General features: G+C 36.6%; 1 protein-coding gene across 1 annotated transcript; it reads right to left on the bottom strand.

The window, feature by feature from the left end:
• Positions 1–24297: 24297 nt before the first annotated feature.
• LOC113329995 (MLO-like protein 1) lies at positions 24298–29036 on the bottom strand. Its single transcript, XM_026576847.1, has 13 exons — positions 28626–29036; positions 28398–28455; positions 28078–28283; positions 27872–27988; positions 27609–27761; positions 27441–27515; positions 27223–27311; positions 26966–27015; positions 26516–26556; positions 25361–25570; positions 25085–25152; positions 24916–24976; positions 24298–24806 (listed from the first exon to the last, which is right to left on the bottom strand). Exons 1-13 carry the CDS (start codon positions 28758–28760, stop codon positions 24522–24524), a joined length of 1548 nt encoding a protein of 515 aa, XP_026432632.1. The 5' UTR covers positions 28761–29036; the 3' UTR covers positions 24298–24521.
• Positions 29037–61184: the final 32148 nt, after the last annotated feature.

Raw genomic sequence — 61184 nt, 5'->3', positions numbered from 1 at the left:
AGTACCACCATGTCCGTCTCCATCACCACCATCTTCTCCCCAAATCACTCCACTATCTTCTCCCCAAATCACTCTACCACCACCACACCTAAACCCATCATCACTATCACGTTTTACCTCTTTTTCATCAACTAATCTCCTCAATTTCTCATCTCTCATCACTGAAACCCTAGGTGAGAAATTGGGGATATAAGTTGATGTTAGAGCAGCAATTGGAGCAGGAGATGAACGAGAAGAAGTAATTGGAGAGTGGGTCGACGAGATGGAGTGAGTATCTCAACACATTAGGTAAATCAATTTCACCTAATTTTCTGTTTTTGGGGAAAAGGGGTTGGAACCCTAATTCTGATAGGGGGGGGGGGTATAAATTGGTATTATGTGGTGTGTGTGAAGGACACTGTGTATCTCTCTGGATTAGCCAGTAGAGAATTGAGACATTTTTTTAGTTAATGAATTTCAATTTCAGTTGCTTATCAGTTAACAGTTGAAAGTTGCATATGTTTTTAGTTATCTTAAATGTTGCTAATTATGTCTAAATTATCACATATGATGAATGTTATTGCTTTATCCATGGTTAGCATGAGCTAAATAGCACTAAGCTAAGGCTCAGTCGAAGCCTTGTGTACTGTCAATTGACAGGTTGCTAGGATAGTTCTCCTGATGCCCTGTTTTGCTTGAGCAAATGGGAGATACCAATGCTCATAGTGCCTGTGATTGGCTGTGCTGTCAAAAGACAGCCAATGCTAGGGGCAAACTATTGAGCAATTTAGTATTCTTCTATTTCTAGATGTATGCATAGGATCAAACTCAACCTAGAAACATGTCATTTGATTAGGCCACAAGGTGGATCCTAAGACTTGGCTTAACCACCAATCCCTTTGCAGTCACCTCTTTTCAGTTCTATTTTGCTTCCTGATCAGTTATTCTCCTTGCCTGTTTTCCTTGTTTAAATTCCTGCAATTTGTAGCTGTTGTGCACTGAAATCAGTGCACAATCCTCACCTTGCCCTTGGCTTATAGCCTTGGTTCCCTGCTATTGTTATTCTGCTGTGCTGCTTTGTTGTGTAACTGTTTTAGTTCTTTGAATCTGCCACATTATCTTGCTTTGCTCACTGCCATAGTGCCCTGTCTCCATTGTTAGCTTAGGTTTTTCTCTTGTATGCTCCCACTCCCTGTGGACTGACCCCCTGCTTACCTTCTATATCATAACTTGACCTTGTATACTTGCAAGCTTCTGTGTGTCTTTGCTTGTCACACCAAGTTTTTGGCGCCGCTGCCGGGGAGTGGTGCTGCCATCTGCTGTTGCCTGAGCTGCTGCTGCTGGTGTTGCTGCCAAGCTGCTGCTGCTGCTGTTGTTGCTGCCAAGCCTGCTGCTGCTGCTGTTGTTGCTGCCAAGCCTGCTGCCAAGCCAACTGGGCTGCCAACTGAAGCTGTCAACTGGGCTTGTACACCCTCTGCTGCTGGGCTTGAACCAACAGAGTTGGGCTTAGTAACCTCAATCTCGCTGGGCTTGCAACTTCTGCTCCTGGGCTTCGCTACAGATTCTGCTGGGCTTGAACGTGAGCTGCTTAGGACGATCATAAAGCCCAACTGGGCTTTGCAACTAAAAGGGGACTAAAAGCCTATTTTTGGGCTTCCCTCCAAAAAACAAGTAAGCCTAACCCATGAGTTAACCCACTTGGGCCTCATTTAAATTCAAATTCGGGCTTGTAATAATTAATTTAATTATTTATTTGGGATTGTAATAATTTTTATTTATTTTCTTTTTCTTTTTTTTATATTTGGGACTGTAATTATTTTTTTTGTTTTTTTTTATTTTTCTTTTATTTTTTTTCTTTTTCTTTTATGGGCTTGTCTTAATTATTATTATTGTTTTTATTTTCTTTTATGAGTTGTGCTAATTTATGCTAGGTTTAGTTCAAAATTTTTTTCAAAGCCCAATTTTAAACCAAAAACCAAAATCCCTTGTTAGTCCAACACCCATTCAAAACCAAATCTTCGTAACCCTTGTGGGCCAAAACTGTTTCCGATTGCTCTGACTAAAATGTTAGTTAAGGTACCTACTAGGACATGATTGTGACCTACAGAGACCAAACAAACAGACTTGTTAGAATTAACCCAGACGAACCTATCGAAATTCTAAGTTCTGAGGGAGACAGTCCAGATCAACCAGAAACAATGGGAGAACCCCGTACCCTCAAGGATTATATGTACCCAACTAGAGCCAGTCAACCTTCTTGTATCTTGCTGCCCGAGGCTAATGGCCATTATGAGCTGAAATCAAGCACAATACAGATGCTTCCTATTTTTAGAGGTGTTGAGAATGAAAACCCGTACCACCACGTGAGAGAATTCGAGGAAATTTGTGGAACTCTGCGTTTCACTCAAATGACCGACGAAACCCTGAAGTTAAGGCTTTTTCCTTTCTCCCTGAAAGATAAGGCAAAGGCCTGGCTCTATGCTTTACAGCCTCAATCCATCATGACATGGGATGACCTCATAAAGGAGTTTTTCAAAAAGTTTTTCCCGAACCACAAGACTGCGACAATTCGTCAAAGTCTGAATAGCTTTGTGCAATTAGAAGGTGAGACCTTAGCTAGATACCTGGAGAGATTCAATGAATTATTTCTCCAATGTCCCCATCATGGTTTTGAAAAATGGAGACTTGTGCAAATTTTGTATGAAGGTCTAGATGTGTCCACCCGAACAACGGTTGAGTCGATGTGTAATGGTCTATTCGTAGATAAAACTGCTGACGCGTCTTGGGACTTCTTGATTGAAGTAGCTGAAAAGACGCAACAGTGGGAATCCATCCGTGAAACCAGAAAGACTACATCCGAAGCAAAGGCTTTTAGGATTGAAGCGGATTTTGAGGGTAGAGCAAACATGGCATCAATAGTCAGGAGATTAGAAGAGTTAGAACTACATAAAAATTCAAAACCTTCCACCACTACTCTCCGAGAACATGTCGCTTCGTCTGTTTGCGCCGCTTGTAACGACCCCAACCATCAATTCCAAAATTGTCCCGATTTGCTTGCAGTCCAGGAGTCTAGGCTTGAACAGGCACATGCCATGTTTCAAAAACCAGAGCATAACCCTTATTCACAGACCTACAATCCAGGATGGAGAAACCACCCTAACTTTTCATGGTCAAAAGGACCCACTCAAGGAGGACCATCTCAACCTAATCAGAGCTATCAAAACAATCAGGGATATCAGAACAATCAAGGTTATCAACACCCGAGAAACCCTCAACAACAATCAAACTCTCAACAACAATCATATCCTCAACACAATACAGACAAGAGATTATCCACCCTAGAGGAAATGTTCCATAGTTTGATGCAAATTCAGAAAAATCTAGATCAAAAGATGGATCAAATGTGTGAGAGAGAAAAGGGTAAACTTCCGAGCCAACCCCAACAAAATCCAAAGAGGATATTTCAAACAGGCACAACATCCTGCACTGAAACCTCACCCGATCAAGTCCATGCCATTACCACCCTCCGAAGTGGTAAAGTCATCGAGAACAACGTGGGCGAACCTAATGAATCTGATACGAGTTCCACGCTGTCTCCACAACCCCAGAAAACCAAAGAATCTGAGCAAGTTGGAAAATCTGACAATTCTACTGCTGTGAATGCCCCATTTCCTCAAAGATTGATCTATCAACAGAAAAGTACCCATTACAATGAGATGTTAGATCTGTTCAAGAGAGTCAACATTAACATTCCTTTTCTTGAAGCAATCAAGCAAATCCCTGCTTATGCAAAATTCCTCAAAGACTTGTGCACTCAAAAGCGCAAGCTCAATGTGCAAAAAACGTGCTTTCTTAGCTGAGCAGGTGAGTTCCATCATTCTGAACAAAACTCCACCCAAGTTTAGGGATCCAGGATGTCCAACAATTTCTTGCACTATAGGAGAACACACGGTCAATAAAGCGTTATTAGACCTAGGTGCAAGTGTTAACCTACTGCCATATTCTGTTTATGAGCAGTTAGGTCTTGGGGAGTTGAAACCAACATCTATCACTCTACAACTGGCAGACCGATCTGTCAAGATTCCTCGTGGAGTGGTCGAAGATGTTTTGATCAAGGTTGACAAATTCTATTTTCCCGTAGACTTCATTGTCTTAGACACTCAACCTGTACAAAACCCAGACTGTCACATTCCTGTCATCTTAGGACGTCCTTTCTTGGCTACGTCCAACGCGATCATCAACTGTCAGAATGGAGTGTTAAAACTGTCTTTTGGTAACATGACGGTAGAATTGAATGTGTTCGATATTAGTCAACAACCTGTGAATCTTGATGATGATGATGTGCATGAAGTTAATATGATTGAAGGATTAATGCAAGATTCGTTGACTAACATTCTATCCGTCGACCCCTTTCAAGCATGTATGGAGAACTTTAACCCTAATTCCTATGATGATGCATACTGTAGTGACGTCCTATCTCTGCTCGAATCTGTACCTCAAATGGACGTCACGGAAAGGAAATATGAAGTGGAACCACCCCTACTCTCTGATTCCAAGCTTATTCCATCCATTGTTGAGCCACCCAAGCTTGAATTGAAAACATTGCCTAGTACGTTGAAGTACGCATTCCTAGGTTCTTCTGATACTTTACCTGTCATTATTTCATCATGTTTAGACACGGAACAGGAAAGTAAGCTTTTAGAAGTACTTAAGGAACACAAAGAGGCCTTAGGATGGACCATCTCAGATCTCAAAGGAATTAGTCCCACCATCTGCATGCACCACATTAACCTTGAAGAGAATGTCAAACCATCGAGGGAAATGCAAAGGAGACTTAATCCTAACATGAGAGATGTAGTCAAAGGAGAGATCCTGAAACTACTTGATGCGGGTATCATATACCCAATTCCCGATAGCAAATGGGTTAGTCCCATTCAAGTTGTGCCTAAGAAGTCAGGCATTACTGTAGTTCAGAACGACAAGAATGAATTAGTCCCTACTCGTACAACCACAGGATGGCGAGTATGCATCGACTACAGGAAGTTGAACACAGTAACAAGGAAGGATCACTTCCCGCTCCCTTTCATTGACCAAATGCTAGAACGTGTGTCTGGACACAGTCACTACTGTTTTCTAGATGGATTTTCCGGTTATAACCAAATTCACATTGCTCCGGAAGATCAGGAGAAAAATACATTCACGTGTCCATTTGGGACGTTTGCGTATAGACGTATGCCCTTCGGGTTGTGTAATGCACCTGCTACTTTTCAGCGTTGCATGATGAGCATTTTTTCTGACATGATAGATAGTTTTCTCGAGATCTTTATGGATGATTTCTCTGTTTTTGGTACTTCGTTTGACGAATGTTTGAAGCATCTTGCCCTCGTGATATCCAGATGTAAAGAAAAGAACCTTGTTCTAAATTGGGAAAAATGCCATTTTATGGTGAATTCAGGAATAGTTCTAGGACACATCATCTCAGAGAAAGGAATTGAAGTGGATAAAGCTAAAGTTGACCTCATTCAACATCTACCACAACCTTGCTCTGTGAAGGAGATCAGATCATTTCTAGGTCATGCTGGTTTTTACCGGCGATTCATCAAAGATTTCAGCAAAATCTCCAGACCTCTGTGCAGTCTTCTCTCCAAAGATGTTGCCTTCAATTTCAATGATGCTTGTGTAAAGGCATGGGAGGAATTAAAAACCCTTCTCACCACCGCTCCTATAGTCCGACCACCCGATTGGAAGCTTCCGTTCGAACTTATGTGTGATGCCTCTGATTATGCTGTTGGTGCTGTTTTAGGACAGCGAGTTGATAGACTACCATATGTGATATACTATGCTAGCAAAACCTTTAATGATGCCCAACTCAATTATTCAACTACCGAGAAGGAATTGCTTGCCGTCGTTTTCGCATTAGACAAGTTTAGATCTTATCTGATAGGGTCTAAGATCATCATATACACAGACCATGCGGCTTTGAAGTATCTTCTTTCCAAGAAGGATGCTAAAGCTCGCCTTATTCGATGGATACTCTTATTACAGGAATTCGATCTCGAAATCCGTGATAAGAAAGGTTGTGAGAATGTGGTTGCTGATCATTTGTCTAGATTAACTTTAGAGTCTATTGATGAATCTGAGCTGATTAGAGAATCATTCCCAGATGAACAGCTGATGTCTATCTCAGACCTTCCTTGGTTTGCTGATATTGTTAACTACCTCGCTACAGGTAGGATGCCCTCACGTTGGTCGTGACAAGACCGCTCTAAATTCCTGGCTGAAGTCAAACGTTTCCTTTGGGATGACCCATATTTGTTTAAGTACTGCCCAGACCAAATCATTAGGAGATGTGTCCCCAACACTGAACAGAAATATGTGATATCTTTCTGTCATGACCAAGCATGTGGAGGCCATTTCAGTGCCAAGAAAACTGCTGCAAAGATCTTGCAGTGTGGATTCTATTGGCCATCATTGTTCAAGGATTGCCATGATTATTGTGTTGCTTGTGAACGCTGTCAAAAGCTAGGAAGCATTTCGAGGAGAAACATGATGCCATTGAACCCCATTTTGATTGTGGAGATTTTTGATGTTTGGGGGATAGACTTCATGGGTCCATTTCCCATGTCTGACAGCAAGTTGTACATCCTAGTCGCAGTTGATTACGTTTCTAAGTGGGTAGAAGCCATAGCAACCAGAACAAATGACCACAAGGTGGTACTTTCATTTCTAAAGGAAAACATATTTGCACGTTTTGGTACCCCTAGAGCTATCATCAGTGACGGCGGTTCACATTTTCGTAACAAGTACTTTGAGTCTTTAGTACGCAAGTATGGCATAACTCACAAGGTTGCTACTCCGTACCACCCTCAGACTAGTGGACAAGTGGAAGTGTCTAATAGGGAAATTAAGCACATTCTGGAGAAGACGGTCAACCCGTCCAGGAAAGATTGGTCATTGAGATTGAATGATGCTTTGTGGGCCTATAGAACATCTTATAAGACACCAATTGGCATGTCCCCCTATCGTCTAGTGTATGGAAAGCCGTGCCATCTACCTGTGGAATTAGAACATCGTGCCTACTGGGCAATCAAAGAGCTGAACTTCTCTCTGGAAGAAGCTGGAATTCAACGGAAACTTCAACTCAACGAGTTGGAAGAATTGAGAAATGAGGCTTATGATAGTGCCAAGTTATATAAGCAGAGGATGAAGATATTTCATGACAAGCGTATTCTACGCAAATCCTTCACTCCTGGTCAGAAAGTCTTGCTGTATGACTCCCGATTACATCTTTTTCCAGGAAAACTGCGTTCCAGATGGAAGGGTCCGTACCTAGTACGCACAGTTTTTCCTCATGGAGCTGTAGAGCTGGAGGATGTCTCCAACAAGAACGTTTTCAAAGTCAACGGGCAGAGATTAAAGCCATTCCTTGAGCCATTTCCACCCGACATTGAAACAACCGACCTGGAGGACCCAGTCTATGTGGACTAAACTAGTCCACTCTTTCCCTAAATAACCAAAAAAGTTTTCCAAATCTTTCCCTAAAAACCAAAATTTTTCGTTTTCCCATCAAAACCAAAATTTGTCTTTTTCCCAACAAAACCAAATTTTTTCCAAAAAGTCCAATCCCATTAAAAACCAAATTTTCTTGTAGATAATGTGTTAGTTAAATTTCCTTTTGTGTATATTTTGTGCTCATCCATTGTGACTCCTAATATGATGGATTTTTGCCTTGAATAACGGAGTTCTAATCGAGCTTTCGCCGTACAATCGGGTATTCTCTCTCCTTTTACTCTACTCAGCATGTTCCTCTTCATATATTGTTTTATAATTCTTTCCATATTTTGAAACATTGAGGACAATGTTTAGTTTAGGTTTGGGGGTATAGAGTAGATACCATGATAATTTGCTATAATTGAAAACGAACTCCTTCTTCTTTTTGAAAAAATTGAAAAATTCCAAAAAAAAAAAAAAATTGAAAAATCAAAATAAAAATAAAAAATTAAAAAAATTGAAAAAAATCATAAAAATGGAGCTCATTTACCTTGAAATGTTGACTCTTGTGCAAATATGTATTTTTATTAGGAGTCTTAGTCTAGATATTTAGGCACCCTGATTCTAGCACAATTCACATAGTGATAAGAAATTTGCACACGCACGATCTACCAATACATGTATGGCCTCGATCTTCAAGGTGTTTGATAGGAAGTTACGATTGCCAATCACTTTAGAATACTGAACGAAACTTGACTAGCTTGTTCTTTGGTTGGTTGGGATAGAAGGTGGAGGTTACATTAAGAAAGACAACCATCGAATTTAACTGGGTGCATCAAAAAGGGCTACCTCTTGCAAAGTGTCATGTAATCTTTTGTTTCCTTTTGTATATGTATCAAAAGTGTTTCCTTGTTAACAAAAAAAAAAAAAAAAAATATCAGAAAAATACAAAAAAAAATCAAGTATTTATCATTTCCATCCTCTCTTGTTCCAAAAATAAAAGAGAGTAGTCAATGTAAATAAGAGTCATGTAAATAGTCATTTTGTTGTTTCATTGTAATAAGCAAGGAAGGGTGTATGCCATTGATGTACAACGCGAGTAATTGTGAAATACCTCCAACTCATTCACAATTCTCGTAAAGTCCGGACAGCTAGCTAGATTTCGACCTTGGTTCTTAGCCTGAGAAACTATCTCTTGGTGATTAGTAGTCATAACTTCAGATCTTTCTTTACACATGTGTAGATACACTTTACACTCTTATCACATGTCTTTTTTTTGTTATCAGTGCTAGGATTGTGCCTTCGATAGCTAGATTGACATCTCCATTTTGCTGGGAGCTTAACTGTTTTGCACATGTCACATTTGATGGAATCTGAGCTTATATTTTGACCTAGAACTTTGTAGGTACGTTCTAAGCAAACCTTCACGAGACTTCAACTCGTCCACTAGGGACACTTAGTGGTTTAAAAGGCTTAGTGCATACGCTAAATGCATTCGAGAGACCAGCGACAGTGGTATAGTTAGGATTTCCTTAGTTTTGTTTTACTTGAGGACAAGTAAAATTCAGGTTTGGGGGTATTTGATGAGTGCCTAATATTGTATATATTTATCCCTTTTTGTTGGCATTTTAACTCATCTTTTGTGCATTAATTCTACATTTTATCCCATATTCTGTATTTTCATTGTTTTCAAGAATAAATATTTTTCTTACTTAATTTTGCATTTTTAGGTAATAAATAAAGTCTGGATGAATTGCGGAGCGGAATAGAGCAGAAAAGTAGTAGAAAGCCGGGAGGAATTACGCAAGGAAGCCGCAAAGAATGGAGCGCACGTCCAAAAAGATGGAAATGGGCTCAAGAAGAAGAAAGTTGTTCTTAAAGAAGAAGTGGGCTCAAGGTTTTCCAAGCCCAAACTCATTTCCCAAACCCATATTCTATACCCAAAAGCCTAAAACCCAAATCCATACCCGCTTGCGTCTTCAGCCGTCAGATCAGTTCTCAGAAGCATCCGACGGTCGCTCCCTTGTTGTGCATCGAAGTTTGATATCTCCGCCTTACACTACATTACCTAACTCCATCAAGTACCGTTCGTTTCGTTGTATCTCTTCATCCGACGGTCGCTCATCGCCTGCCTCCGCATCGCCGTCAGATTCACCTACCATCTTCCCATCCATCGGTCCAGCTTCGCGAAACATCAAAATCCTCTACACCTGCTCAACACCCTAGTACCTAATACCTATACCCATCGCCAAACACACCCTTCCTCAAACCCCATCGACACCATCTCCCCCCCCCCTCTCTGCAATAGTACCACCATGTCCGTCTCCATCACCACCATCTTCTCCCCAAATCACTCCACTATCTTCTCCCCAAATCACTCTACCACCACCACACCTAAACCCATCATCACTATCACGTTTTACCTCTTTTTCATCAACTAATCTCCTCAATTTCTCATCTCTCATCACTGAAACCCTAGGTGAGAAATTGGGGATATAAGTTGATGTTAGAGCAGCAATTGGAGCAGGAGATGAACGAGAAGAAGTAATTGGAGAGTGGGTCGACGAGATGGAGTGAGTATCTCAACACATTAGGTAAATCAATTTCACCTAATTTTCTGTTTTTGGGGAAAAGGGGTTGGAACCCTAATTCTGATAGGGGGGGGTATAAATTGGTATTATGTGGTGTGTGTGAAGGACACTGTGTATCTCTCTGGATTAGCCAGTAGAGAATTGAGACATTTTTTTAGTTAATGAATTTCAATTTCAGTTGCTTATCAGTTAACAGTTGAAAGTTGCATATGTTTTTAGTTATCTTAAATGTTGCTAATTGTGTCTAAATTATCACATATGATGAATGTTATTGCTTTATCCATGGTTAGCATGAGCTAAATAGCACTAAGCTAAGGCTCAGTTGAAGCCTTGTGTACTGTCAATTGACAGGTTGCTAGGATAGTTCTCCTGATGCCCTGTTTTGCTTGAGCAAATGGGAGATACCAATGCTCATAGTGCCTGTGATTGGCTGTGCTGTCAAAAGACAGCCAATGCTAGGGGCAAACTATTGAGCAATTTAGTATTCTTCTATTTCTAGATGTATGCATAGGATCAAACTCAACCTAGAAACATGTCATTTGATTAGGCCACAAGGTGGATCCTAAGCCTTGGCTTAACCACCAATCCCTTTGCAGTCACCTCTTTTCAGTTCTATTTTGCTTCCTGATCAGTTATTCTCCTTGCCTGTTTTCCTTGTTTAAATTCCTGCAATTTGTAGCTGTTGTGCACTGAAATCAGTGCACAATCCTCACCTTGCCCTTGGCTTATAGCCTTGGTTCCCTGCTATTGTTATTCTGATGTGCTGCTTTGTTGTGTAACTGTTTTAGTTCTTTGAATCTGCCACATTATCTTGCTTTGCTCACTGCCATAGTGCCCTGTCTCCATTGTTAGCTTAGGTTTTTCTCTTGTATGCTCCCACTCCCTGTGGACTGACCCCCTGCTTACCTTCTATATCATAACTTGGCCTTGTATACTTGCAAGCTTCTGTGTGTCTTTGCTTGTCACACCATTAACCCGTGCCCGGCCCGTGAAAACCCGTACCAGGCTCGGCTGGGTTATAAACAAGCCGGGTTAGGGTTAGAGAAATGGTGGCTTGTGGGAAAACGAGTTAACCCGCCCTGGAACGTAAACCCGCGAGTAATCCTGTTAACCCGTGTACAATAATAATTAATAAACCACTCCTTTGGAGTGACACTCTGATTAATAAACTACATTTAAATTTCGCCGTTGGATTATCTAGGGTTAATCCTATCCCTATGTTTAAGGTATAAAAACATCAAAAATTCTAGCAGATCACTTCTTCTTCCTCTTTCTTTTCTTTTTTCTCCCCACCGTCTTCTCCTGCGGCTGCGCCTTCTCACCACCTCCATCATTTCTCCGGCAGTTGATTAAGTTTCAGTTGTTGCTGCTAAGTTTCTTTTCTTGTTGCTCGAGTTAATTGATGAGAAGAAAATATTTCTTTTGTTCTTTCTCGTCTGTTGTTGAAGAAGAGCTGCGATTGATTCAATGATTCATTGGATATAGATCTAGTGACTGTAATCAAAGTTGAGATGGGTTTGTTGCTGATTTTTGGTTCGATTTAGTGGTGGTGTTATTCAATTCTTGGCTGTAATCAAAAGAAATTAATCTTTAATTTCTCTTTAATTTTATTCGGAGGCTAACGGTGAATTTATTTGATTTGATTTGATTTCATATTAATCTACATTTGGATTTACAGATGGAGAAATGAATGGGTCTTTTCATTCACGTGCATATGTCACGCAGAACCAAGTGCATGTTTAGCAAGTGTGTTTAACCAAGTTAAAGAGAATATAAATCAGGTGATTATTTGATAGAAGGTAGAGAAGTTGTTGAGCGAAGACAAGAAGAAGATCAAATTAATAATAAATTTCTAATGGTTCCGGTGATTAAGTTATATGGGTTTGTCTGTTTTGTAAGTTCAGATTCCTTTTCTTTCAACATAAAATTGAATCTGTAATCTAAAATTTCTAACTGTGGTGATGTTTTTTTTGTGGTGATTAAGCTATGGGTGGTGATGTTTTTGAGAACTTTTATTCGTTAAAATTAAGCTTTAAGTTTGTTGTTAATTAAAAATTAAGCTTTAATTTTGTTTTAATTTGTACTCATTTTATTTTTAATCAAAATTAAGTGTTAATTTTGTTTTTAATTAAACAAGCAGGGTAACCCGTGAACTCGCAAGCTTTATCCGTTACGGGCGCGGGTTGAAGAAATGACCACTCGTGAAGAATATTGACCTGCAGGTTGTGGCATGTGTTAACCCGAACCCGTGTAACTCGTAACAACCAGCCCCGACCCGCCCGTTTGACAGCTCTATCCAGCATCATCAAAACTGACTAAAACATTATTTTCGGTTTTTCTATAAGGAGTCGCAATTACATTAGCATCCTTTATTTCGTCTTCATAGGGATAAAAAAAACTCAAGTCAATGATTCCCTTTAGGCATCTAAATATATTTTTTATACCATCCCAATGACGTTGCGTTGGCGCTGATCTATATCTAGCTAACAAATTTACCGAGAATGAGATATATGGTTGAGTACATTGTCCTAAGTACGATAATGCGCCTATGGCACTTAGATAAGGATATTCATCTCCCAATACATCTTCTTCATATTCATATAGACTAAATGGATCTTTATGTACATCTAAAGTTCGACCAACCATGGGACTGCTAGCAGGGTGCTCTTTGTCCATATTAAATTTCCTGAGTATCCTTTGGACATATGGAAACTGGTAGATTAATATTACACAAGCTCGATGTTCTAGTTCTAGTTCAAGTCCCAGACACATCCGAGTTTTTCAAAGATCTTTCATCGCAAATTTGAATTTCAAATAGCTTGCGGTTTCTCCTATTTCATCAGGATTCCCCACTATGTTCATGTCGCCGACATAGACAATTCTAATTGCAAATCCAGATCTTGCTTTATTTATAAACACGTAGGGGGAAATTTTTTATCATTTGTATATCCCTTCCTTATCATATAATCACTTATAAGGGTATATCAAATCCACTCGGATTGCTTTAATTGGTAAAGTTAATGTTTCAACTGACTTGCATATGCACTCTATGATTTAGAGTTACTTGATTTGGGCAATGGAAGTCCATCTGGAACTTTCATCCATAAGTTGAATTTCAAGTCCTTCTGAAACTACTAAGCTGACTGAGTAAAGAACGTTATGACGTCCATTACAGGAGAGTTCGTTTCTTCGTAATCAATCCCAGGGCGTTGTGAGAAACCTTGCGCCACAAGGAGAGTATTATATCTCAAGACTTTGTTCTTCTCATTACACTTTCTAACAAATACCCATTTATGTCCTACAGGCTTTGCACCTGGTGGAGTTAGCACTACCGTACCAAATTTATACATGTCTTTTTTCCAGTGAATCTAGTTCATCCCGGATTGCATTTGTCCATTCATACCAAGCTTCTCTCTTTTGGCATTCTGCAATAGAGCGTGGTTCGATATCGATGTTCTCTATAATCTCTTGAGAAACAGTATATGTGAATATATCATCAATATGCGTGGAGGATCTTTCCATCAACACTTATGCAATTTCACAATCCATATAGATTTATTTGTTCTCTGGAACCAATTCAAACGTTGGAGCGTCCTTAGTAATGATTCATGGACATAAATGTAATCAGGGATAATCTCATGAGATGGATTATCTTTATTGATGATATATGGGTCGATTTGTGCCTTGCTCCCCCTTTTCTTCTTTGGCTGAGTATCGATCGAACCAAGTGGTCTCCTCCATTTCGTTTTGAGGGCCACGACCTCAGCTACACTTCCATCAAGTGCAACCTTGGTACTTGTATCTACAGTACGTATTCCCTTGTTGGGAATTCCCAACCTTGCAGGAACATTTGCAGCTGGTATATGTGATCTCATCACTTTAGCGACCTCAGTGAATGTATCATGCATTGAGTTTTCCACATTCTGAAGATCGATAAGCCTTTTCACTTCATTTTCGTATTGTGGAGTGCGGGGATCAAGATGAAACAACGTGGGAACACACCACGACAATTCTTGTCGTCCCCTTAGGAAATCATTTTCCGTACCTCCCCCTAACGACGGGAAGGATATCTCATCAAAATGACAATCCGCAAATTTATCAGTACAAAGATCACCTGTCAAAGGTTCTAAGTAGCGGATAATTGTTGGGTATTCATATCCAACATAAATACCTATTCGTCTTTGTGGACCCATCTTAGTACGCTGTGGTGGCGCAATAGGCACGTATACGGCACAACCAAATATGCGTAAATCTGAAATATCATTCTCATATCCAGTTACCAGTACTGGTACGCATAAAATGGTTGGCTAAAAGTGGGTCTTAAGCGAATAAGTAATGTTGCATACAGTACGGCGTACCCCTAGGAATTAATAGGAAGGTTGGAACGGATAACTAATGCCCTATCTATTATATGTAACCTTTTGATGGTAGCTTCCACGAGACCATTTTGAGTGTGTACATGAGGTACGACATGCTCTACGTCAATTCGATTTGACATACAGATATCATCAAATCCTTTAGATGTAAATTCGCCAGCATTATCAAGTCTGATAGACTTGATTGGATGATCAGGGTGGTGAATCCATAGTCGTATAATTTGTGATAGGAGCTTTGAAAATGCAGCATTTCTTGTGGATTTTGTGTCTTATTGAGGTTAATGAAAACCTTCCTTCTGTGGAGACTTTTGTGCCTCAAAGCAACACCAATAATCAACACAATGAAGACGACATGTTTGTGGATGATTGTGTAAACTTGAGTGAGAAGTCAGAATATGAAACTGATAATGAAGAGACATGTGTGGAGAAGTTTAAACCCATTGAAGAGGTCTCGCGCATAAAATATTGGACTAGAGAGCAACACATGGATAAACTCTGCGACAGTTACAGGTCCGCAAGAACTGATAAGGAACGAGCAAAGACTATTATGGAATGTGGAGATTAGTAATGAGTTGTTAGGTCGCAGAAAGAGAACCCCTGCTAAGAAAAAGTTCTAAGAGCCTAGAGGCAGTGATTTAGTTGGCTGCTGTGCCTTGGTTTTTGCCTTCATATTTTTCTTGTTGGCTTTTGCCTTAGGTTTTTTCTTTGTCTCTCTGAGGGTTGGCTGTTATGCCATTTCTTTTGTTTCTAGTGCACTTTTCTCTCTGTACTTCTTTTACCTCTTTTAATAAATGGAAAATGGGTCATTTTTCCAAATATTTTTAAAACATGGTTTTAATGTACGAGTAAAAATTAGTATTGGTGAATGGACACCAAAAAAATAGCAAGGAGAAAACTGGATTTATCCTGGCTTAAACTTAAAAAATAACGAGGATGAAACTGGATGCATCCTGATGTAAATTAAAAATAAGAAAAAATGTATTTGAAAATGGGTAGGATGAAACTGTTTACATCCTGGTTATTTTTATATTTTTGTCTATTTAAACAGTATTAAATTTTACATGTATTTTTCACCCAGGAATTATCGTTATTGGGTTAATTGATCAATTTTGTGTTTAATAAAACTTTAACCTTTTGAGTCAAAAAAAAGTAAAGAAAAAAGTGGGTTGTTTCTACTCAAGTATAAAAATCCTGAGTATTCTTACGAACATGCACTCTTTTGTTATGACCCGAAAACTGCAACTATGAAAAGCCTTGGGACTTGGGATTCATTCGAAGCTATTCCTCGTAGGAACGACTTTGTTTCATTGGAAGCTTTAGGAGAAACAACATGTAAGAAAATAAAGATAATGTCTTAGTTTTATATCATGAAATAACCACTTTGGGTCCCAAAAGATCAAGGAAATCACGCTCTACCCTCTCTCCTGCCTCAACGGCTAGTTTTCTTCATCTTCTTCTTCCCCAAGCTTCTCAATCTTTCTTTTCCTTCATGATTTCTGAGTAGATTCCCATGTCTGGAATTCAAACCTGAGCCAGCTGGGATCCAAGAAAGGGGTAAACAAAATGATTCTTCATCCATTTCAGTCCATGTTTCGATTGATCTAGCAAGGAAATCCGAATCCAATTTTCGCTGAAGATTTTTGCTCTGAAGCTTTTTTCTTAACTGCATCATACATCATATTGCATTCATTATAGAACAGAGTTTACATTAATTTGCAGGGTATCATTTACTTTATTCTCATCATATGTTAGGCTCATTTTTCTTCTTATTTTTCGGTATCAGTATATTTCAACGCGTTTAGATACTCTTTTGTTATTATCCTGTTCCCTTCCTTGTTTGATTTGTTCCTTCGGAACCTTAGTATGGTTTATTTTTGCAGTCTTCTAAAGTCTAATTAAAATAAGTATCATTTGCATAAAGAAATTTTACCTTTTAGAACACCATAACTTAAAATAGATTCATCACAACACAACAACAGATAAAAAGGATACGAAATACTAAAACAAAGACAATTAGAAAAAAAACAGCAAACAAAGCCTTTCTCTCTCTCAGGATTCACTGTTTTGCTAAGTAATTCACTCTTTTTCTTCTTCGGAATCCTCAACTGCAATGATTTTGCCGGCTCTTTCTTGTCGATAAATAGCCGATTTTTCATGGACATAAACATAGTCCATCCCATGACGATATTCAGAAAGAAAGTAGTTAGAAGTTACCGGAACACCGGTAGCCAATCGAGTATGCAAATCTTTGATAGCCTGGACCCCCAACCTTGCCTTCTCTTCTGGGCTCAAGTTGCATAAAGCTAGTCTTTGTGCTTGTGCAGGGTACATAAAGGTCTCACGATGGCATATGGCACATTGATAATACTGAATACGATGTAGTTGCCCCTCCCTGCAACGAATAACATTAGTAGATGAAATTTGAACTCCAATTGGAATTCTGAAGTGATTGCAAGCCATTTTTTCCTCTAAAAATCTTTGATCTTTGTCCTTCCTCTAGACTCTTTTCTGTTGTATAAGTGGTGGTATTAGAGTATGTCATTTTATAGTCTGAGTTAATCCCTTGGGTTTCTCTAAACATTAATGTTTTCCTATTCTCTTCACGCTTTGATCTTTTTGAATTTCAGACGTCTAATCTTCTCGTGCTCGTCGTTTAGGCAGAAGTTTTTTGATTAGTGGATACCTAGCATTGAATCGATGCATGAACCTTTAATTTCTGAATATAAATTACTAGACTTAGTAACTTATTTGTTCTAGCTTTTGGTCTTGTTACATCCTTCATTTAATTGTTATCTGCCTCTCTTATGGCTAGCTCAATAGTTATTCCTTTTCCGCTACTTGAGTATTCATAGCTTTCTTGTTTTTGCTGCGTGCATTAAATTTTGTGATTGATTGTACCCTTGATGGATTTGTTTCTGATTTTTTTGGCAAGCCTATCTTTTTCTCTTCCTAGTGCATTTAATGAATTCAAACGTTCTTCTTAGCCCTCCCTTTATCCAATTTGGTTGTCGAATACTTATTGGACGAGATTTAAATTAAAGTTACTCATTTCGACTTTTTTAAGGTTAGTTTTTCGAGAAAAAGAGTTGGTTAAATTTAGAAGCAGTTTATTTAACAAATCATGCAGCTCTTCATCTATCTTCTATGCACTCTTCTTTGAGTTAGCTTTTCTCCAGTCTCTTTACTCATCTTATCCATTTAGTTCATTTATTTATACCTTCATTGCATTCACTATGAGCACTTATGATCTTTACAAACACCTTGGTGGATTATCCCTAGCACATCGCAATGCTAATTATACTACTGTTGGTTTGCTGCCAGTCGCTCCAGCATTAATGAGAGACTACGGGATCAAAGAAAATAGCATTCTAACTAGAATTTTGTCAATTGAGTTTTATTCGTTTGAAGATTTAAGAGGAGTATTACGTCATTTATGGGGCCTTAATATTTGCTTTCAAATCAGGAAAACAGATCCTAACTTATTTATCATTTCGTTTCCTATGGCGGAAGACTTGAAATGGATTGCACTGAATGGGCCTTGGTATCCTTATGGTAATGTTCTTTCGGCAATTTCTGCATCTCCTGGTATGCAAATCTCTACAAAGTTAGTTAAAGAAATTCCTTTTTGGGCTAGTATTTTCAATTGTGGACGTGAACACAGAATAGGAGAGAAGATAGGATTAATATCTAGCAGAGTAGGAGTGGTTAGTCAAGTTTGTAATGGAACCAGGAATTTTGATTGCGAACCGAGATTTTTAGTGTGGGTCAATATAGAAAAACCTTTAGTTTTGAAGTTACTGATTAAAGTCGAACATTATCCTGTGAGAGAATTCATCTTTACATATCACAATCTCCCTTCAAAATTTTGTTCTCACTGTGCTCACTTAGGACATAAGATTAACCAATGTGCCATTCTACAACATAGACCATTGGAGGATATATACAACATTTTTATGCATTATCCAGTTCCGGGAGATGATATTTTCTGGCTTAACAGTACCTCTATCCAAATCTAGAATCCCAAAGATAATACCGATGCACATGGAAATACGGAGTCTATAGAGAAATACTTGGATATACCGGGAAACAGAGAAACATTATATGAAATATTCAGAGAAGAACATCCAGTGCATATGAACCAATCTTATTCACAACCTGCTGATAATCGCACTTATGAAGTCTTAGGGTCGGTGACTTATGACGAGGATATGCCACTTGCAGCTTCTTCCATTCTAGGAAAACACACTTTCCCTTTTAACTTGCCTGAAAATTTCATTCTGTTGCATGAGATGAATTCAGATTCGGCTAGATCGGGTAACTCGGAAACCCACCGGGTTATTGTTGTTGTGGAACCGATTGAGGATATCTCGGTGCCAACTCAGGAGCCATCTTTTATCCCGACTAATTTGGAAAACTCAGTTCTAGTTCCTAGTTTGATTATCAGAAGACTATCTTTCATTCTTCTTCCTTTGAGGATGTTCAGGAAAATTTACCCTCTCCTATCTCTGTAGGTTTTAATACTACATCAGTTATGAAATTGAAGATTAGTCTCATTCATCGTAATGAGCATTCATTGCATTCAACACTTGCATCTCCTTGTACTCAACCCAAGTCTGCATTCAACTTTGCAATTCCTAAATTCCTCTCTTCTTCTTCTTTTTCTTCAGAGGGATTACATATTTTAGTTTCAGATTCGGATGAATTGCTGAAATAGATCAATATGGCTCTAATTTTAAGGAGCAGAAACAAGAAGAAGATGATATTCTACCAGTACCTTTCAATTTGGACTCCCCATCTGTGCAAATGGCTAAATTCCATGTAACCCTAATTTGATTTTTCTTGCCTCCTCATTGCAATTTTAAGCTTAATTTTAGTCTTGATAGCCTCCCTTTTTGAATTTCTTTAACTTGCTTTAACTTTTTTCTTTTTTTAAGTGCTTAGTGGTGCTATTTGTGCTTCATTTTTGCTAGACTTTAGAACTCTATTAACTTGTGGCTTGAAGCAATAATGAAAATTATTGCTTGGAATGTGCAAGGATGTGGTAATCCTTTCACACAAAATCATTTAAACCAGTTGATTTCTAAGGATAAACCTGAAATCTTGTTTCTCTCTGAAACCAAGTCTAAAAAGCATTTAGTTAAGAGGCTTATTAAGGATTATCCTAATTCGCATATTGTGAACCCTGTAGGGAAAGCTGGAGGACTAGCCTTAGCTTGGGTTGATGGATTCTCCTTTGAAATAGTAAAATGGAATCTAAATATGATTAATATTTTGGTACAAACCAATTCTAAATCTAAGAAGTGGTTACTTACTTGCTTCTATGGCAGTCCCTATCCTAACAGTAGAAATCTAGCTTGGGATTTCCTTTCTGAGATTTCTGAACAAGTAGATAAATGTTCAATGCCATGGGTTCTATTATGTGACCTTAATATGATTTTCGGTCAAGATGATAAAAGTGGTGGATTACCCTTTAAAAAATATGATTGTAGTTATTACCAAAATATTTTGAATAATGCAGGACTCTTAGACTTAGTATTCAAAGGGTATGTTTGTACATGGAATAATCATAGAGAGGGAAATAGCAATATCCAGGAAAGACTTGATAGAGCAGCAGCTAACTTAGAACGGAACGCACAATTTCCTAATTATGAGATCTCCCATTTGGTGGCAGTTGGCTCTGATCACTGCCCAATAGCTTTCACTTTAGATACTAAGTTTTCAAAATTGGAGTATACTTTTAAATTTTATGACACATGGCAAAAGGAAAACTCATGTGTCCAAACTATAAAGGAGTCCTGAAACCAGATTATTAGAGACACACCAACTGAATCCTTAGTTCTCAACCTCAAATCCCTTCAATCCAATCTTGACTTCTGAAAGAAAAATATCTATGGATTGCCTTCTAAACAGATCAAAAAAGTTTTACGCAAATAGATAACTGAAATTCTGCATTGCATGCTTTTCATAAGGAAGTTCAAATTAAGGAAAAACTTTTCCAACTAGAAAATCTCTATGCTACTCAAGAAGAAATAGCAAAACAACAATCTAGAGATACAGTAAAAACTTCATATATCGATACTCCATATATTAATATAAACTCTATATATTAATTAAAAACCATAGTCCCAACTTGGCCCAGGTATAAATAGTAATAACCTCCACATTTTAATATTAATAGATTTTTCTGGTCCCATCATAAGGAATTTACCTCCATATATTAATATAATCGTCATTATTGAAACAACATACTACTTATTTATAGTTTTTTGAGAAAATTATGTAAATTTTTTGATTGTTCTCACATATTTTGATTTGCGAATGTGTAAGACCTCAAGTCAAGACTATGCGCACCATCTTGTTGAAGCGAAAAGATTTTCAACTTGCCGAGCATATTTAAAGTTTCTTGGGAAGAAACATTTGGTATATCCGTAATCATCACCAGGATTATCTCCCTCTTCTTGTCTAATTCCATCGAGATTTCTTCTTCAGTTAGGGCATATGCCACTTGTTGCTCATTTGGATAATTAAGGAAGACATCCATATCATTTATCAATTACTAACTTTGAATTAGGAAAAAAATCGTTTTTTGGTATACCTTCATGTATCAATAAACTCCATATATTAATAACTTTCTAAAGTCCCAAGACTATTAATATATGGAGCTTTTACCGTAATATGGTCCAATTAGGAGAAAAAATACTAAATACTTTCATACTAAGACTATGAAAAGAAGAAAGTGGAGCAATATAGAATGCATTAGAAGAAGTAACAATGAAATAACTTTCAAAAGACCTGATATTCAAGATACCCTAAATGAATTTTTCTTCAATCTTTTTTCTGCTTCTTCTCCTCCACCTTTGCCTAATACTGTTCTATTCCAAAATATTTCCCCTTGTATTTCTCTAGATGACAATGATCTTCTAAACTCTATTCCTACAGGTGAGGAAATTTAGTTAGTTATTAAAAATCTTAAACCTAATAAATCTCCAGGCCCTGATGGTTTCCCAGCTAGCTTCTTCAAACTGAACTGGGAAACAGTAGGAGAACAAGTTGTTTCTGCAATTCAGGATTTTTTTATTTCTGGAACTATTCATCCTGAATTCAATAAAACTTTTCTTTTTCTTATCCCTAAGAGTAGACATCCTAAGGATCCAAGTGGTTTTATACCTATAGGACTTTGTAACACCATGTATAAAATTATAGATAAGATTCTTGCTAATAGAATCAAACCTTCGCTAAATAATTTCATTTAACCTTTTGAAGCAGCTTTCCTCTCCTTAATAATTTCATTTACCCTTTTGAAGCAGCTTTCCTCTCTAAGAGGCAAATATCAGATATATAATTATTTCTCAAGAAATAATTCACTCTTTTAAGAAGAAGAAAGTGAAGCATGCTGGAACGGGGATTAAAATAGATATGTCTAAGGCTTTTGATAGAGTTGATTGGGACTTTCTAATCAAAGCAATGACAGCTTTTGGTTTTGATTCTAACTTTTGCAACTTGATACACCAATGCATCTCATCCTTAACTATTGCTGTCTTACTCAATGGTTGCCCTGGAAAGTTTTTCAAACCTACTAGAAGGCTTAGGCAAGGAGATCCATTATCTCCTTATTTGTTTATTATTTTTATGGAGATTTTCTCTAGGCTTCTTCTAGCTGGAGAAGAGGAGAAAATTGTTCATGGAGTGAAAATAACTCCAAAAAATAGCCATATCTCTCATCTGTTTTTTGCAGATGATTGCCTTCTGTTTATCAGAGCTGATCTTAAGGAGTGTCACAATATTCTTGCCTTGATTGAATCCTTTAGTAAAGCTTCTGGACAACTTATAAACTTTGAGAAATATGGTGACTTTTTTAGTAAAAAAGTTCAGCCAAAGCATCAAAGGATGGAAAACTTCTTAAAATTAAAAAAAAAAAATTGACCCAAAAGACACTTATCTAGGAACACCCCTCTTCATTAGTAGAGCTAAGATTCAATTATTTGAAAGAATAATGGAAAATATGGAGCATAAAATTCAAGGTTGGATAGGTAAAACTTTAGCCCAAGCTAGTAAAATGGTTCTCAATAAAGCAACTCTAGCCAGTATGGCTAGTTACCAAATGAGTTGTTTCATTTTACCAAAGAAAATCACAAAGAAAATAGATGAACTACAAAGAGATTTTTGGTGGGGAAAAGAAACTAACTATGGGTGTCACAATTAAAACCTAGATATTTCAGAAACTCTTCTGTCTTTAAGGAAAAAATACCACCTTCTAGCTCTTGGATTTGGAAATGCATCAGTAAAGGAATCCAACTAGTGGAACAGAACAACATCTGGGAAATAGGAGATGGAAATAGTGTAAACATTTGGGATGATAACTGCGTACCACGATTAGAAAACAACCTTAGTAGCTATAGAACAGTTACTAACTCTAATTTAACACTTGTGAATGATCTTTTAGACCCATTTACTATGGAGTGGAATTCTACAATTATTTTTACTTTGTTCCCTGCTCATATAACTAGGAAGATTTGCAATATCAGAATAGCCAAAGGTAAACCTGATACTCTTAGGTGGCTTCTAACAAACTCTGGTACATTTACAGTTAAATCCATGTATAAGAAGTTAAATGAAAGAGTTGACAATCATTATAACTTAGGACAACCTGAATCCTTTTGGACTCATTTATGGAAGCTCAAAGTATCTCAAAGAATAAAGATATTTTCTTGGATATGCTTACATAATTCTATTTCTACAAATTCGAAACTCTCTAAATTTATGCATGATGTTCATCCTAGTTGCTCCTTTGGCTGTAATGAAAATAAATCTATAGAACATCTGCTTCTTTTTTGTCCCTTTGCTCAATCTGTGCGGGCAACTGCACCATCCCCTGTTACAATGCAATTTCATAGATCTATAACTTATGTAAGGATTGGATAGGAAAAAAAGAAATATCTATATCTCTAGAAACAATTCTGGCAAAAGCTTGGTTTATATGGAAAGAAAGATGCATCAAGGTCTTTGAGAATAAACTGCAAACAAGTACTCAATTAGGAGTTGAAATTAGTAGATATCTAGAGTTCTGGAACAAAGATAACTACTCTCTTATACAGGATCAAAAAATCACAATTGAAGTCCCTAAATGGTGTCCTTCTAGAAAACTCAACTGAAACTAAATATAGATGTTGCTTGGATTTCAAGTATTTTTCCAGCAGGTTCTTCTTTAATTCTAAGGAATGATGCAGGAGATTTTGAACAAGGAAGAGCAGGTCCTCTCACAGCAGCTACCCCTGAAGAAGCGGAAGCCTTAGCACTGCTACAAGGAGCAAAATTGGCATTGGACAAAGGATGGTCCAACTTTACTGTGGAAGGAGATTGCAAAAATCTGTTCGATTATTTGAATGGGAAACCGTCTCAAATTGAATGGCAGAATCAAAGCTAAAGATGAATTCAACAAATACAATAGTTTTTTGGTTTTTTTTTTATATTCCTAGACTTGCTAATCAAGTGGCAGATACACTTGCCAAGGAAGCAAAATCTTTTTTTGATTTGGTTAATTGGGACAAGAGTCCTCCTACATGTATTTTGCTGAACTTAGAAGTAGATAAATCTAATGCGAGGGATAAGAATCATATCTCAACATTAGATAAATCTACTATTAATGATGTAAGGGTTTCTAACTCCCTAAGTTAGTGGTTCGAATGCATTTTAACTTACAAAAAAAAAAAGTTCTGAGTATAAATTTTGCTGCATCCAGTCTGACTTATCCTTTTTTTTTTCCATGCTTTAATTCCATTAGTCTTTATTCTTTGTCTTCATGTTTTTTTTTCTGTAAGAAAATATTTAGACAAGTCTTTCTCTTGCTAGTCAGACGTTAATTTCAGTAACAGACATAGACAAATTCATCCACCAAAAACTCACATTTATCAATACTCCAGATATTGATGATATACACTTGATATTACAAGCTACTTGAACCAAAAAAACAAACTATATTTCACTTTTTGATGGTTCTATCTATAACAAAGGATTTTCACCAATACAACAATTGAAAAGATATGATTAACTAGTTGAAAAATCATCGATGTGGTCGAACTCAAATCTATGGTTCGCCTCGTCGTGTTGACGGGTCAATTAGTGCGATATCACCACCATCTTCCTTCGCGATTTCCTTTGCAGGTGCTGGTTGTTGTCCCATACGACCCATTAGAATATGAGCGGTGGTAGAAGAACCTTCTCTTGATCCTCCTTGATGTGTAGTACCACCTTGAGTTGAGCCATTTCCAGCTGCTGCTCTCAAACCTCTCTTCTTTGCTTTCTGTGCCCAGCCGACCAATCCTACTTGTACATGCTCATCGAATATAGCCTTGTTGAAGGAACTTCCCATCTAAACAAAATCAGAACAAATTAAGTAAACCGAGAAAAGCATGTCAAAAAAAAGTTAACTGAAAGCAAACAGAACTGATAAGTTCAGGAGATTAAAAATGCTATTATACCTGTGTTACGATGGCGTAAAGAGGGAGGGTACTGTAACTGCAGAGTACTTGAATAAAGACCCTAAGAAACACATAAAACCATCAGATTGGTGCATGTTTTATATCTGTTGGGTACTTTCAAGAAGGTTAATGTTATGAAATATGGATGAATATAGGAGACAGATCTAACCCGATAACAAGTCTTGGGATGATATAGCGAACTTGTCCCATAATGCAAGAGTCAAACCCGAATTGGACCTGAATTTGATTGAAGTGTAAGAATTTCAACCAGTCACATCTACGACAACTGACTATATTGATAATAGAGGATACAAGGCATGTCTTAACATCCACACGAACTAATAGAACACCCAGGCAGGAAGGTGAAGGATATTTTCGATGCAATTGCGATGTGGACTTGCAAAACACAGCATGATGAAACTTAATGTATATGTGAGTCACTTACCCATATCCAGAAGAAAAATGCAATTTCGAAAGCATTCTGGAAGAGGATGAAATGTATCAAAAAGAGAACGATACGGGGGCGACTGAACCAGAAGTGCTCATCTGAGGGTTTAACTACCAAGTCCCCTTCTATGGCTATATGTTTCTCAGCGACTTCATGAGCCAGTTGAGATATAACGTGTTCCAGCTTTGCTCCGACCGCAAGTAGCAGCTGAATTTCGTAAGATTAAACACCATATTAGCTAAAGTTTGTGATGTTTGATTAGCATGCTCGATAAAAGAAAAATGATGAGACATACAACGCTAGTTCACTACACAAATGCATATATTGGCAAAAATTCGGTTGAGTAATATCTACTCTTTAACACATCTCTGGTTGAGTCACTGCATAAACGGGGTCAATTCTGTGAACTCATAGAAGGTAAAAAATAATTGACCAAAAGAACACATGAATCAATAACTGGAGTGGTTTCTTGTTTCTCCACTGTGTACTATAATTTCAGAATCACCAACTTCAGATATTTACATAGACATGTGAAAGACCTCAGATATTGCCTATATTGTGCTCTACCAAAATAAACATCACTATTCAAGAAATTGAAGATTAAGGCTTCCGTAAAGCGTGGAAAATTCAAATTCCGAGAAAGCTATGAGCAGTTTCTTAAGACCTACTTAATAGCATTAGAGGATGAACAGGATGGATTAAGTTCCACAGACATTTGGCACACACTCGAATCTCTCTTCAGTTTTACCTAATTCTTTACTTGGAATAAAATGAAGATGCGACAGGGGAAAAAAACAGGGACCGAAGGGTTTTCACTATTATAGAGTCTAAGGTTAAAATCATAGGCTGCAAATTCTTGGATGTCTTGCTGTTGGAAGTAGCTACTGTCTTAAGAAAACTGAAATTAGCCATGATGTACAGGTGCACTTTATTATTTAATACATAAACTATGAAACATTCAAGAAGATTTTAGCCACCAAGATCACACTGACAACTTGAATCTCAAAAGGAACTTAATGATGCATGCTAATCGCATGTACCAACTGTTTGTCCCCTCACATGTGTAAAGGTATACGATGTTCAAAATAGACATACTATATATGCATATTGACTAGCAAACAGAGAGAGTGAGTTGCAGGGTTCAAAGCTTACAATGAGGGGGATGAAAGCTATCCAGAAATATGTATGCCAACCTGCACATGAACAGAAAACAGATTTTCAGTCTCCAAATCTTGGACTAGCTTGACATGGTAAGAACAAGACACAATTAGGGAGACATCTACGAACTTCCTATCCTACGCTAGTGTGTCTCTTAGATTTGATTATGAGACTGAATATTCTATTATATATGTTTGAGCTTTCATAGACATGGAAATAACTGAGATCTGCACAACTATTGTATGCAAAGTCAAACCTCTTACTACAACTTAAACAACTTTCAAGCTAACTACTAGAAGAACTTGAAAATGTAACCTTCTAACAGAAACCAAGGTTCGAGTTCAAAGAATTTGCTCAGAATCAGCATCTAGAAGCACTTGATTCAACTACAAATTCTCATTGTGAAGCTGCAAAAACAGATAATTTAAAGTAAGCTGGTCATACCTTCTACATTCAGCAACAAGAAAATGACCACGAATATCCAAAGATACCAACTGCAAGAGAAAAACAAAAGCTGATGAGAAAAAATGGATGATACAAGGAGCAATATAAATGGTTATTCCATGACATTCCACGTAGAAAGTTATGTGCTTTCTATCTGAGGCATACAAATCATTATTATTTTATTCTTTAAGGTGTCTGTGTGACCATTAAGGGTTATGTGTAGGACAATCTTTACTTTTGCACTAAACCATATTTACCTTATGCCGACGACCTTTTTAAAATCAGCTTCAAGAGCTCGAACCATGTACTTGTGAAAATTGAACTTGGGGTTTCCCCTGCAATGTGTCTACAGGAATATGAAACAATATGAGCAACACTTATGTTAAGGAAACCCTACAACGCAAAAGGTTGAAACCCATGTTCAATAGAGCACATCATGAAAAACACCGACCCCCTTAGTCCCTAAAAGACTTACCGTAATGAAACCTAGACGCAATGTGATATAGTCCGATTTCGTCACAGACCCGTAAAATTGCTTGAAGAATGAATGCTGCAAAGACATAAAAATACATTAGCACACAATTCAATGTCAATAACACTAGAGTATTCGCCGAGTGACAACATTGCTATGACAACGACTTACCAACCAGCTTAGTATTGCTGAATCTCTCCCACAAATGAGAAAATGGTCCTTGATAAAAGCATGTTGATGGACATGTGTGACCTTGTTCAGATGCTTTGTAGTATCATATTTATCTTTCGCAATAGAATCCTCCCAGTGTTTCCACATACGGATCTATAACATAAAATTCATTTCAACATCCACAAAATATCAACAATAAGTAAAAGAACTTTAAAAGATGATAAACGAACAACGTAAAAATCAAAAGATATGAGATCAGTTACCTTTATACCGCCGAAAAGAATGGTGAGAACACAAAATGTGACATGGACAATAGCCAATACAAATATAAAGATATGCAAATGATGCAATGCCTCAGTAGATAACAAAGGGACCTTCCCCTGCACAACCAAAACAACAACAACAACAATTCATTATCCAATTAACAAACGAAATTTCACCAATTCCTTAAAAGACAATTCTAACATACCTTTTTAGTGCAGTATTCATTATTCCCTTCTGATGCAAGAAGCCTTCTACCAATACCAGAAATGAAACCAAGATGAGCAACCTCTTTAGGCTCAGGCTTACTACATGGAAGTAGATGATTAGTCCAGCTCTCATGTATACAGATTTTCGAGATTGTGTTTTGAAACACCGTCAGTAGCAATGAAATGAACCCTAAAAGCATCAATTCTGCAAACAAACAAACAAATTTCAAAAAGTTACAATCTTGAAGACCCCATTACCTCCATTAATCAAAACCCATTGTGTAGAATCAATTAAAGAGATGATAAGGGGTGGTTTTACCTTCTTTGATTTTCTGTAAAGCTTCAAAAAGAGGCTTTTGATTTTTCCTCTTCAAATACTGTAAATCAACAAAAATCGAAAACAACCCATGATTAATCCATCAATAATCTCAAGTGGGTATTGATTAATTAACAAAATTAAGCTAAAATTGATTGACATTTATTGATTCAATTGAAGAAAAACAGAGGAATTTTAGGTTGTTGAGAGAAAAGGACTGAAAGTAGGTACCTTTCCAAGTGAATGAAGAAGTCTTTCAACAACAAGAGATATGAATACAATGATTGAACAAACCATTGCAACAATCCATGTTGGTGTGAATTCTAATGAATTTGCATCAACCTCTCCTTCTTCTCCTCCTGCCATTAATGGCTTCCTTTTAACAAACTAAACCTTTTTTTTTTTCTGCAAAATCTGTGCTTTTTGGTTTATTTAGCTGGAATTGAGTCTTCAAAAGAAATGGGGTCTGAAATTCTCAATAGAATTTGAAATGATTGAAGAATTTTCAGAGAGAGAGAGAGTGTGAGATTTATAGAGACAGAGAGAGAGAGAGTGAATATAATATTGATGGAGAAGACAGAGAGAAAGTAGTGAGGCAGTAATGTTGACGATGATGATGACAAAGATTTGAACCGCGTTTTAGTAATTAAAACGGATGGACGGACATCTAATCTAATCTAATCCAATCTTTACGTAAGAAATTTGAGGAGTTTTTAAATTCTTACTTTAATTTTTTAATTTTGATTTTTAATTTCTTTTTTTAAGTGATCGAGAATCTGAATTTTGAGATGAGAAAGGGATGGATGGATTGACGCGTTTGAAATTCTATTTAATGAGATCGTTTCTTCTTGTGATTTGATTGAAATTATTGTAATTTATTTACTCAATTAATTATAGGTGTGAATGAATGAATATGAGATTGTAAGAAGTGGCAGTAAAAAAGGGGATCAGGAGAGCCTAAATTGGTAGAGCAGACCGTGTTGTGGAGGGCGGGTCTTGAGAGTGAAAGGCAGCATCTTAACCATTTATAGGTAGTCATGAGTCATATAGTCATTCTTGTAGTTAGATTCACATTTATGCCTACAATCCCCTACACGGTGAACTTCAACGTAAATAGCAATAGCGTGTTTGAATACCAGAAGTATTTCCTGAATTAGAAGTCAATTTTAAAAGTTAGAAATTTAATTACTAAAATTAGGTTTTTTTAAGAGTATCGTCTACCAACACTTACTTGTAATTTTTCGACTTACTTAACTTCAAAGTAACTTTTGAAGATACATCCAAAGCCTAAAGTCTAAACACCCTGTTACTCTTATATACGTGGGAAAATAACTCTTGGGTTCTCGCAGGCCACTGCACGACCATATCAGTTATTGCAAAATAAGACAAGGTCGAAATTGGCACAATGCAAAGGCAAACAGGCTAAAATCAAGGGAGAAAGACCGAGTTGTGTCATTTTTGACGTTTTTCAGTTGATTATAAGTTTATAACAACCCCATGTGCTACGATTTCTTGTCTAGCCAATCATGCAATATTCCCTGGAGTTGTGGACATAGACCAGAGTTCGTATGTTTGTGTTTTTAATTAACAACTCGAGGAATCCGAATATCATCATTTATTTATTTTACTTCATGCATAAAGTCCGAATATCATCTTTAAAATGTTCTATTTCGTCGGACAACATTTGTTCGGTGAGGTAAATACTGTTTCTTTTTTTTCTCAGATTAGTAGACAAAAACTCAAAAATCACAACAAAAAAAAGAGGTTGTTAGAAGGTTATCAAATTTAATCGGGGATACAGAATTCCATATGATTGAAGTATTGTTTTTGCTTGGTATAGGTAATCTCCCATAACAACGTTCCTAATAGCAACTGCAGTGGTGCGAGTATAACCAAAGACCAAAGAGGGAAAAAAAGACCAAATTTTGGGTTTAGTCTGGTGTGTGACGCTACGGTGGAAAAACTAAATTTGGTCAGACGTACATTATACGTTCGCCTGGTGTGGGGCGTGGACTATACCAACGCCTGGTGTGCGACGGGGACTATACGTTCGCCCGGTGTAGAAAGATTCAAAAAAAAAAAAAAATGGGGCGGAGGTATTAAGCCCGCCCATGCATTTGAAATTTGTAAAGAGTGGGGCGGAGGTATAAACCACGCCCCACACAAAAGAAAAAAAAAACGGGCGTGCACTATCCGTTCGCCTGGTGTGGGGTGTGGACTATACGTCCGCCTGAGGTGGGATGTGGACTATACGTCCGCCTGGTGATGGGGCGTGGACTATATAAACGCCCGATTATATTTGGGTTTGGTCTTGGTCGCCGACCAAATTTGGTCTGGATTTTAGTCTTTGATCAAATTTTGATCGATGGTCAGTCCCACTACGCCTATCCACTGGACACTATATTTGGGTTTAGTCGTCGATTGTGGACGTTCTAAGAGGAGTATAACACATTGACGTTTTCAGGGGACCTCAGATAATTTGCCTCTAATTTGGGTATACTTGATCGAGTAGGCGGTTTAAGTAGAATTTAGTAATCAAAGGTCCTATTGTTGAAAATTTTGAATCCAAAACATGCTTAGGTTTTGTTCCGTTAAGTTCTGGAATATTCCAGAACGAGTCAGAAACATTATTTGGGTATTTTTCAAGTTATGTGGTTTCCTAATTGAGTTGGTTATCTATTTTAGGTAGAAAACTAATCTAGGAAGTTCTTGTGGAACAAGTTCGTGTCATCTATAAAAGGGGTCTTAGGATCAGGGTTTAGATATCTTCTTAGGGAAAAACAAATGTCTGTTTGTGAGAAAAGAAAAGAGCAGCTAGAGTTCTTATTGTGGGAGAGTTTTGAGTGACTGATTTTTGTGAGGAAATCTGTGTAAGAGATTTTTTTAAGAAATTAGTAAAATCTTTTATTTGTCGAATCATTCTTGTCTTTTCTTAGTTTTTCTATATTGTGTTTAATCACTGAAACATCTTACTCGAAACGAACATGTAGCAGTGTTTCTATCTTATAGAAAATATCTACTGAATTCTACGAACATGAGACAATACGACCAATTAATTAGCATGTATTAGCTGGTTCAATTAAATACTCGCAAAGCAGAAACGGAAAAGCACTCAACTCCGCTGTGAGTGGTACCTAGGCTAAAACCAAATCCTTTTATACACTAATTTAACTAGTAGTAGCTTGATGTTCGCTATTTTCTAAAGAATACTTTACCCCACGCCAACCGATTACTATAATCTAGTGAGCTTTAATTAAAGCCAATAATTGCAATTAATTTGTAAAGGTACATATTTACGTTTCAGCGGTTTCCCTTCGAGACCCATTATTATAGTGTCTCGGTCTCAGAACAATATGCAGGTTTATGTATAAATTTTCTTAATCAATACATAATAAAAACTGCATTGATTTACTCTTAGATCAGCATTCACCCCCAACCTGTTGACTGTAGTAATAAAATCGCCTATTAGCCCATTGTTTTTGCTTGGCTTAGTCAGTGATTGCATAATTAGTAGTGGATGTCCACGAAGTCTCTAACCAGACTTTTGGCGATCTTCATCTTGTACCAAGATTTTCTTTTCTTTCCCTTTTTCTTGGAGTGGTATCATATAAATTCTTTCTTTTTCTTTTCCTTTTTCATTTTGTTTTCTTGGAGTGGTTTCATATAAGTTGTTTCTTTTTATTTTCCATTTTGTTTAAAAATGGGAAATATATTAAGCTAAGCAAACTGACTAGTGGAAAATGTTACATGTGAGGAAATATAGTAGAAAGTCGTCCAAAAACTAAAAACCTTATATAAAAGCTTTAAAATCTGTCATTAACGTGGGAACGAAGTAGTTGATGTTTCCATTATAATCCATAACCCTTTTGCCAATCTTTCTTGACTTTAAAGAAGGCGGTCTCAGACTCTCAATCGATATCTCCTTGGAATACTTTTCATGATATGTATATGTATGCATGGTAGTGTCACTCCGTGAGTAAACTAAGTTCAACTTAGTGACACACCCACCCTTATGTCATATACTTCTTATTTATTTAAGTGAAAAGAAATGATGATTAATTATTTAGCATTATCCTGGTTTTGCTGTGTTCATTTCACGTTTTTTCGATTTCTTGATCGATACTGCAGCGCTCAATTTACATCCTTCAATTCTTTTATGAACTATATGAAAATGAGTCTCTAATCAGAGAGGGCTAATTTTCCCTTTAAGAGTTTTACGCAACCCTAAAGAGTAATTTATTAATTAGGCAAATGAAAAAAGAAAAAAATTGTTGGGTTTAATTAACCGAGGGCTACAATACATTTACTGCACAATAATATTATGACTAATGTGATTTTAGATTTTAATCATGCTTCTAAGATTATATTCACCTTGGTCAAACTGGGATATACCCAGATTAATTGTGGTATACCATATTTAAACTCATCTAAGGTAGTGTGTTAAGGGGTGTCTAAAAAAGTGCTAAAATACCAAACTATTCTTACTATTTTCATTAAACCATAAAACTAGTTAAAACTCTCGTAACCTACCGACTAAAACTCATCCACATAATATTCAAAATCATTCTTCAAAAGAAAACTATAATCTTACCGTGATGAAATCAAAAAAAAAGATCAAAAAAAGAATCAAAATCAAAATCAAAATGAAACAGAAAAGTCACGAAATTGAAATTTGGAGCTACGGGATACATACTTGATTTGAGATTGGATACAAAATCATACCCAATCTCCAATCTCGTATGATTCCACATTAATATGAAAAGTCATCAAGGTATTTTTTTTGTCGACCTTGTCGATTAGTATTAGTCGTTATCTTCCTAGGTTGAATATAGTGACGACTTTTCATCTCCAAAATTAGCATTTACAGGGTCGTCAGGGTATACATCCTTATACCTTACCGGCTGGTGTTACTGTAATTAAGGTCGTGAGTTTTTGAAAACTTGAACCTTGCCGACCAATAACCGCAATAAAATGATTTCTCGGTGTACATTTTTGTTGTTAGTCGGCATGGTTGTTTTATCTGTAACCGTGACGACCTTGTTTATAAGATTTTTAATCATTGTTGTTTGGAATTCTCGACCTTGACGATATAGTTTAGTTGGAAGGTTATGAAATTAATACCTTGCTGACTAATCATGCATTTGTAACACCTTTCTCTGTATGTCATAACTTTTATGGCCGGCATTATGATCTATTATCAGCATGTCGGCTATTAATGGTCATCATCTTTCAAATTTGTCGACCTTGCCGACTTTGCATACTTTCAGAACTGAAAGTGTTGATTCTTTGTGTAATTTTGTGTATGAAATCACTCAGCAACTTTGCAATTTCCTTTGTATAAATGTTTGGCTAGTGAGGTTTCATTTCCGTTACAAAAAAAAATCTCAAAAAATGTCAAAAATCATAACACATAATCCATGAGTTCAATCCAAATAATACTTAATTTTAGCTCAACTAATTAACTAATTAAATTAATTAACCTAATCACATACATTTGTTAGTGTCAATTAAACAAGAATAGATTGGCCATTTTTGTAAATATGTGGCTAACGAGTTTTGTGTTTTACTTCAGAATGATCTTATTTTGTCTCATTTAGTATACCCCAATTAATCTGAATATACCCCAATTTGGCGAGGAAATTCACCGTCTGGAATTTGAAAAATGTAGGTCTTGGTTTCTATGATCAAATCCCAAAACATGGTCCTCCATCCATAAGACAAGTAGGTGATAGTCCTTGAAACCCAAAGACAAAAGCAGGGTACCCTATCTTGTATGTTAGACCACAGGGGTTAATTATATATAGGGCAGGGATGCTCCAAAATGCCAATCTACTTCATGAAATGGGTGATACTATTTGTAACCTTTAAGTTCGCCATCATGGATGTTCTCTTAGCCCGTGTTCTTTTTAATAAGAAACATTGGGTATTCTTGGAGCCAAAGTAATTAGTAGAAGAAGAAAGAAAAGAGTGAAACGAACCTAGTTATCAAAAGTTTAAGAAACACTAATTTGAGAAAACAAGAAAATAGAGAAAAATGAAACAGAGGAACAGACAAAAAGATCAGAACTAATACACTGCACGCAACTTTGAGACGTATTGGGGCCTGTACATAATAACTGAAGCTAACTTGGGTTGGACTAGATTTGGATTCACCCTTTGATCAACGATTCTGCAGTGAATGTGAAACCTCCATACAATACGATTAAGATGCAGTAAATCTGATAGGGAAAGGCATGCAGCATCTTATCCATTTCTAGAAAGTCATGCACTCATCTTAGTTGGACTTACATTTATGCCTCTCAAACTGCACACGGTAAGCATGACACAGACAACTGTAGCTACAGTTGTACCGTGTTATTTACGTGGGAACATAACTCTTACTTCTCACAGACCACTGCGTGACCATCTAACACCATTTATGAAGGCCAAGTTGCACACATATTTCTACAAATTAGGACAAGCTAGAAATTGGCACTATACAATTAAGCTCAAATCAAGGGAGGAAGTCTAACTTTGTCTCTTTGATTAGCTGAATACATGTCTTTTAACGTTTTTCAGATGATTATAACAAGACCATGTGCTGCGACTTCTGGTCTAGCCAATCATGCAAGATTCTCTGAATATCATCGTAAAAACTGCGTACTTTTATCAGACAATACAAGTTTGGTGGCCTTTATAAATTTTGTTTTTCTAAATTAGGTAGATCATGCAAGCAAACTCAAAAATCATAACACTATCGGTTCCAATTTTTGGGTTAAATCATGTGGAAAGGTAACTTTTGGAGATGTAACCATAATAAAGTTTTGCCGATATATCAAAAATGCTCACACCGCGATAGCAAGAGAAAATATATAGTAACCATATACATCCTGTAAAAATTATGGAAAATGGGTCATTTGTCCAAATATTTTTAAAACATGATTCAAATGGGCGAGTAAAAATCAGTATAGGTGAAATGGACAAAAAAAGTTTTGCAAGGATGAAACTGATTCATCCTGGCTTAAACTTAAAAAATGGCGAGGATGAAACTGGATGCATCATGTGTAAATTAAAAATAAGAAAAAGTATTTGAAAATTGACAGGATGAAACTATTTACATCCTGACTATTTTTATATTTTTGTCCATTTAAACAGTATCAAAATTTAAATATCCTTTTCACCCAGAAATTGTTGATTTGGATCTATTTAATCAATTTTATGTAAAAACTAAGAGGAAAAGTCTAATTTTATCTCTCGAGTATTAGCTGAATACCAGACATTGATGTCTTTCTTAACGTTTTCCGGATGATTACAACAACACCATGTGCAACGACTTCTTGTCTACCTAGCCAATCATGCAAGATTCTCCGATGGCGTGACCATATTTCAGTTCAATACATGTATTTGTTTTTAACAACTCGAGGAATCCGCATGTCACCCTAAAAAATGTACAATTTGATCGGACAACATAAGTTTGGTGGGGTCATTTAAATTTGTTTATGTGATTAGGTGGAAGGGAAACTCAAAACCACAATGATTCTAAAAAGAAAGAAGCTATGTATCCAAATTAATTGGGTATTATCTAATGAGACAAAATTCAAGACATTTTGAAGTAAAAGAAGTTATCCTTTAATTTTATATTTTTTAAATAGCTAATATACTCTTATTTAATTAACACTAAAAATGCTGATTAGATTAATTAATTGAGTTTAGATTAAAATTTGGAAATTATGAATTCAATACATTAGACCTTTAGTCTGTCTTATGAGTTCGATTTCGATCAAAAAATTTGGTTTTGAAAATGTGAAAGGTCGGCAAGGTCTGGGTTTGGATAAGGTGCCGACCAAGTTTAGCCGGCATGGTCGACGTTTGAATAAGGTGCCGACTAAGTATAGCCGGTATGGTCTGCGGATGAAGAAGACGCCGACATTTTTTAGGTCGGAAGGGTCTTTGAATGAAGAATATGTCGACTATATTGGGCAAGAAATCTTACAGTCGGCATGTAAATATGTCCTACCATGCCGGCTATTATGTAGTTGGCATGCACATAACTTTTAACACTGCCAGCTGACCTATTGTCGGCATGCTAATGATTTCTAACCTTGTCGGCCTGTAGTTATACCCAACAGAAAACAGAATATGGGAAAATGTAATTCACTTTAACATAAAACCTAACTCCTTGCCGACGGAAAAACGAATGCACTTAGCATGTGCATCAAGCCTTTGAACCCCTACGCGACCCTAGTGGATGAGTTATAGTCTCGTGAGGGTTTACATAGAGATCTACCCACAAAACCTACACTAAAACCATCAATCTTCGTTGGAGGAATCACATTCATCTCCCGCCTTCATGAAGACCGGGGCATACTCCGGGATTTTGGAGACGATGAATTCATAGCTTGCATCGAATGCGAATGCTTCCCCCTTTTCCTCCAATTAGCGCGCTTTCACGGCTTCATGCTACAAAAACAAAACACAATCATAATTTGTTAGTGGTGTTTAGTAGGAAGATCAAACAACATGGATCACGTAAAATAAACCACAAACATACTTACAAATTGTTCAAGGGACAAGTTGAAGTTGGTAGCGTTGAAAATCGGGGGTTGGAGATCTAAAAAAGCAAGTATCGCATTTTCGTTGACTAGGTTCCTATCATGGACTTGTTGAACACTTCTTCCATTAGGATTCCCAAACTCTAGCCTAAATTTGTTGTGTACCATATCCCAAAAGGTTACGGCATCCACCCTTACGAAGGACTCATGTCTAACTCGAGTTTCCGCGTACCACGTTTTGGTGATTCCCAAATCTTCATTTGAATCAAGTGAAGCCATTGTTGTATGTAGAGACCTATTGGGTGAGTTAGATGGAGTGTATGATGATATGAGCTTTGGAGAGTATATGCAAATAGTTGTGTGTCGTTTTGTAGAGAGAAATAGTGTATATATAGGATGGTACCCAAATTTGGCCGTTATAGTGCCTAAGTACAAGTCAATCAATGCAATTGTACTTGCAAAAAAATTGATTTTTGAATTCGCCGGCGCGGCTTTTGTTTCCCAACATGCCGACTAATCTTGGCCGGCAGGGTCTTTATTTTATTAACCTGCCGACCTTATTATGATTTTAGGCATCAGGAGTTCAATTTCTTCGTCGGAATGGTATTTGGTCATTAGCGTGCCGGCTTTGGTGTAGTCGGCAAGGCCGTAATTTTATAACCCTGCCGACCTTATTATTTTAAGGCATTAGGAGAAGGTATTTTTTGCAACATACCGTAGGCAAGGTCGATAATCTAATACCTAGCCGGCTATCAAACAGCCGGCACGGTGGTAATTTATTTACCTTGCCGACCCTGGTAACTATACCATTTCTGTTGTCAGGGACGGCAGTATGAAAGTTCACAACCTTGTCGGACCTGGTTTAGTCGGCAATGTAACTTAACAAAATCATACTGGCAGAACTATTGAAACTTTACATATCTAAACAAACCATTCATTCAACAACTAGAAATCCAACATTTTTTGTCCAAAATATGAAAACATGTCTCATAAACCTTAAAAAAATATTTGTCCAACCATTAACCTTAACATTTGTCTACCACAACATAAAGAAATGAACTAGGAATGCATTCATTCACGACCACGACCCCGTTTAGGAGCACCACCACTACTACTACCTTCACCACCACGGGAACGAGCCCTCTTTTTGTCAGCATTCATCTTGGCTTATGCTTCCCTCCTGGTTTTTTCTTCCCTATTTACTTCAGCATCAGCTTGCTTGAACATTTCATAAGCATCCTCATTGTCAACATTGCTATCAAAGTCAATGTGCTTGCTTTGCTCCTCAATCGATAAAGGCTCTCCTCTTTCTCTCGCGCAACACATCACCCTCACAAGGCTCTTCAAATGCTCCTTCTATTTTCAATTAAACAACAAAAAATTAATAGAATGATTTGATAATGTAATCTTATAACAGTAAGAGTAACTCTAAAATACTTACAAAGAACTTCAGACTTGTTGTTGGGTCTTTCGATGACATCTTCCTCTTACGAGCCAATTTTTCAGCAGTCATTTCCCTAATCACAGTAGGACGAGCCCAACCCAGGTACCACGGCGTGTATTTCTCACTAGCTTCATGACCTTCACCTCGTCCAAAAGACTCACATCGATGTTACGACTACGTCTATCATCCCAATGTTCTAGAGCTGGCGGTAGAGCGTAAGCGACGTTAATAGCTTTTTGCGATGTGCTGCAGTCAGCCCTTAACACATTAAAGAACGGCTTATCTTCATCGAAATGAGGTTCTTCTTGGACGTAACCCTGGATCATACATTGAATATCCATGGGAGCACAACAAGGGTCCGTAGTATAATGCAACTTCATCTCTCCTTTGGATTAGACCTTGATTTCTAGCATCTCGATACGGATCAAATATCACATCATCCGCAGTCAATTTGTTGATTGCAATTCGGATTTTGATAAGTTGTTGCGGCATTCCCTTATCCTGACCACCCTTAAAACTGTATCTTTGCGCTCTTGGCTTATCAATTGCAACATTCTCATCCACTTTGGTGTAGGAGTTGGCTTTCACCAAAGACGAGAAGTGCTCATATATCAAAACCTATGCAAAGAAAAAGTTTACTAAGAATCTTATCTTACGAGAATTTTGTAAATATAAATGATTTAGACAATAAAATTACCTGGAAGAGATATATACTTCCGTTAACTTGCACAGTGAGTGCCCTAGAACCCTTTGTAAACTCATTGTTCAAGAAAGCGACCACCGCAGTACTCCAAGAATACTCACCATCCTATCTAAGGGATCCAATAGTTGCATATAACTGGCGTCGACCAAGCTTTCAGAACTGTCGGGGAAGATACATTTTCCCAGGACGTATAGAAAATAAGCTGACGCGGTAGCATTGATTCGCACCGAGTTCACCCTTCCTTCCTTATCAAAGATTTTCTTGGTCTCACATAATGTGTCCCTCAACTGCTTCAGATTACACTTCATGCTTAGACTACCATCCTTATTCACAAGCATAGACTCCGTCTCAGTCTGATCCCAACCGAACAATTTCTTGATCAATTTGTAAATCTTCTCCCAAGAAATCTTATTATCGAAGCCCTCACTGATTGCTTTTCCCTCAACCTAAAGGCTTATAATTTGATGAGCATCATCGGGAGTTATCGCCATCTCACCGAATGAGAATAATATTGTATCAGTCTCTCCGTAGAACCTCTCACAGAATGCAGATACGGTAACTCTATCATGTTCAATATTCGAACTCTCCACCGCAGGCCACAACCTGGAGTTATTCACAATCACTTTCACCTCCTCACATTCATCCTCAAGATCCCAATTCTTAGTCACTGGACATAAAGATTGGCGCCTCATGAGACGGATGGCATGCTTGTGATCCTAAATACCAAAAAAACAAAATGAAAATAAATACAAACACTTGACTCAAATTTAAGATAGATACACACTTAAGACGGATTGAGATTACTTATGATATAGTATTATGGATTGTACATGCCCATGAGTCTTTGTATCCAAAAGAACATTTCCACCATCTTTTGGGGTCCCCTTGGGAGGCTCACCTGCTTTCAGTCTAACCATCAAGTGAGGGGGGAGGCATGTGGGAATTAGATGGTTTAGTGATAACCTTCTTCTTCTTTCCGGTTTCAATTGAAGTTGAAGCTTCGGTTTGTCGAACAAAAGCTTGAGTTTGTTCTCCATATCCTCCTTCTTCTTATTCTTCTTCTTCTTGTTCCACTGCCTCTTCATCAATTTGATCTTCGATATCCTCATCTTTATCTCCATCACCATCATCATCATCATCACCTCCTACAACAGGTAGCATGTCCTGATCACCACCATCATCATCATTGTTACCTTCTCCAGCAGCCGGAGTGCTTTCATCAACATCATCATCATCACCTCTTCTACCAGATGGAATTGATTGACCTTCATTTGGAGTTTCATCCAAATCACTTGGTTCCGGTGGTGGTTGAGAATAATTCCGTCCACGGATCTTGACCGTTCCCGGCTCAACGAATGCCCTCAATGTGTTAAAGTCAAGAGTTTGTCGCCTACGCGAGGAGGTCTTGAAGTAGGACTAAAAATTTTCTTCTTTCCCTTAAGCGACCTAAACAAGAAAAATTAAGAAAAAATTCATAAGTCGGCAAGGTCGACAAATATAACCTAGCCGGCTACACAAAAGTCGGAAGGGTCGAATAAAAAATGCATGGCGGATAAACTCTAACCGGCAGGGTATTATTCACATAACCTGCCAGATTATAAAAACACATGAACACAGAAGATACAAGGATTTTCCACATAATCAGTCGGAAAGGTCCATTACCCATACATTGCCGGCTAACAAACAGCCGTCATGGTTTTATCCAAATACCATTCCGACTTTCATAATTCAAGGAGATAAAAAAAAATTGACATACATACGGCAGGGTAAAAATTTATAACCGACCCGGCTTAAAAAAAACTGACGCCGGGAGGCTCCTAGGTTGAATACCTTGCCGATCCTGCAAGTAGCAGTTACAGATACTAAACAGTCGGCAAGATCTCTTCTTCTTCGACGGTTTTTTTCTTCACTTTCCTTTGAACTAAACTTGGAATTCCATGGTTAAATTCATTGCGCTTTCTATTTGTTTGTTTCATCTTACTAGGCCTCGGCGGTTCCATGGTTGAAGGTTAATCGGAATTTTCGAATCGACGATTACGACGAGTTTTCAATGGTGGGGGAGGAAGAGCCGGTATGGTAGAGGTGGAGGAGAAGAAGAAGATAAGAAGATGAAATGGTATAAAAAAACTGATTTAGGGTAAATTAGAATTATAAAGGGTAAGGATAGTATTGTAACTTCACCCGTATTATGCCTCCCCTTAGTAAGGGCACTATGTCCATATAAATCTGGGTATACCCCGATCTCGTCAGGTAAAAAAAAACCCCAAAAAATTACAATATAATTTTTCCAGCATTGCTAATGGGGAGATAATTTACTTCTCCCTTATAAAGCATAGTTTGGACAAGTTAGGCAACATAAAGAGCGGACATGATTCATTCTTGGGAAAGCTAAATCTACGGCTGTAAAATGATCAATTCAATTAACTTTTAATAATAAATGTTCTATTAGTTTCTCATAATAAATGTTTGTTTAGTTGATCAAATAAATATACTTTCATCAATACAGTACATAATAAATTTATCTTATATTAAATTATTAGACATTAACGATGGTTGTGATGGTGGGCGGGGATGGTGGATCAGCGGTGGGGATAATGATGGTGGGTGTTGGTGAGAATGGTGGAGTGATGACGTTAATGGTGGTGGCGGTGGATGAAGTAGTGGTATGGGATGAGAAAGATGACCTAAGGTAGATAAATTTCTTAGTTACCATTGGTTTTTTTTATTTGATATTAATTTTTAAATTAATTTATTAACTTTTTTTTAAAATTATTTTGTTTTTAAATTGTTTTGCTTTTATTTTTTTAAATTTAAAATAATACTTTAAATAATACAATACATAATAAAAATATATTATATTAAATCAGTAAACATTAATACTGGTTGGCGGGGTGGTGCATCAGCGGTGGGGATAATGCATGGTGGTGGGTGTTGGGCGTGAGAATGGTGGAGCGATGACGTTAATGGTGATGGTGGTGGAAGAAGTAGTGGTAGTGGGATGAGAAAGGTATCCTAAGGTAGATAAATTACTTATTCACCCTTGGTTTATTTTTTTATTTGATATTAGTTTTTAATTTTGCTTTTGCTTTATTTTTCAGATTTTTTTAAATTAAAATAAATATTATATGACAGATTTTTGTCGGATCACGACAGGAAAGAAGATGAACGGTTGAGGACTATAAAGAAACCAAGTTCATTCTGAAAGTTAGATACCAGACCGAGATAACGCGCGGTTATAATTAAAATCATTATTTTGCATGAAAAGACGCCTCAGAGGGCTTTATTAGAAAACAAAAGAGCAAACGTTTACAATGAGTTGATTGGTAGCCGAGCGATAAGCTGGGCACCAACCCTTTTTGACATCTAAAAAATTATTTACATCTAAACTGTAAATAATGTTTTATTTTGCATATCATACCAAAAAAACAGTAATTTTTTTTTTTACGTATGAATCTAAATTTTGCATTTGGAATAGTTAGGCAAGGTAAAAAGCGGCTTAGATTTGTTTAAGGAAAAGATATATCAATGGTTGCGGTTGTTTACATCGTTATTGTATCATTAACTTCACATAAATATTTTACTAATCTCTCATTATAAATTTCTTAATAATTATATTTTCATTAAATAAATAATAATCATTATAAATTTCTTAATAAATATATTTTCATTAAATAAATAATAAATTTGTTGATAATCATTACGGATGATTGGGATGGTTTTTGTGAGTGGTGGTGCATAGAGACGGTGACAATAGTGCTGGTGGTTCGTGGTTCGGGTGATGGTATTGCAGGTGCTCAGTATGTTAGTGCAATGTTTATTTTACATCGTTAGGACATAAATAACATTATTATGGAAGTTGTGGTTGATTTTTTTTAATGTGAAAATAAGATGGTTATTAATACAAAATAAACAATGGTACAGGTTGACCACAATTTTTTCTGAAAAAACAACCCGAGAAAAACTCTGCGACGATAAGGATAGTATATGTTTTCAGTTTGTCCCACTACATGTTTCACCCGGTGGTTTTTTCGAGACAAATATTTAGGTCAACCTAACAATTTTCAGAAAGAAAACATGACAATTAAAAGACATGGATGTCAAAAGGCCCATGCCCATAGATGTGCATTCCAAAACGAAAGTCTTTTAGGTTTCCCCTTTTTCATGTATATAAAGAATATTGTACCCATATAACCATAGAACTCTCTTATCAATGAAATTCTTCTCTTTCTCTGCCTCTTTCTTTTCCCTTATTATTCTACTGTAACAATGGAGAATAAATATCATTGTATGCAGAGTCAATAAAAAAATAACAAGGATTAAAATTGAAAAAAATAAAATAATTACTTACTGTGGAGGCCGTGCCATTACAACACGGGTGAAGCTCTAGTAAAAATACTAAAGAAACCTTTTTTTATATATAAATAGGGCTTTACGGCACGGGCATGTATTAGTAATGTGTCGATTGTTGTTGGGTGATGTAGGAAACGCTATTTTTTTAGTGTAATAACTAAAAATCTTCTTTTTGGATGTCTTATTAGTCTATCAAAATGAGTCATGACTATTGTTTCATCTTAGTAAAGCATTTTTTGGATATAATCTTCATAATATAACATACTAGCCCTTAATTCGTGCCGTAACGACACGGGCCATAATATTGGTTCATTTTTAATATATCGTATAATTTGTGTCCCGAATACTTATCAACTCCTTATGATTTAATATGGGTTTATCATAAAAATAGTCGGGATTTTCCTCTTTTTTTTTGTTTTTTTCCTTTAATATTTTACCGCGGGAGATTTGCTGAGACTAAAGAAGTATAATCTTAACTTTCAGACACTTTTTTATTTAGGTTCATTGCTTTTAATGAGATAATGCTCTACATGAACATGAAAGTTTAAATATTTTTTGGAAATATGTCGTAAGCAGCGCTCATCTCGGTGAAATCAACTAATCAATAACGTCCATAAAAGTCTCCCCATGCTCCTATTTCTCCATAGCTGACTCATCTATCATGGTCATGTTGTCGATCCTCCAAATAGACAGAGAATAATATTTTCATGCATCGAACGGATGATACAAACTTTCCAATATGACATGATTTTCCTGTAATTTTTCAACACCCATTAGATGACAATGTTTAAAATGTCTACCAATTACCTTTTCTAAGGGATTGTAAATATGCAAACCTCTGCTGTTAAATCTTCAACAAAGTATTATGCCCAGCAGTTCGTCTTAACGAAGTCTTTGGTAACTTCAAAAGTCTTGGACATTTTGTCACTTCCATATGTTCCTACCTTCACTTGGAATACAATCCGGAGACACATTACCTCATTCAGAACTTTGAACACGTATTTTACTCCCTGATCCTATTTCAAATGTATAGGTTGTCAATAGATCATTTACCAAAAGTTGACATCTTCTACGTTGAATATTTATTAAAAAATTATGGTATTGTGGATCGTTGCTTTCTAAGATTGTAGTTTTTAAAATTGACAACTTCAAGTCCCACGGCTTTCTAAGTTTATATATCCTCTTTGTTTTTAACATTTTAGTTAGCCATATTATGTTTGTTAAACTTGATGTCATCTTCTACTGTGAACTTTACGTGATTTCAGAATCGAAATAGTTATACCTCTTTCCTTCATATCAAGTAATCCGTCGTTTATCCCAACAATTCCTTTCTTTTGTCGTTTCCGGACCATCGGTCGCCATTATTATCAAACGCAATCTTTCTAATTTTTTTTGATGTTATGTATTTGCAATGTTCATTTTTCTTAAATAAATAGATTGTGTCAAAACTAAAAAAAAAAAAGAACATAAGTATTACATCGGGTCTAAGTTATTATATCCAAAATACTCCGGACATTGCTTCTGGTGCCTTGTTTCCTCAAATTCATCGTTGCATTCTAGAAAGTACATGCAACACCAATCATTTGCGAAGTGAGCTATTTGCGAAAGTGTGGTCAATATATCCCTTACCTGTAATAATAATAAAAACACGTCAATTTTTTTCAAGACGTCGAGTTTTAAATGGTATGAATCTAATATATTTGAATTGTACCTCAATCTTATATATCACCTCCTTCTCACATAACATAGCAATTGAGGAATGACAAATCTTGACCATTCTTTACATAGGTTGAGTTAGCCAAACTATGTTTTGAAATTGTCTTACGTCGAAATTATTATTATTTCATATTTCAGTCGGCTCCTATCGAAGCCGATCTAATTAGTCCTATAGAAAGTTAATCTTAAAATTTTGACCTTATTTCTTGACCAAATTATTGAAGTATTCTCAGTCATGTTCTACTTTGTGTGATCTACCCATTTGTATCTACTTTACCTTCTAACCCAGTGAATGGAACCTATACATATTGATCCGTAATTAGATATTGTTCATTTGTAATCAAGAGGTCGCATGATTTGAGAATGTAAAATATAAAAATATTCTATAAACATCGGAGGAGAAATTTAGATTTATGATTTAGAGTTTTTTATGATGATTTTGATGAACAAACATAATTTTCAAAAAATTATTTTAGAATGCAAACACATTCTCGGTCAATAATGTTTTATATAGGGAATTGAGTGAAAGTTGTTGTCTTTATAGGTAGTTGTCACGAAAAAACTCGACATTGATGGTCTTTTAGGAAAAAAAATGTAATAGTACTTGCGAGAGCGATAATGTTCTCTTACACGTGTACACCAATTGCCTTTGTATAATACAAATACCGTTTCGGTAATCCAACAGTCATGATCATATTGTCTTATACGTTCCGGTATCATCCTCAAAATATTTGATTTTTGTCCTTATCAATGGTGCTAAAAACAACCAATTACATCTTTCACAATACAATGTTGCATGTTTTATGAAGATTTTTTTTTTACTCGGTCAATAAAACTCACTAAAAAGCAAAAACTATTATTATCATTACTATTACCAACACCCACCACCATAAAAACCATCCACCGCCACTATTTCTTCTACCGATAGTAATGTTACCGCCTCCACCATTCACAAATACCCGCCACCGTTTATACTAATCCTACTTCCACTACCACAATTAGAATTAATATAGATTTTAGTACAATTATTTATTAATAAAATTATTTATTAATAAAATTATGTATTTATGTTAGATTATTAAAGGGACATTTATAATAGAAATTTAATTAATCATTTTGAACAATCAATGAGACACTAATTAATAAAATATTTAAAAATGGTTAAGTCCGAGAAACCTCAACGATAAATTTATCCTTGCCAAGAACAAATCCTGACCACTCTTTGCATCGACAAATCGATAATAAATAATTTCATATGTTCTGATCTTGATTCATGTCGTTCGTTTAGTTATTACATAACATGGCAATTGATTGCACCAATTTTTTAAAATGGACATGTGTTTTATCGAGTTTATTTTAACATTAGAATGATCAACCACGTTTTATACTTTATAATATAACGTTACATATTTTGTGGCGTTACGAAATTAGCATAATATGTTTTTGTTCACCAATATCTGCCACCACCATAAAACCATATGAATCCGTTTTTTTTATCCACCGCCACCTAGTGACAGAGGAAAGGATTGACTAACCTGGCTCTAACCCCTTAAATTTTTAATAACTACATAAATTTTTTAGTTTATTTTATAAATAGTACTTTGTCCATATATATTTATGGTTTAGTCCACCAAATTTTACATGTATCTTTTTCTTTAAAGTAGGCCGCCTCAATGTCAATTTATGACTCCACCACTGCCACCATCACTGCCGCCCATCCCATGTAGGTTGTTGGACGCAATTCTAATTTTCAATCACAAATGCCATGTATGAGTTTTAGATTGAACAAAATGTCGTCAATTGATTAGTTTCATTATTTTTTTTCCTTGTATATATTCTGTTTTGTATTGCAATCAATTTTAACACTAAAAAGTCATGATTTATACGATATAGTACCAAAGATAACAGGGATACCATTTGGGTGATCCAACTACGATCATGAAAATATTATCTTGTATGATATCATCCCTGAAATATATGGTACCTTTCTTTTGTCAAAAGTGTTGAAAACAACCAGCCACATCTTCCACACTACGATGTTGTCGATGTTGTAACGACAACATAAAATTAATATTGTCCATCACTACTCACCAACACTCACCGTCACTACTTCTTGCACCACAAATCAGGGACGGAGCCAGGATTTTGAGGAAAGAGGGAGAAAAAAACTCTTGGCAAGTTGGATACATGTGAAAAATGGACTTTGTATCCCATTTTATGATAAAAAAACAAAAATAGATATAATTGTGCTTGGCGCCGCCCTTAACCACCACTAATCTTTCGGCCTCCACCTCTTCTACTACTCATTGCCGCCAAAATTACTTATTAATAGAAATAAATATTATAATTAATTAAGAAAACATTTATAATTAAAAAAGATTAGTCATTTATTATGAGCAATTAGTGAAACACTAATTAATAAAACACTTTACAATGAATAGATTATTTATTATGTGCAATTAGTGAAACACTAATTAATAAACCAATTATGATATTTAAGTTGAACAAACCACCACCGTTGATTTATCTTTTCTATTAATTCGAACCAAGGTGGAACACTGGTTAGAGGCCACTCTTATGACACAATAGGTCAAACCTCCCCGTTATAATTTTTGAAAATCCATACCTTGACTTGAGTATTCATTTTTCATTCATAATATTAGAATTAATGCCACGCGTGCGAGTTGTAGGAGGTGGTCAGGAGAACCACAGCCCTTGTTAGACACATTTTTGTGTCTAATTTTTCCTCAATGTCCGTATTGTTGGAACTCTATTTTTGTACTAATATTGTGTTTTTATGTATTTTTAGGAAGTAAACATTTTCGGAAAATTCGGCTCGAAAAGTTGATTTTGGCACCCGGAGGACAAGTGTTATTCGGACTCTCGCTTTTGGATAAGGGGTAACCTAATTACTAAGGGGCACCCCCAGGTCACCCCAAGGCAGCTTCTATTCGCACCCTACTCTGGATAGGGGGCTACCAGTTTCTTCCCCATTTGAACCGAGTTTTGGCGGGAAAAATAGTTCTTCACCTGCGTAATTGTTGAAGCAAATTTTGGACGTGATATAAGGAGATTCAAGGGCTAGTTTTCATTGGGTTGGACCTGTTATAGCCTAACAGGGATGGTATGGGTGTTCGAATCGAGTTATTTGGGCTGGATAATCGTGGGACTCAAAACAGGGAAGATATTCTATTCTCGGAATTTTCGGATGGAAGATACGTGCATGGGTCGATTGTATTGGTTGGAAACAAATTCTACAGCTCAGAGAAAACGCGTGAAAGAGATAAACCAGGAAACAAATCCCGTAACAAGTCAGAAGAATAAAAAAATATATATCGGAAATATTCTCTTCACTGCCGGATTATATTGAAGTTATTACAAAGATTTGGTCGACCTGTTGAGTATAAATAGGTTGCTAGGGTTGAGGAGAAAGGTGTCGAGAGTCTGGGGGCTGAGGAGATCCAGAGAAGAAGAAATTCGAGTTTTCCCAAACTCGATTTCTGCTGCTGCTGCTGCTGATGATGAACATGAAGAACACGAAGAACGGACATGCACCAGCAGTCGTTTTTCTACAGTAATAACGACTCACACCTGTGGGTCGTACATCAGGCAGACTTATTTGCTACAACGTTTGCGACACAGCTGCAGCAGTCTTATTTTGTCACTGTGGTTGGCCCGGGAAAGCGTATAAAATTAAGCGCAATAAAAACGCGGGCCTACAGTAATACCGCAAGTGCACGGTCGTCGGTTGTAGCTCGTGCAAGTACGGGTCGATCCACAGAGATTGGGAGTGTTTTGTTGTGTTTAGCTATTTGGGCTCTAAATTGCTAATGGGCTCTAAATTGCTAATGGGCTTAGAGTACTAATGGGTTTGATAACAATAAAATGAACTGAGCTTGGGCTCAGTTGGTCTTTGAAGTGTAAATGGGCTTTGGGCCTTTGAATGATGAACTGAGCCTTGGACTCAGTTGGTTTGGTCTTAAACTTAGGCTTGGGCTCAGTGGACTATGGAATTACCAGTGAGTGGGCTTTGAACCTGATCTTTTAGCCTTTGGTTTCAATGAACTGAACTTGGGGTTTGTAACTTATGAGCTTTGGGGCATCAGCAGACAGGGAAAAGGCAGCAGCAGTGGAGCAGCACAACAACAGCAACAGCAGCAGCACAAGGCAAAGAAAGCAATGCAGCAGTGCAAAAGGCAAGTGCACAGCAGCTGCACAAGCAGTGGAAGGGAGGCAGCAAGCCAAGGGGAAGAAAAGGCAGCAGAACAAGGCAAGGAAGAAAACAGTGGGAAAACAAGGCAATAAAGCAAAGGCAATGCAGTAAATAAAACAAGACAATGAAGACAATGAAGAAAACAAGCAGAGAACAATGCAAATGAACCAAGGCCTAAGCCAAGGGCAGGGATGTGGAGAAGAAGTAACAAAGCAAAGCTAAGGCATTCATCTAGAGTGGGAAGAGAACTAGCTTGCTCATTGTCACTAGTGAGCACTAGTTTCTCCCCACTACTCAATCAACACAATGCACCTAAGCATACAAAAATGGAATGGCAAGATAATCAGCTTGCTATGAGCACTGATTTCTTCCATTACTCAATCAATTCAGTGCTCCAAAGGTTTCTAGCCTAGCATTCCATTAAACTAACAGTAGTGAAATAAACATTAACATTACACAAACATCAACAGGAACATGCACATTTAACAGGAACATCAACAGAATATGAAAACAAGCACATTAACAGGAACATTAACATTACAACTAATGGAGAAATTGAACAATACACAGAACATGGAAAAACATGGATAGCAAACACATGAATTGAAAACATGATGAACTAAAACTGAATTTGGAATTAAAATTGCAAATTAAAATTAAGTCTACAAATACAGAACAGGGAAGAAAAATCTACCCAAGAGGAACTGGCTAGTCCAGCCCTCATGGGGATACACTGGCTAGTCCAGAGATATTCCATTACACCCACCACAGTCCCCTTTTTATACCCAATTACATGATTAGGGTTTACACCCTTTTCACCCAAAAATCCCCAAAACAGTAGACATTAGGGTTCTACCTAATGTGACAGAAAATCACAGTTAAATTCAATTACCTACCCTATATCACCCACTTTATCTTCTCCATGATCTATCTCAACCTAATTAGGATTTATGTAAAAACCCCCAAATTGACAGAACTAGGGTTTGGTAAATTCTTACCCAAATTGATGTGATTTGACGAGTTTTTCTTCGACCCATTCTTCTCCTTGGTCCTCTGTTCCATTCCCATGCTTCAATTACTACTCGAGACTCACCTATTTGACTGATTTCTCACCTAGGGTTTCAGAGAAAAGAATGGTGAGAAATCAGTGAAATAGAGGGCTAGAGAGAGGGGTATTAGGTGGTTTAGGTAATATGGGTGGTTGTGATGATGGTATGGTGGTTGCATGATGGTTGTAGCAGGTGAAGAAGGTGCTGGTGATGATGGTGGTGCGGCAGGTGAAGAAGGTGGTTCTGCAGAGGGAGGTGAGGGAGGAGAGGTCGATATGGGTTAGGGTAGGGGCTGTTTGTTTGAGGTCTAGGGTTCGGGTGCTCCAGTGTGTGGCGGCTTCATCGATTTTTGATGTTCAGCGAGACTAAGCCGTGAGATGTGGAGCTGGTAGGTAGATTGGACGGTGATGCGGAGGCAAGCGAGGAGCGACCGTCGGATGAAGGGATACAACGAAACGAACGGTACTTGATGGAGTTAGGTACTGTAGTGTAAGGCGGAGATATCAAACTTAGATGAACAACAAGGGAGCTACCGTTGGATTCAACTACCATCTAATCTGAAGGCTTGGAATTTCAGCGCTGTGGTGCTTGGCAGAGACTTCAGATTTTGATGCTCTATGAAGGAGCGACCATTGGATGCTTCTGAGAACTGATCTGATGGCTGAGAACGGAGGCGTTTTTGTGTGTAGAAAATGAGGTTGTGCGCACCATTCTTCGCGGCTTCCTTGCGTGATTTCTCCCGGCTTTTCACTACTTTTCTGCTCTTTTTGCTCCGCAAGTCATCCAGACTTTATTTATTACCTAAAAATGCAAAATTAATTAATAAAAATATTTATTCTTGAAAACAATGAAAATACAGAATATGGGATAAAATGTAGAATTACTGCACAAAAGATGAGTTAAATGCCAACAAAAAGGGATAAATATATACATTATTTGGCACTCATCACACTGAGGGTCGCATCTCTCTGGTTTGTAACAAATATAATTGTTACAAACCCGGTTTTATTGTATTTCTCATATTCGCATCATTTGTAAACCATTTTTGAGCATCAATGAAATATTTTGAGAGGTTTTCCAACATGATGAGTGGCTAATTCCCTCGTAACCAAGGCAATGGAGGAAGCTATTCACGCAACATAAATGGGTAACTATTTCATTTAATTAGCCCTTGATTTATCTTTTTCTGGACAAATCCTGACCACCACTAACACAGGCTAACTTAGCCTAGCTTTGTTTTGTACTAATGACTAGAGCTTAATCCGTGCCGTAACGGCACGGGAAAGTATATGTATTTCAAATATATCCATCGGTTCATACATATCATAACTCTTTGCCAAAAAAAAAACCAATTCGATCCAAGTCTAAATGTTTTTGAGGTGTTGTTAATAAACATGTCTTAGCTTCAAAATATTTTAATACTATGTCTGTATGTCATACAATCCTTTAGGAGAAATATAGTTAAACGTTAACCAACTCTACAAAATCCTATGGTCCTATGGGTAGTAGAACACCGTTTCGTTAACTTCTTCAAAACAAAGTAGTGTCCCTACTTCCAAAAGAAATAAATCATCAAAGGTCGTTCACCAAATTTGTAACAAATCTGAAACACAAAATTTCTTCAAAATCAATCAGATTAATCTTGCAAAATTTGTTAGCTTCAAGGATTATTTTTCTCTCTTTGGTGATATAAATTATTCTAAATTTACATAGATTTGTGTCTTCCTAAAGTTTAATAATTTGTAATTCTTGATCCATTTTGTTTTTGATCTACTTATCTTCTCTCTTTACCTATCACCATGAACTGTTTCTCAAGCATGCATAATCATATGAAGTCGATGAGAAATAGCAAAAACATAAATCATGACAAAAAATGGGAATAGAGAGATATGATAAACTAAATCAATTACAAATGATTCGCGTGTGGCCTTGTATATGGTCAATTTTTTTTATAGGTTTCATCTTCTTACCTGCCCCGACCAGAAAAATCATAGAACCATATCTACAGATTTTTCTTCTCCCTAGAAAAATTCGTCCTTTAATATTTATTTTAATTTAAAAAAAAAATCTAAAAACTAATAAGGGCTTACGGGGCAGCTTGTTGCTCGCTTGCCTGCTATGTAATTACTTTTTTGTTAAATTGGAAAGAAACCCCTCGGTGTATTTTTTTTCTGAAAAACTAATATCAAATAAATAAAAAATTAACTAAGGGAAACTAAATAACCATAAGATACTTTTTTCTGAAAAAACCGAGAGTTAGAACCAAAAAAACCGACAAAAACCATAATAATATGTACCGAACTTTCCATCATAGTATAATATATTTACACTTTAATGAGTATATCCATAAATGAAGAAATATTATTAAAAATGTATCTAATATTGAATTATATATGTATAATATATATGATTTTAATGAGTATACCCATAAATAAAGAAATTATAGCTCAAAATATATCTAATTTTGATGATTTGCTTTACAAATTTGATTTACTAGTTAGAAATGAAAGTCTATTAAAAAAACCAAAATACTCAGAAAGACCAAAAAAACCGGTGGAACGGTTCTGGTTTTTAATATTTTAAACCGAACATGGTCTTGTTTGGTTTTTGGTTTCCAATATTGGTCTGGTCCTTGGGTTCGGCAGAAAACCAAACCAAACCGAACCATGGACAGCCTAATTAATAGTAATGACTCAGACAACACAAGTTACACGACCGATAGCAAGATTTATTTTCAGTGCGACGTATAGAAAGTGGAAACCACATGACAGAAAAATTCGTCGAAACCTACTAAAACTACACACCAAGGTCGGCGACATTTCCACGAACAGCTAAAACTCATAATCAACTGTGAGATTAAAATTTCGACTGTAGATTGTTTAGGTGCGATATATTTAGAAGTTAGAACCCAATAAAAAAGGAAAGTCAACAACTTTTATACCTACGACGACAACTATATCTAATTGATTAAAATTTAAAACGATAAAATCGTTGCCGAATATTTGTCATTAATGAAGCTAAAATTGACGATTGAGATTGTAAGTGTGTTTCATAAATATCATCATGTGTTCATATCAAAGATTCAAACTATGCATAAAAAAAAATTACCTATTTATTCAAAAACAAGAAATTTTCTGAACACATTATCATAACGGGGATTCCCTTAAATACTGATGATCCATGTTCATAAGTAACTAATAAACAAACAGAATTAGATTTGGTTTTAAGTGAAAAATCTACCCAAGACATGGAAGCATAAATTTGAAATCTGTAACACCGTAAGAGAAGTGAATAAAAACCCTGCTTTGGGAATATAATACTGTATGTACCACTGACGGCGAGAGGCTGGAAAGGGTTTGCCTACAACGTTGTGGTGTATTGGAGGGAAGTTTTTGGGTATATCTGAAACTCTTGCTTGATAACATCTTGGATTCCTAAATCTTGGTTACTAAAGAATAGGGATCAGGGGCAATCAAAAAAATAAATAAATCAGCATTCAAAAATAGATCACAAAAACATTCCGATTATAAAGCAATGGTTAAACAATTATCCGTGATGGTCATGGAATTAGAAAGCAGAGAAGGCTAGAGCAATTCCGAGCAGGAGACAACATGCTGTTCGACATACAGAGGGTAGGAGGAGGCGGGTAGGGCAGGGGATTTAATGGAGAATTATCGTCTTTATAATCGAGTAATTTAAACGTGCATGGGAGGAAATGGAAGAAGACTTGAATGGTATGAGCGTTTTAACCCAAAGTCACACGTGCATTTTCTTTTTGAGCAATTGTGATCGTGGATTTATCTTTTTGAGGATAAATGAGTATTACCACTAACACAAACAAACTTAACGAAACTGAGTTTTGTATTCTTAATTATGGTACATTTTCTCGTAAACCGGTCCCATTAGCAGTCATTGAAATTTTTTCGTGCAAAAAAGTTATAAGATACCTGCATTGCTCTCAAAACTCAGGAAAAAGACGTGCAAGTAAAAACAAAACCGCAGTATACTCCTTATGGTATTTGCTTACTAATTGTTCTTGGTGTACTACTATTTACCTTCGCAATACAACGGTGATTTTATATTAACCGCCTATTTGAACCCGATAAAAACGATATATACACAAAGTGTAGGCCCCATCCTCGGGAGAAAACAGGAGGTCCCGTTTAAGTGATTGAATGTGAGTATACGGTTTTTTTGTTGTTCATTATCACGGTCCAAATAGAATACTCATTGTTCAATGTATGGTCCAAATAGAACTTTTGGTAATATAATTAGAAGAAAAAAAACCTAGCATTTTTAGAGGCAATCCCGAAAGATTTAGGGACGATTTTTTTATTCCCAACCCATAGACAAGGTTAAGGGATGTCCAAAAGGATAGTAAAATACATTAATGCTCTTCCGTAATCGGAAGTTATTTTTGAACCGATTGTTGATTGTAAATCGGTAGTTAAGAAACGCGCAGAGACTATCGATTGCTATGAATTTGTGCTAAATGTGTATTTGGGGATACTATTAATCGGAAGTTAATGATAAATTCATTTACTATTGATTATAGGATACTCCAAAATTCAACAAATAAGGGATTTTTGCAAAATCTGATTTTGGGGAAACTCTATATTCGGGAGTTAAATAGCCTAAATTCACTATCGATTATGGTAGTTTCAAGTGGTCTGATGGTTCTCAAGCTTCCTCCAATAAGGGAGGTTGGGGATCGAACCCCTGTAATAGCATAAATCCTAAGCTATTGTACTTAAGTGTAGTTCTAAGGACCACTGTTCTAACCTATCAAAAAAAAATGGTAGTATTTTCTCCAAAGGTCTACTTTAATCGGGACTCAAGATAACTTTATTTACTACCAATCATAGGATAATCAAAATTCAAAAGATAGAGGATTTTATTTTGGGGATACTTCATATTCAGAAGTTATATAAACTAAATTGACTACCGATTGTGGGTTAATTTCCCGATTACAAAGTTACCTACCGATTGTGAAGGGTAGTTTGACCATTAAAAAATGGAAGATAAGGATGGCCACATTTTACATTTGAGTAACTTTTTTTTTTTTGTCTTTTGGGTCGCCCCTAAAAATACTAGGAAAAAAAAAAGAGGCAAAACTAAAAAGATTAAAATATCTTAAAGAAAAATACACTGCCAGATAGGACATTGTTGGGTGATTAGTACTATTTTGGACAAACACTCCTGTTTTTGATTTGTTTTAATTTGAAATCTTCCATAGCGTGTTCTTTACGTAAGAGGGGCACATGTCTCTTCCAGGTCGATATACTTACAAAGGTTGAACTTGAGGATCAAAACCTAGTTTTTAGTTTTAGAGTTTTTTTTAGAAGAAAAGAGAACACGAAGAAAAAAGAGAAAAAAACACATAATTAAACAAAAGATTTTAGACCCTCGTACAAAAATTCTAAGTGTGTCATTTAGATAGTCTCTTCCAGAATTGCCTAGACACATAAAGTGTAAGCAAATCTTATGGTGGAATCCATCCATCTTCCATCTTCCACGCCACCTCAGTACTTGGAACTGTGGATAGAAGCGCAAGTGTAATGGTGGAATAGTAGAAACGTTATTTTTAATAGCATTTTACGCTATTCTTAATAGCACTAAAAGAACACTATTAAGAATAGAGCTTTTTTCTTAACCGTTAGATTCTCAACAACTCAGTTTAAATCTAGGAATAATAAAAAAAAAAAAAACGCTATTTTTAATGGAACTAAGTTCTATTTTTAATAACGTTTTTTGTCTTTTAGCGCGCTATTCTTAATAGCGTTTTACGCTATTCTTATTAGCGTTTTCATGGATTCCACGGACCATTCCACCAAATCATGGAACTCTGCTTTGATTTTTTGTGGAAGACCCCAACTTGGAAGCCATTAGACTTGACGTTGCATGAATTTTCTACCTTTGGAATAGGTTGGATTCCCACATTTAGAATAGGTTGGATTCCACACTTAGTAGATTACCTCGGTCTGGTGTTGTTTGGGTAGGCATTTAATAGAGTTTAGTAATCAACCGTCCCGGTGTTGAAAATTTTGGTACCCAAAACATGGGACAAAACGACCACTTGATTAGTGTGTCTTGTCTGGTTTAGTTAAATATTCTGCAAAGCGTGAAAAACTGAAAGTCTTAACCCCAGTGCAAGTGATGGCGTTCAAACCAAAATGCTTCTTGTACACCAGTTTGACTACGAATTTGAATTTTGATGCTTGCTTCTTCTTTTTTTCTAGATAAACGGGCTTTAATCATACCGTGCGATTACTATAATTTACGCTAATAAGATAATGAGACGTAGTTAATGCTATTAATTTTGTAAAGGTGCTCCGCTCTTGCGACTTATTTAAATTGGGTCTTGTTATCTTATGGATCCATTCCATTTATCTGATTTACTTTAGGATCTTACATTCGCCCAACTTATTGTAGTGTTCTAAATTTTTCGTTTTCTTTTTCTTCTTAAATTGGTGAGATAAAATTCAATGAAACTAAGGTTCTTATGAGCAGTACCTCAACCCAATAAATATTATACAACCCAATTTCTTTTTTAAATCTTTAGTTAACTCTTTGATTTTGTTTGGATTAGTCTGTGACCCCAATAATTATTAGTGGATGTCGATGAAGTCTCTAATCAAGCTTTTGACAATCTAGAACCCCCATTCTCATTTTTACTTTTCCTTGACGTGGTTTCACATAAGCTTTTTCTTTTTCTTTTTCAGTATTTTTTAAGACCTTTTTAAGGGTCCTTTTTAAACGAGAGAATATATTTAAAAAAAAAGTTGCATTTGAGGAAGTATAAAGGGATTCCGACAAGTCATGTAAGCTGTAAAATCTGTCATTAACGTGGGAATTAAGTAGTTCATGTTTCCACTAGACACAATATCCTTTTTGTCATTCTTTCTTGACTTCAAGGAAGACAATCTTAATGGAGATGTCATTAGAGGTCTCCTCGTGATATATATGTATGTATAAGGATCTGGTGGCATGATAGGATTGAGATTATCATAATATTTTCACGTCATTTTTTCTAGAGAACTTAAATGACGATGAATTTGAAGTTAAGATTCCGGTGACATGTTTCTCGTACAAAATTCTACATTCTTATTAAAAATGAGAGAATTTCGAAATACGAAACTTCACAATCCATAAATTTTAATTTCAACCGTTAATCTTCAACGACTGATATTCAAAATAGTAGATGGTGGTCTTATACATCTCGGAATACTCTCATTTTTGGTTGGAGTGTAGAGACTTATAAGAAGAACATTGTCACCAAAAAAATTAGCTTCAAATTCAGTACCGGTTGGATTTAGTAGAAAAAATGGCACGAAAATGTTAAGATTATATCACTCTAACCATGTCAACGAATCCTACCTCTATATCAATTCTTTCTTCATTATATAAAGGAGAATGTATAAGGCCGATGTGGCGTCTAATCGATGGTGAAGCCACTTCGTCGTGTCTTTACGGTCACCATTGCAACTCATCCCAATTAGTGCGTTGCGTCGTGCCAATTGTTGTACCGAAGCCAAAGGTTTCTATATAAAGGAAACCCTAACTGACACTATACGCAAGAGACGCATCCGATTATATTTAAGATGCTACAAATATGCTAGAGAATGGAATCAACTTCACTTTGTGCCTTGAATTTTTCCCACAGAAACCTCTTTTCTAAATATATACAATCTTCACCATTGATATCCTGTGGTACACTCTACGTCAGTCGGTCGTTTTCTGCCCCTCGGAATTGGACACAATTCTAGAAAAAGAAGTCAATATTTTCAAGCAGAAGAATAATTTCCATTGTTAGAGGAGGAGGCAATTATGGTTTCTGTTATGGATCTAGAAGCTATTCAGTCTATAATCTACATTTTGATGAAAATACCCCGCTTGCACAATTGTTTAGCATGATGAGAGTAGGCAGGTCTGAAGATTCAAAATTGGGATCAAATGGCAGTAGGATATTCAAAACCTTTCTTAATTGTTGTTGCATCGACATTCAAGTATTATGTTGTTCTTATGATCTTATATTTGAAAAGCGCAAGACATGAAAAGAGGAAGAGCCAATAAAAAAGTAGAAGCAACAGAAACTGACTGTAAATCCTATGTTAGTGAAATTCAGAAAATGCAGAAATCGACTCTGTATTGGTAGTATCCCTTGAAGGCAAAATCCATAAGAGAGGTAGAGTTCCAACATCCACACCAATCTGAAGTTGATTTGAGGCCTTTTCGTCGATTTTTCTTTTGGCGTGTAATCGATTTTTAAAAAATATACATCGAATTTTTGTAAAATTAATATATTTGGAAAGCTCTTTGAATTATATACGTAATACAAATAAGAATATTAGAAAAAAAATTAACAAATTTGATGTTGTTAATAGAATCCAATTCAAACATGTGCGATTGGTCTTACTAGTAATAATAATTGCAACGTCATCATGTACGAGGAGAAATGGCGTTCACATCAGTGTGCAGAGGGGGTACTTAATGCATCATAAACTTTACAAGAAGGATTTTTTTTTTTACTTAACATGGATTTTTTGTAAGTAGATTTTTTACTTTTCTTTTTTAACTTGGTTTTGGATGTAAAGGTTGTAATTTTGCAGCGGAAACTCTAGCCAATGGAAGGATTAAAGAATAAAATTGAGGCGGTATCTTTCTTTGTCAAAATAGTTTTGTGGCTCCTACGAGACGGAAGATACAATTGAGGCAAAGGTGAGAACTCTGTGAAGATAAAAATAAGTTTCAACCTAATGAAGACGTTTATTTTTTTGTGAGGTAGGTATATATTTTGCTATCCTAGGGCATATGACCTTTTACCGTCGATGTTTCCTCACATCACATTAATACATGTGCATATGATGGATATAGATTAGGGATTTTTACAAAAATAGGCTTGTTTTTTTGGTGCTTTTTAAATCTAGGCCACTTTTTTTATTTATTGCTAGACTAGGCAAGTTTTGACCAAAAGTGATGGATGGAAAGTTAGCACCGTTAGGTGTAACTAAAAAGACCTAAAAGTCCTTTGTATCACTGATTTAATGTTATATCATTGATTTAACTCAGTTAAATCAACATGAAAACTGTACACGTGGGCTCGGATATGCCATGTGGATTGCTTACGTGGGCTCGGATATGCCATGTGGACTGATTACGTGGGAATCATGTCACGGGAAAAATTTGTACATATCACCATTCACAGTTCCATTAGTTGGCCCAATCTCCTTCAATTCAAAATCAATCCATGTAAAACCCAATTTCAGATTTACACCAGAAATTCAACTAAGTTGAGCTTCCATTTTAGATTTCCATAAACCATTTGCAGCTCAGCTGCCACCAACTGCTCCTGCTCTCCACCTGATTCTACAGTTGAGAGCCCTCTCATTACCACCAGTTAATCGCACAAAGCTGCCAACTTTAGCAGCAACAACTCCTTGTCATGCTCTTAACTGTACTTCTTTCACAGCCATTGCCAACTTCACTCTGCCACAGCCACAAAAACACCTGCAAACCAGCTTCAACAATAACATAATCTCCACTGCAAACCAGCTTCAAAAAAAAACACCTGCTGTACTAGCCCTGTATCCTAGACACCAACGAAATCTTATTAATCTACCAGCTTGATCTCCAGACATTCCAATTAAGCAAGCACAAAGACAAAGGTGTCCTTTCTAGTCAGTTTGGCATCAAATGTCTAATGTGAATTTACAACAATTCACACTTGGAGTCTGAAATGTTATATCTCATTTACTTAGAAATCTCCTCTAAAACAGTATTGCTATTCTTGCACAAGCCGTACAGTCTAAACAACAAAATTTCAACTACAACAAAATATAATCGTTGTTTTTCACTAGTTGACTGGTCATGAAGACAGACTTTGAAAAAAAAAGTATCAACATAGTTTTAGTATTTCTTTACCTTGGACACTTCAAGTGGGATACATATCATCCTTGTATTGCGCCCGAACAAAGCTCAAGAGAAGCAACTCCTAGAATGGAAAACACATACAGTCTTCAATCTCTACCAGCTGCAACACCTCAACCAACTATCACCACATCAAATTCACTACCTTCAACAGCCTTCACTACCTTCTACAGCCTTGTAATCTCATCATTTCCCGCCTTCAACTTCAGTTACAACCCTGAAATTACAGCTTGCCCTCAGCTCTTGTTAGTTCATCTCACCACGACATCACTCCGCTGCAAACCATCTACCAACTCAAGAACCCATCTGCTCATTCAACACCAATTGCACATTTTGCTTTGTGACTCACCTCATGCCTCACTGTCATGAGCTACAACCACCAACAATTGCTCAATACCACATGTAATTCTAAGTACCAGCACCATCTGAGACTACAACCATTCTTGCAGTGCAACCCCTGCATATCTCGACAGCAGCAACTCATACCCTGTGTTGTTCTTGCTCAAATGCAACTACCAGCACCAATTACCATCAGAACTCAGTCACACACAAACCAAAATCAAATCTAGGAGCAACCCAATCTTCTTAATTCCTGCAATTTTCGGTTTCAATCTTCTGTGAAATTATACACAACACCCATCTCTCCATCTAGGCCATCACGAACTGTGAATTAGTAGCACCACCATCTTCTTCTTATGATGTTGTAATTAATCCAACAAGAACCCCACCTGAATTCCCATCGAGCTCAAACCCATTCACCATATGAGTCATACCCACTCTATTCATCAACACAACTGTTGATTGCTTCATTACAAAGCTTCGATTTCTCACCCAGCAGCAGCAAAACCAACGGAAAC

Source organism: Papaver somniferum, unplaced genomic scaffold (assembly GCF_003573695.1).
Source record: "Papaver somniferum cultivar HN1 unplaced genomic scaffold, ASM357369v1 unplaced-scaffold_117, whole genome shotgun sequence".
Lineage (NCBI taxonomy): Eukaryota > Viridiplantae > Streptophyta > Magnoliopsida > Ranunculales > Papaveraceae > Papaver > Papaver somniferum.
Note: the sequence above shows the minus strand (reverse complement) of the source record. Positions and strands in the feature narration are given on the sequence as shown.

Coding starts and splice junctions, on each gene's coding strand:
- LOC113329995 (XM_026576847.1), bottom strand. CDS start 28,760: ATGGCAGGAGGAGAAGAAGGAGAGGTTGATGCAAATTCATTAGAATTC. Junction 27,989..28,077: donor ATGAATACTGCACTAAAAAG/GTATGTTAGAAT, acceptor TTGGTTGTGCAG/GGGAAGGTCCCTTTGTTATC. Junction 25,153..25,360: donor CATTTTTCTTCTGGATATGG/GTAAGTGACTCA, acceptor AATCAAATTCAG/GTCCAATTCGGGTTTGACTC.